Consider the following 72,089-nt stretch of genomic DNA (forward strand, 5'->3'; position numbering starts at 1 on the left):
ATGAAAACAGCTGGAGCAGGCACTCTGGAACACTTAGAGGTTGGTCTGGCATTGAAGATGCCAAGGTCATCCATTGCATCCTAAGCCATCGCCAGTCATCCTACCTTTTTTCTTGCCACTGGACTTCAATGACTGGAACAAAAGAAGGAAGCTGACAACTTTGTGCAACTTTGCTTTTCTTAAATCCAATTCACACACAAATCAAAACGTCACCCTCATGATGTCATGATGAACAACAACAAATCCTTAAATCGAATGACAGTGTCTCTTCAGAGCATTCATATTCCCAATGTTTAGCTTGGTGAAAAGCAACAATTGCCATAGGATTCGCTTTCTGGAAGTCCTTTGTTGCCTTCCCCAAATCCAAAGAGACAGCCGCCTTGTAACATTCTAGCAGTCCCTGATTCTGAGTGGTATTTTCTATGATTCAACTCAGGCAACGTTTTACCACATGGTTTCAGGTTTCACCTATACTTTATGCTTTAGAAATCAAAGAAAGTGGCCTGTAATCTGGACTCTGGGTCTTAATGAATTTCCCAAAGCAGCACTTCACTAGTTCTGCTCAAGAGAAAGCCCAATCTGAGTAGCTACAGCACTAGCAGCAAGAGGACTGGATATTTCAACTGTGAAATGTGTCATCAGCTTTGATTTGCCAAAGGATATCAAAGAGTATGCACATCTAATTAATCATACTAGTTGTGCTGGGAACCCTTGCCACTGCATTCTTTAATGAGAGGAAAGTCAAGATTGCCAGGATTTGGTGGATGTTCTTGTTGAAGCTAAACAAGAAGTGCGATCATAGCTAAAAAGTATGGCTGAAGAACATCACCATAAGGGTAGCAAATGTGGACTTCCAAGAGTACAATGGAGGTTTTGGTGCCAAAGTAGTGATGCCAGTAGTTCTAGCTTTAGTGGTAGTCAAGCAAGCAGCGGTCACACTGGTGGTGGAGGGGGTGGTCATGGCAGCAGCAGAGGATTTGGTAGAGGTGGCTATGGAGGCTTCTACATTAGTGATGGATATGGAGGAAATAATAACTCCTAAGGGGTTGACTGGTTGGGTAATTAAATCTGCAAAGTCACTCTACCACACAGACTACACCTTATGTAGTTTCAATAACTTGCAGTATGTTCCCAGCTGTGATTCTCCACTGAAATGTTTCTTTAAGGAGGCTCAAAGTTACAAGAAGAAATGAAAGGATCAGCAGCCCTGTTCAGAAGGTGGTTTGAACACTTCATTGCTATGGTTTGGATTAACTCCCCTTCTCCCCATCCCTTCCCCAAACTGCATTTATAATTTGTTGACTAAGGATCATGTTTATTAATGCACCATGCCTTTTTTGATGTCGTCTTGGCTCAGTAATGCTCAAGATACAGATTTGGATAAAATAAATTTCCTGAACTTGGGCTAAAATCAAACCTTGGCATACAGGTATGATACAACTTAAACAGGAATCATTGATTCATCTAAAAATATTACAAAGGAAAACTTATGGGGTAGCTAACATGAGGGCTTTTAGTACTTGCAGACTTGCAAAAACCAAAAATGGACATCTCGGAGCATATCAATGGAATTAGTTTCTACTGTGGCAAACTGTCCTAAGTTAAAGTTCTGACTTACTCACTCTATCCTGGATAGGTATTCATTGGAACTTCTTAGTCATTGATAAGCCATTCTAGTCATAACGAGGCAGCTAGGTGGTGCAGTGGATAGAGTGCTGGGCCTGGAGTCAGGAAGACTTATCTTTCTGAGTTCAAATCTGGCCCGACACTTAATAGCTGGGCAAGTCACAACCCTGTTTGCCGCAGTTCTCATCTGTAAAATGAGCTGGAGAAGGAAATGGCCAACCATGCAAGTATCTCTGCCAGGAAAACCCCAAATGGGGTCATAAAGTGTTGGATATCACTGAAAAATAACTGAACAACAAAAAAAAACATTTTGCCCATAACTTTTTACAAAATGTTTCTTTTATTGTACATTGTTTTAACAACCCAGCTAGCAGCTTCGGTGGGGGCGTAAGATCCCTCCCCCACAGCTGGCACCCAGGGGGCTGCCGGGAAAGCACAGGTTCTTTTTATCTGCTTAAACAAGGAAAGCACGGTGAAGGGGTTGACCAGCTTACTTTAATCCAGCATTCAGTTAGCATACAGACAACAATCATTTAGTTCAGGGGAAAACGCCAGCATTCAGTTAGCATTCAGTTAGTTCAGGGGAGCATACAGACAAGCATCAAGAGACAGACCAAATACAGATTCATTGACTTACTTCAGGGGAAAAAACCAGCACCCTGAAGTTCAAAACATTCATTTAGTTCGGGGGAAAAAACAAACCAGCACCCCAAACCTCAAAACCAAAATACAAACAAGTTACAAATATCAACAGACAGACCCAATACAATTCATAGTTACCAACATCTGGGCTTGGCCCGAGAGCAAGGACTGGCCCAGAGTCACGCTTGCTTGCTGCTGCTCCCACACCAACCGGAAAAGGAAAGAGAGAGCTTCAAGCTGTCCTCTCCCCTCTTATAGAGTTTTTGACATCATCAAGCGCCGCCTGAATGACCAGGGCCGATTGGTTCTTGACTTGGCCCCTCCCCCTAGCATAGACGTTAACACCTCCCCTCAGCCAGCCCCATGACTCATCACACAGGAAGTTGTCTGCTTCCTGGCATGCTCTCTGGGCTTCCTGCCCCGGAAGAGCAAGCCACAGCGTCCAGGGGCTCAATGAGGTAAGCTGAGTCATTCAAAGAAAACAAAGGCCATTCCGGTTACATACATTCAGAGAATTATCTATATTCATGTACATATATATGTATATACATACACATACATATGTCTTGTGTGTGTGTCCTTAAACTGCCAATATTATCTTGTGTATTGGCAATTGTTGACCACAACAAGGGAACAGATTCTAAAATGTATTTAGGGCTATGGGAATGATAGTTGGGAAGAAAACTATAGGCCCATGACAGATTTCTAGATACATTTTGCTGCTAGTTTTGCATATTATTTATTGAGATTTTTAACAAATATTTATTTTTGTAAGCTAAAGTGATTCTTTGAAAGTTTAGAGAAACTTGACCAAAAGACAGTACAAAACACTGGCACTTGTATATTGACTGTCATTATGTGTATATAATTACATATTTTGGGGTAGTGCAAGCTTTAATGTTAGGTCATATTAAACTGAAATCAATTAAGCAGACCCAGTGTTGGCAGTGTAGCCATAACTTTCTGATTATAGTCAAATAAAATTGGCAACTTGAAATGAAAATATGCCAAGGTTTTGATACATTTGTCCTAAGACATTAATGAAACACTTCTAAACACTAATATGAAGTGTCCAGATTCTTGGATGTCTGTTGCATGCATTTTGTTTTGTTGTGTTTTCTTTATCCCTCCCATGAATGTCTGATACATTGCAATCCTCAAACAGATGATTATCTTTGTTGTATTGACATAATCAGTGACTTGTACATATATCTTGTGTGTGTGTCCTTAAACTGCTAATCTTATTTTGTCTTTTAGAGATTGTGGAACACAAGGGACTAGATTCTAAAATATATTTAGGACTGTGAGAATTATGATTGGGAAGAAAACAGTTTGCCTATGACACATTTCTAGATACATTTTGCTGCTAGTTTTGTGTAATATTTATTGAGCCTTTCAATAAATATTTATTTTTGTAAGCCTAAAAGTGATTCTTTGAAAGTTTAGAGGAACCTGACCAAAAGACAGAACGAAAACACTGACACTTGAAGGTTGAATGTCACTGTGTGTGTGAAATTATATATTTTGGGATAATGTGAGCTTTCAATGTTAGGTCATATTAAACTCTGAAGTCAATTAAGCTGACCCAATGTTGGCAGTGTAGCCATAACTTTCTGATGTTAGTCAAATAAATGTATTGGCATAATCAGTGACTTGACCATTCAGCAGCAACATCTTAGCAAGTTTTATTAGCCAGCAATATTGTCAGTTCATAAATAATGATTCAAAGATTACATATAAGAATGATTTTTTAAAACTTGCTAGATGTAAAAATTGACCTTCACGTCACTATAGATTTTATTATTGCTTACTGGATTAGTTTAGATGCCAGCACTGAATTTCCTTTGAATACTCTGATGTTATCAAAATAAAAAGTTGAACTGCAAAAAGTTGAACATGCATATAATGTATATTTATACACACATAGGCACACACATATGTTATAGCTAGTATTTTCCATTAATAGAGTCTATAAGCTGCAACTTCCATTAAGGGGAGACTGTCAAGTGGTCTCAAGACCACCAGGCCTAATCTTATAACACTGGCCTTTAAGGACCTTTTTACTTAAGTCAAGTCAAGGCATTTTTTCATTGCTTACTATGCTCCAAACAGGGGCAGCTAGATGACCCAGTGGATAGAGCACTAGGCTTAGAGTCCAGAAGATCGTCTTCTTAGTCAAATCAAGGCGCAGACACATCCTAGCTGTGTGACTTTGGGCAAGTCACTTAACCCTGTTTGCCTCAGTTTCCTAAACTGTAAAATGAACTAGAGAAGGAAATAGAAAACCACTTCAGCATCTCTGCCAAGAAAACCCCAAATAAGGTCATTAAGAGGACTTGACAGAATAACAACGAATGTTTCAGGCACTGTGCTAAATGCTATGAATAACAAATGTAGGTAGGAAAAAACCAGTCCCTGGTCTCAAAGAGCTTACATTCTAATAGGAGAAATCAGCTTATAAAAGGGAGGTAAAAGGAACAGAAGAACCCCCCCCCCTAGACAGATGAGTCAGTATTACATCCTGGGGAGGAATGAAGAAATGGATGGCTTGGACCTCTTTCTTAATTTGGAGGTTCTAGGAGGAATCAGCCATTCAGAGAGAAAGAGACACACAGACAGACAGACAGACAGAGACCCCAGGGTTGGGAGTGGGATACTTCCATTGTGAGAAGTTCTGGGGTAGAGTGAGCTTCCAGGGGAAGAGGTTATAATCAAAACAAACTCAAATACTGAAGGGGAGGGGATTAAAAAGACAAGAAAGAAATAGTAAGCACTTTGATCAAGGGTGGAATAAGGAGAAGAATTGCAACAGAGAGAAAATAGGCTGTTTCACTTATAACATCACAAGAGGGAAGCTCCCTCTCTTTTACCATTTTCTTATTTGTAAAGAGGAAGGTGAAAGTATATATAGAGAAAGGTACAAGAGAAATGGAAAGAGAGTATCACAGGAGTAACAACAACTAAGAATGTGGATGGGCTCAACCAACCCACAAAATGGAAGAAGATAGCAGCATGGATTAGAAAGAAGTTGACAATATGTGGTTTAAAAGAAACACACTTGAAACACAAAAATTTACATAGAGTTAAAATGAAGGGCTTGGATAAAGTTTATCATGTTCTAAATGATATGTTATAACAAGCACAAATTATGTTCAGGCCTGTGGTTTTGTACTTCACAATTTTTCAATATGTATTGTATATTGTTTCAGATCTTTTAAAACACTGAAATGGATTTTTCAAGAACCCAAGGTCACCTCCACAAAAGTCTTCCTCTGCTACATCTGTGAGGTGTGAAGTTGATCTTGGGTCCCCAAAGGCCATGACAGAGGACCTCAAGTTCTGGCAGGTCCTACCAAATGAGAAAGTTTCTCAATATTGTCCTAGGGATGAACTGCATGCCAGTTGTCCAAGGATGAGCTTAGCTATACTCAAGAAAAGTTAATACCTAGATTGCCTCCATGGCAATGATTTTTTTCAGCTGTATCAAATCAATTCTCAAACATTGTCTGTTTAAGTTATAGTAGGAGTTGCAATTCATATTGGAGAGAGTGTGCATAGATGGATGAGATGACAGTTCCTTGATCCCCTGAAGGATGGATTGTTGTAAGAATAGTATTTTTTGAAATTCATTTAGCACCTCTGTACTTTTCTCCTTCAAATAACTGCAGAGTAAATAAGAGGCAAGGTGTCCCTTAAAAAAAAAAAGTTGTTTCTTTTTTTTTTTCAGAGGAGAGATAAACATTCTTCCTGGATCCTGACATAGCCTCACAAAATTTGTTGTTGTTGTTTTTTTTTCATTTTTTGTTTTGGCAGGGCAATTGGGATTAAGTGACTTGTCCAAGGTCACACAGCTAGTACATGTGTCAAGTGTCTGAGGCCAGATTTGAACTGAGGTCCTCCTGACTCTAGGGCTGGTACTCTACTCACTGAGCCACCTAGCTGCCCTGACTCACAAAATTTGACTATTTTGAAAGAGAAAAGTCAATTCTGTTAAAAAGAGTATGTATTTGTGTACGTCACTTTCCATGTCTGTATCTGTGTGCCCTAAACCATGGCAGTTCTTTGTATACCACTCTCAGTCAGTGATGTCAAATGTGAAACAGATCCCTGCCAGCAACATATTCACTGAGAAAACCACAAAGTCAGGAGAACACTACACACAGTAACAGCAATATTGTATAACGAGTAACTGTAAATGACTCAGCAATCCAATGATCCAAGACTATTCCAAAGGACCCATGATGGGAAATGTGATCCACATCCAGAGAGAGATCTGATACAGTCTGAATGCAGATCACAGAATACTATTTTTCATTTTTCTTATTTTTTTCATGTTTTTTTTCTTGTGTCTTTTTTCATAACATGACTGATATGGAAATATGTTTTGCATGATTCAACACATATAACCTATATCAAATTGCTTACCATCTCAGGAAAGGGGGAAGTAAAGGATGGAGGGAGAAAATGTGGAACAAATTTTTTTTGAAATGAATGTTAAAAATTATCTTTACATGTAATCATGAAAAACACTTAAAATTTTTAAAAAAGAAACCTTTCACAGACTTCCTTAATCTCAGTTCCTCACCACTGAAATCATCTCCAATTTGTCCAGAACATATCTTGTTTGTACATAATTGTTTGCATGTTACCTCCCCAATTAGAATGTGAGCTTTTTGAGAACAGGGACTATTTTTTTCCTTTCTTTGTGTCCCCTCCCAGCATGTAACATAGTCCATAGTATAAAGTAAATACTTAATAAACTTACTTAACTTAGCAGAATAAGAAAAAAGATGCCTCTAAGGAAAAATGAGTGGCTCTTCAATTTCAGAGACTTCAATTTATCTGATCTAAAGGCCAAAGAACAGATAATAGGAAAAATAAACTAACACAAATTGGATCCAGAAACAAAGTCACATGCTGCTCATTAACTTGTTCTTTCCCAAATGTACCATGCACTTTTATTGCAATAAATCCAGTCATGGGAAAATTGGTTCCTTCATCATCCCCCGAAAGGAAGTTCTTCTACCCACTCCCTAAAACTTTCCTTCTACAGTCTGAAGGATAGTACTTTTGTCATTACCTAGCTTTTGATTGTTGATCAAGCTGGCCCATATGTTGAACACTCAGTAAATTACTTTATAATTTCTTTTTAAAAATTATTTTCCCTAATTATATCTAAAAACAATTTTTAACACTTGGCTTTTTAAAAAAGTTTTGAGTTCCAAATTCTATCCCTTTCTTCCCTCCCTCTGTGAGACAGTAAGTAATTTGATATAGGTTATACATTTACAATCATGTAAAATATTTCCTTATTAGTTATTTTGTGCAAAAAAATCAAGAAAAGAAGAGGAAGGGGGTGGGGGGAAGAGAAAGATGGGGGGAGAGAGAGAAAGAAAGAAAAGGGAGGAAAAAAGGAAAAGAAAGAAAATGTGAAAATAGTATGCTTTGGTCAGTATTCAAACAATATCAGGTCTTTTTCTGGAGATGGATAGTATTTTTCATTATCAGTTCTTTGGGATTGTCTTGAATAATTGTATTGCTGAAAATATCTGAGTCATTCCCAGTTGTTCATCTTACAATATTGCTGTTACTGTGTACAATGTTCTCCTGGTTCTGCTCACTTCACTTTGTATCAGTTCATGTAAGTCTTTCTAGGCTTTTCTGAAATCATCCTGCTTGATGACTTTATAATTTCTTTCCTGGTGCTATCAATGGCATTAGTATTAAGCTTGCTCCCCACTGGGTTACTGAACCTTTCTGTTACTTTAGGACCTATTTCTGACCAGCGTGCATGCCTCTTTGCTCAGCCCTCCCTCTCCTGTAAATTTGTTAGGAAGACACCTCCTTTTTAAGATGACCTCATTTTATGTTGTACTACAGTTGGAGTTTTTCTTCATGCTCCAGATAGAGAATGAATGTGCCACTTCGGCAGCTCTGAAACAGCCATCTGCACCTTCAGCAATCTCTAATATACAGGAATCAAATTTTAAATAAGTTCTACCCTGTCTGTGGTCCCAAGCATGTTAATGAGATAGGATACATTCTGAAGCAGTACCAGTTGTGATCATTGCCCTAGTTCATTGGTATCCACTATGCCCAGAAGCAGAGGAAGCTATCAGGCTGATTACTTCTGCCCTTATGAAATAAGGTATTATTATTCCAACTACTAGGTCTTATAACATTTCTATGTTATCTGTTATGAAACCTGGAAGAGGCCCCTATTTATTTGTCTAAGACCCATGGATGTAAATTCTGCAGTTTGGCCTTGTCTTCCCAGTTGTCTCAAACCCAGCCACTAATTATGTTGCATCATCCAAATATACATTATTTTATGGTTGTTGATCTAGGTTCTGCTTTCTTTTCCATCTCTACCCAATACCAATTCCCTCTCCCATATCAGAGGCTGCAATATACTTTCATGAGGCAGTCACAAGATTCTATAGAATCCTCTTCTTTATTTTCACAGATACTTAAGAAAAGACCTTAATGACACTTTCAGGATGAGTCTGCTCTTATTCAGAATGTAGACAGCCTCCTTCTTGGCAAGATTGATTCTTGGCATTTGGTCTCCAATCTAGCCACTTTTGTGAAGGCAAACTAGGCCATTTTTTTGCCTCAAGTCCAACCTAACTTTTCATCATTGAATGGACATTTCCTCAGACAAACTGAGCCCTGGGAGAGACCTTAGCTTAAAAAGGCCGTGGTTTCCCACTGTAACCAGGGCCATCGCCAGTTGTCTTGACCTATGTCTTTCCAATAGACTCCAATGATGCTGGAGGAGAGAGAGAGGCTGATGATTTTGCAAGGCTCTGCCTCATTTATATCCAATTCATTTGAAAATCAAGACATCACCCTCCTTATGTCACTGGTCCTCTTCAAGAACAAAGGACAAACACCGACAGCTACTAAGGCCATAAAACTTCTAAAGAAAAACTCCTAGAGAAAAAACTGATGTCTGCTTGAGGTCCATTACTTAGGTGATAACATATCTCAGGGAGAGTACCATTTCTTCTCCTGAATAGAAGCCTTTTAAAGGTTCTACAAACAACTGCTATTTCTCAAATATTCATTTTGAGGAGAGTGATTAGGTCCTGCCTACAGCTGACTCTAGGCGTCAACCATTAAGCCCCTTCGTAAACTAACTAAATATATAAGCCCATAGCCTCTTGAGAATGAAGTGGTTTTATACCACAATTAAATAGACTTTGGCTTGAGGATTGCCTGATAGTGTTCAACCTTTTACCATGTCTTGCCTTAAGAAGAGTGAGATTTCTTGATTCATTCATTTCTTCCTTCTCAAATTATGTAACCTGAATTCTAGCTGTTGACTCCTCTAGACATCTTCTCTTAGTTGAGAAGCATGACCCATATGTAACTCATCAATCTAAGAGGCACGTAGGGGCCTGAGAAGAAGGGAGCTCAGGACTGGCTTCGTTGCATTTTGGTTGTTTATTATTTTTGTTGCTACTACATCCTTTCTCTTTATTAATGTTATCTTTTCTCATGCATGAGGTCTTTTCTGATCCCCCAACTATAAGTACTCCTCAATACATCACCAGATGAGCCATGTAGGTGATACATTTATCAGCTGCAGCAATTCACAGAGACCTTCAAAATAGAGAGATCTGAGTATGGATTTATGCAGTGAATATCCACACCAAAGAAAATTATAAATCCTTGCCAATTTTAAAAAATCTATTTACCAAGCACTTTATACACATCATCATCATCGTTAACATCATCATACCTAGACATTTATTAAGAGCCTACTATATGGTACACCATGCTAGGTTCCTTAGAAATAGTATCTTTGATCCTTACAACAACCATATGTTATTATCCCTATTTAACAGTTGGGGAAACTGAGGCAAACAGAAGTTTAGTACCTTGCCCAAGGTCACACCCAGATGTAAGGTCTTCCTGGCTCAGGGCTCGTTGCTCTATCCACTGCACCACCTGCCATCAGCTTTAGCAAATATCTTTATAGGTCAGGCTAAGGGTGGGAGGATGTGGGGGAAGGTTTATGATAAAAAATTTTTTAGTGAGAATAACTGGCAACAGTCATGCAGAATCAAAGAGGAATGGATGTACTTCTAGTTTTTGGGGGGGTGGCAGGGCAATTGAGGTTAAGTGACTTGCCCAAGGTCACACAGCTGGTAAATGTGTCAAGTGTCTGAGGCCACATTTGAACTCAGGTGCTCCTGACTCCAAGGCTGGTGCTCTACTCACTGCACAACCTAGCTGCCCCAAATGGATGTACTTCTAAAAGAAAGAGAGGAGTTAAACACAAAAGACTAAACTCATATACAGTTTTCCCTTCCAGGGATCTAGTGCCTCCAGTGATCTGGAATATTCTGCATAAAATATTTTGGCCCTCACTTAGAGAAGAAGTCTGAATTATTATGGTATTAAAAGATAAAATATATTGATATTATACAACACTATACACATATTTTATGCATTTCTGATTTTCTAAACTTTTTCTGTGTAGTTTGCCTTCATGTGTCCTCTGTGGCTTCTGCAAAACTCCTCCCAAAATTCCCATTTAATTTCTTATGCTGAGTCACGAATTATTGAAACCTCAATGGGAAAAGTCATTATATGGAAAGGATAACTGTACTCATAGAGTTTGAAGGGACCTTAGAGATGGTTTAGTTGGACCTGTCCATTTCAAAGGGTTATAAGTATTTATTTATTTGTTTTTACTTTTGTGGCAACAACCTAATTTATTATTTGATAATAAAGAAAACTTGTCTGACAACGTATATAGTATTCTTTCCTAGTAGTTCCCCACCTTTCTGTTGTGAGAGAGGATGTTATGTGACTTTGTGTCCTCTTGGACTTTCATTGACTTTTGCAGGGGTCAGCAAACTGTAGATCATTTACTTTAAATATAAAAACATCTTCCTTCTATGAGGCAGAGGTGAGGGATGAACTCATTCTTTTACCAAGTGGGACAAGCCTCTCTCCCAGAAGCCATCTTTGATCTGCCTCCTAACCTCTTCACTCAATCGAAACTACTCCTTCCAAAGTTACCATGGATTTCTTAATTGTCAGACCCACCGTCCTCTTCTTGATCCTCATCTTTCTTGACCTCTCAGCCACATCATGCACTGCTGACCACCTTCTCCTCTTAGATTCTCTCTCATTTTGGGGCTATCTCTTGGTTCTCCTTCTACCTGTCAGACTGCTCCTCCTCAGTCTCTTTTACTGGCTCTCCATTCAGGTGACTGCCAGTGACTGGGGGTGCCCTCCAAGGCTCTATCCTGGGCCCTTTTCTCTCTTTACTCTCAGTAATCTCATCAACTCCCATGGATATGAATATCATCTCCATCAAGATGATTCTTTGATACATATATTGATATCTACCTGTCTGTCTATATCTAGCCAGCCCTCCTACTTTTTCTCTTGAGCTCCAGTCCCATTTCAGTGGCATTTAAATTCAAATGTCCAAAAAAAACCCCACTCATCATTTTCCTCCCTAAACTCTCCCCACTTGTCACCCAGGTTTAAAGCTTCACTCTGCTCCTCTGTTCTTCCCACTCCCTCTACACACCTAATCAGTTTCCAAACTTTATAAATCCTATAACTCTTTTCTCTACAAAATCTCTTGCAGATATTCCCAGCCAGCACTCCAATTAGGCCCTTTTCTCCCTCTACCTGCACTAATGCAATAGCTTCCTAATTGGTCTCCTTGACTCAATTCTCTCCCCATTCTACTCTGTCCTCAACTCAGTTGCCAAAGTGATTTTTCCTAAAGCTTTGGTTTATCCATGTCACATCGCTACTCAATTAATTCCAAGAGCTTCCTATAATCCTTGAGATCTAATATAAAGTCCTCTGTTTGACACTTAAAAGCTTTTCACAGCCTGGATCCTTCTTACCTTTCCAATATTCTTGCATTCTGTTCCCCTCCATGTTTTGTATGATCCAGCCACAGCAGGCTACTTTCTGTTCTTACACATGACACTCCATCTCCCATCTCCAGGCCTTTGTACTGGCTGTTCACCAAGCTTTGAATGGTTTTCCTCCCAACCTCTGACTCTTGGAATCTCTGGCTTCATTTAAGTCTCAGCTCAAGCATTGGGTCTGTCAGGACACCTGTCTGGTCCTACCAGATGCTAGTGCCATCCCCTCAAAGATTGTGTGTCATTCATTTACATTATTTATTATATAAATTGTTTCTCCATTAGGATGTAAGTTTTTTGAGGGCAGAGACTGTTTTTACTTTGTCTTTGGCTCTCCAGCACTTGGCATGGGGCTTGGTTCATATTTAGTGCTGAGTTAATGCTTCTTGTTTGATTGATGGTCCTTGAGAATTGATAATGGCTAAAAAATCCATCACACTGAAGCCACCTTGCTAAAGAACACCTTCAACTTAGCTAGGCTAATAGAAATGGAAATGGAAAGTAGACCTAAGTTCCACCCTCATACCCGTACTCCACACTGTTCAAGTTCTGTAGAACCTTCCAGAATTTGTGCTTAAGTAGGATGGTATTCAAGAAACCTGTGTCACCTCCATGCCGTGATAAAGAATCTGATATAGGTAGTGATCTAAGATCTAATGCAGCACTATCACTATCTGGTACCATGGGTGAGCTGGTAAACATTTAACAACCTTGGGAAGCATACACTTTTAAGTTTAATCTGCAATATTAATACTTTCTTAATCCTGGACAATCAACCCAACAATAAATCAAGCCCAGATAATTAGCATCTGCTGATCCCTGAGGTTTAAAGCTCACGTAGAGTTAGAGCTGGCTCCAGCACACCCTTGTCCGGTGATATATTTTACTTGGTTGTGGTGACCTAGAATGAGATCAACATCCCAAGACAGAATAAAAAAAAGGTGGGTCTTGAAGCTAGGTTGATCTGGGTTCAGGTCTTGCCTTTTATATGAACTAATTTTGTAGAAAAAAAGATCAGGATGAGATGTGGAATCCAAAGCAAGGAGCTTCCACAGGTTCTCAAAAATGTGGTGTTTATATCTGGTTACTATAAACTGGAGCAAATTCTCTCTGAGAAGGTCTCATGTTAAAAGTGGGGGAGAAAACCATTTTAGGCTAGTCAATATAGCTGTTCCAGTTCTAAAATTATGTTACTCTATGCCAGGTCCTGGGAACTGACTGAGAGAGATGGAATGTCAGTGATGAAATGGAAATTCAGATTCAAATACTGTTTTGCAGGCCTTTATAGATGGAGTATCTTCAGCTCCAAACCAAAATTCACGGGTAGAGCATTTTATATTGCAATAGAGACCTGTTGCCAATCAATCAATTCATGGCCTGGGGTTAGGTCAGGAAGCCCTGCCTCAGATATTTAGTACCTGTGACCCTGGGCCTCAGTTTCCTCATCTGCAAAATGAAGGTGTTGGACTTAATGGTCTCCAAGGAACCTTACAGTTCTAAGATTACGTCACTATAGACTAAGTGCTGAGAACCGACTGTTAGAGCTGGAAGGAATCTTAGATTCCAGGCTCCCGTTGGACAGATGAGAAAACTGAGGATCAGAAAGAAACTGCGACGTAAATATTGAGTCACCCAGATAATTAGTACAAGAAATGAGAATGAAAGCCAAGTGTCTTGACTTTAATCTAGCAGTCTTTCCATTTCACCTCTTCTACAAAATAGGTGTCTTCTCCTTATATGGGAGATTTTTAAGGCGGTATATATAGCTTCACATTCTGATCATCTGGAAGTATAATTTGAGTTAAATAAGAAAATCTGGGATTAATAATCCTAGCTAACATTTAGGTAGCACCTACTGTTTCCCATGCACTTTCCTAGGCACTTTGCAATTATTATCTCACTTGATCCTCACAACAGCCCTGGGAAGTAAATGCTATTACAGATTTGGGAACGGAGGCAGATGGAGGTTAAATGACTTGCCCAGGCTCACACAGATAGGAGGTATCTGAGGCTGAGATGTGAACTCCAGTGTTTCCCACTCCAAGCCTATCACACTACGTATGCCCTGTGCCACCTAACTGCTAAATGAACCCCCTAACCTAAGTCAGGGATGTGCCGGAGTCACCTCTGAGCCTTCCCCAGAGCCAACTGTTAAATTTTCAGTGTGAATGTTTGCACCTTGGAAATTGGCAAATGCTACAAATCATGGCTTGATTTATTGTTTTGTTGATGATATGGAATTAAGAAAGTAATGGAGAAAATATTCATAACGTTAAATGTTAATAATGCAGAATAAATATAAAAAGTGTGTGACATGTACATCCCCCACCAGATGTTGTTAAATATTTACCAGCACACCCTTGAACCTAGTAATAATGTTATTAAAATTATCCTAATATTAAGAATTAAAAATAGCTTGTAGATATCCATACCTAGATTAAATTATTTTTTTTCTGAATTCAAAAATTAAGCATGATGGATTAATTTGCAAAACAGATAGTACTATAATGGATTATAATGAGCTAGTATAAATCAAGCAAGAGGCAATGTAGCATAATGGTTGGAGGGCTGGGTCTTGAAGATAGAAAGATTTGGATTCAGATCCTGCCTCTGATACATATTGGTTAGACTTATACTTTAGAAAACTCATTTTGATAGCTGGGTGTGCGTTGGAATGAGGAGAGACTGGAGGCCAGGAAACCAGTTAGAAGGCTATTCAGTCAGTCAGTCAATAAGCATTTATTAAGTGCCATGTGCCCGATATCCTGCTAGGCATTACAAAGAAAGGCGGGCAGCAAGGTGTCACAGTAGATAGAGTGCTGGGCCTGGAGTCAGGAAGCCCTGAGTTCAAATTGGGCCTCAGATATTTCCTAGCTGAGTGACCCTGGGCAAGTTACTTCACCCTATTTGCCTCAGTTTCCTCATCTGTAAAATGGACTGGAGAAGGAAATGGTAAACCACTCCAACATCTTTGCAAAGAAAACCCCAAATGGGGTCACAAAGAGTCTCAAACTGACTGAATAACACTATGAAGTATGCTTTAGGAAGGGCGCTAAGCACTGGAGGAGTCGGGAAGACTGGAGTCAAACTTGGATCTGAGCCCTTACTAGCTATATGACCCTGGGCAAGTCACTGAACATCCAGGTGCCTCAGTTTTTTCATCTATGAAGTGGGAATATTAATAGCACCCACTTCCCGGGGTTGTAAGGATCAGATAAGGTAATAGCTTTGAAGCAGTCTGCAAACCTTAGAGCACTGGATAAATTCTAGTTATGATTATCATTAGCTCCAACTTCAGCGCTTGGTGTTTCCTAAGCTTGTTCTTAAATTTGGGAAGTACATTTTATTTGGAGCTAATGCACTGACAAGATGTATCTCCCATATCCTCCAACCTCCTTTTTCATAGCTTCTCATCTCTTCCATGATGCCTTTCTCTTTTGAAGTTACATAGGGTTCCTTTATTAACTTTTTCTGTACAAGTTTTCAAAGTTTCGTATGAAAAACGGAAACCAATGACACTAGATTGAGATGATGTAAGGGAATTTCAGAGTTAAGGCTAATGTTCAGGATGCATATGAGGGAGTTTGGCAAAGACAATGCTCTGAGACTCCAGATATATAGACTAATAAATAATTACGCAAATATATCGACTAATAGATAATTAAGTTATGTAAAGGAGGGCAAGAGGCAAGTAGGTGGTGAAGTAGATAGAGTGCAGGGCCTGGAATCTGTAAGTCCTGAGTTCAAATGTGGCCTTAGACACTTACTAGCTTTGTGACCCTGGGCACTTCACTGAACCCTGTTTGCCTCAGTTTCCTCATTTGTAAAATGAGCTGGAGAAGGAAATGGCAAACTACTACTGTAGTATCTCTGCCTAGAAAACCCAAAATGGAGTCATGGAGAATCAGACACAGCTGAAAAGATTCAGTTAACAACCACCAAGGTCATGGTCTTGGCTGCAATGACAGGAATGCAGGAAGGAGGTTGCTAGCTCTGTCCTGGAATCACACAATGTTCCTTAAAGTTATTAAAGTGTTGATATAATTTAAAGTGCTCTTGACGCTATCTGCAAAATTCTTTTTTTTTTCCATTTAAACAAATGTTTATTGTTTCTCTTGTGTGCAAGGTACTATGCTCAATATTGGGAATATAAGGGGAAAATGAAAACAATCTGTCTTATAGTAACTTGACATTTATTTGCAAAATTCTTGATAATAACTAAAAAGAATTTACCCTCTCACCCAAAATATCAGGGAGGGTTGGAGAATTCCTTTGAAGAAAGATGATGAACATTGTTAAGGTAAAAGAGCTAACAGTAGCATTAAGTTCAGGCATGTTGGCTGGACAGTCTCACAAAAGAGTACTCTGAAGAACAACGAGCCCCAACCTCTGCCCCAGATGAAACAGGATAGAACAGGACAGAACATCACTGTGGCATACACAATCGTCTGGGAAGTGAAAACTTAAAGCTGTTCCAGCTGAGCCATAGCCCTGGGATCTCCGAGTCCTATAGGTTATATTCTCATTCTCATTGGCAGCATAGGAATCCATGTGGAATTGTATTTCTGTATGTCTTTGGTTATTTCCATTTTCAATTTGAAATGAGCCCTTGTGGCAAGGTAACAAAGTATGTTTTACTGGAATGGATTTCTACAGTGGAGAGGAAAAGAGGTGTGTATGTAGATAAATGTGCCACTTCAGCCTCAGGAAGGCCTGGGTTCTAATCCTGCCTCTGACTCCTACTGGCTGTGTGACCCTTGGCAAGTTGCTTAACCTCTCTGTGTCCCAGGCAACTCTCACACTGAAACCCCAGGACAATGGCAGATGTGCTATTGGTAGAGGGAATTTCCTCTCCAGGGAGCTTACTACAGATATGTCTATATGATTTATTTTGCTATTCGTCCTAAATGAAAACTTTTCTATTTAATTTATGGTTCCTGGGTTTTGATAGTGAATTCCACTATCAAATTTTGGGTTTTGATAATGAATTCCATAATGATAATGAAATCCATGATTAGGACCACCCCCAAACAACACCTGGAGTTTAAAAGGGCATTATATAAGATCCATGATATAATAATTAACTTTGATATAATGATAAAAATATTTTAGTAGACATTCTTTACACAATGAAACTCTGTCTTTCCATTTCAAATATCCCATGTGGACCAGATTAAGCTGATCTACTCACTAGAGTCCCAAATGCTTTTCAATCAGTTAAACAGATCTGTGCCTAGCTGCCTGTAGCCTATCTTTGGAGGAAAATTGGGAGGTCTGAATCCTGCCCTTCACATGATTCCCCTCCCTCTTTTCTCCTCCCCAATCTGCCTTCTGAACGAGTGGCCCTGAGAGTTTTGGCTTTCCTCATATATCACCAGTACAGTCACGATTACTAAAAGGACGGCTTGTACATCTAGGTCTGAGTCAGATTGTTTGTTCTCTATTCTTTTTCAGAAAACCAGGAATTGAAAATCATGGCTGGGAAGCCCAAACTTCATTACTTCAATGGAAGAGGCAAAATGGAAACTGTGCGCTGGCTCTTGGCTGCTGCTGGTGTGGAGGTAGAGGTTTAATTTCTTACATTTGCTCTTTTTTCTTCAGATGAAGTGAATATTTACTAGTGGAGAAGTCACAGGGAGCTTACTAAATGACCCCCTCCACAAAAGGGGTCTAACCACTGTGATCATCATCTTTTTTTTTTTCTTTAAAAGTGAACTGAGTCAGGAACAAGTTGAAAGTCCCATTTGATAGTGAATTATTAAATACGATTTGATAGTGAAATATCAAATTATCATTTGATAATTAAGCGTTTACTAAGTTCTCCTTCTGAAAGTGGAAACAGAGCATAGTAGAAAGGTCACTGGACTTGGATTCAGCAGATTTGGGTCCAAGTTCTGGTGATACCACCAGCTAGCTATACACCTTTAGGCAAACCTCTTTACATCTCTGAGACTCATTTTCATCATTTGTAAAACAGAGGAGTTGGATTAGATTATCTCTGAGATCCTTTCTAGGTTTAATATTCTGTGATTCTGTGATCTTTGCCTATACTGTAGTAACTCTTAAAAAGTTTTCTATGCTTTGACACAAAGCATAGAATTTCTGATTAATTTCACCATTAGACTATTGTTGCTTACTGTTTTTATTAATTTAAAAGCCCAATATTTTTGAGAATTGAAAAATATCAAGAAACAGAGGATGTGTCAGTTTCTAAAGATATTTTAACAGTCTTCATTTTTGTGGACTTTAAAAAAAAATCAATCAGGATTGGGAAGATTTAGACTCATTATATATAAGGTCTTCCTAAAGTCTTTGCAAAGTTTCTAAAGTTTTAAACATTAATAATTTAGACTTATATGCTAGAAAACATGTGTAGTAATCTTTCAGGTGGTAATGAGTGATTTTTCTGCCTCCTCTCTTATACCCGTAAATCACTTCCCCACTGTGGGCTTCAGTTTCCTCTCATGCCAAATTAAATTTGATGAGATAATCTCCTATGTTTCTTCCAGCTTAGCCTGCCTCCTAGGATCTGAGGGCCTTCACTTCTGCTAATCATAGCACCCTGCTCTGTCACAGGACTGAAAATACAGCTGCTTTGTGGACAGATGTATAACGTGGTTACTGTAAACTTGAACAAACTTCTTTTTAAATATTGAAAAGTTCCTTCTTTTGTACCCACAGCCTAGATTAGGCATAAAACTCTGCAGAGGTTTTAAGAAGACCCCTGGGTAGATACACATATTAGGTTAATATGTAATGGGTGTATTATTGTTATTCTAAATGAATTAAAATTTAAAAATAGATGTATCATTACAGTGTATTAAAATTTAGGTCTTTTAATGTCTATGTTGGAAATATCAATAGATAGAACCCACATTAACAGAAGCTCTTTGGGTGAGTCCTCAAAAATATTACATTGAGAATGTAAAGGGGGATTCTGGGAATAAAAAGTTTGAGGCTGTTGGATGAGAGCATCATAGAATCATAGGTGTAGAGCTGGAAGCAACCTTGGAAGTCTTTTAATCCAAGATCCTCATTTTTGCAGAGAAGGAAACTGAAGCCCAGAGAAGTTAAATGACTTGCCCAAGGTCACCCAGCTAGTAAATATGTCCCTAAGGCAGTATTTGAACTCAGGTCTTTGTGACTCCTGCTCTTGTGCTCTACCCATGACACCACCTGGCTGTCTTAGGTGATCTCTAAGGTCCCTCTCAGGGTTAACATTTTATGATTCCATTGCTCTGATACCCTGCTGTGTCCTCTTTTCTAGTATGAAGAAGTGCTTTTCAGAACAGCTGAAGAATTTGAGAATTTAATTAAGGGTGAGTTCAAAGCCTTGCTGTTGTGCTGTACTGCTCCATGAAGGTCTGACTAACTACCATTGCCTTGCCTGAAAAGATACACAGAGATCCCTCAAAGCTCTAACATCCTCTGATCCTAGAGATGTGAAAAAGTATGTTATAATAGTAGCACAGACGGGGAGTTACACAGAACAGGACACAAGGGCGCTTCTCTGTGCCTCAGAGGGAGGGTTTGAATTTCAAAACAACCACATCAGGGAAAAGAAAATAAAGCCTTTTTCCTCCTGAAACAAAGGGCCCTTGCCTTCTATAAAGGAATGTGGTGGAAGTAAAGACTGGAAAGGTTAGGTAGCAGTTGGGTCATGTGATTCCATGAATTCCAGGAAAGAGCAGACAAATGGGAGATATTGGAGGGTTTTTGTAGAAATAACTTGATAACTGCTCTGTTTCCTTGCTGTTTCCTTGACTGTCAAATGGGGATGCTGATAATATAGTATGTGCCTCGTAAAGTTGTGAAGATCAAATGAAATATTTTAAAAAACACTTAGCCCAGTACCTGGAACATAGCAGGCACTTAATAAATGCTTATTTCCTTCTTTTTTCCCCCAGAAGTTGGCCCTCAAAACCTCCACCCCCTTAGCAAGTAAACCTTTTTCTTTTTAAGCAGAGTCCTAGCTCTGTATAAACTGTCTCTACTTAAGTCAGCTACTTGGTGTAGCAGATAGCCTGCTGAACTGGGAGTGGGGAGGACCAGAGTTCAAATATTGCCTCAAACCCTTGCTGTGTGACCTTTGTGCTGTGTGATCCTGAACAAGTCACTGAACTTTCAGTCTCAATTTCCTCATTGCTAAATGGTTCAGGGTTGTTGTGAGGATCAAATGAGAAAATCCATGCAATGCAAAGTTCTTTGTAAGCTTTAAAATATAAAAATGCTGTTGATCATTAACTGTGGGAACCCAGGAGTCAGGAAATAGGAATGTTGTGACATTGAGTAAGGAGAATGAGGGGAAGCTGACTCGACCTAGGTAAAGTAGGTGAATGGGCAACATGGCAGCCCTAGGCCTTCTAATGAGCCAAGTAAAAATTTCAGGGTTATACAGAGCTCTTTCTTTATAATAACATGTGCACTGCAAGTAGTATTAACCCCATTTTACAGAAGAGAAAACTAAGACTCAGAGAGGGTAAATTAATTCTCCAGGGCAACACAGCTAGTGAGTGGCAGAACCTGCATCCAAACCCAGGTCACCTGATTTTAAATCTAGTGCCCACCATACCATACTATACTACTGTGACCTAAAGAGTACCAGGAAGTTCCCATTTAGCCTCTGTTGCAGAGGAGCTCTCATGCCTGAAGTTCTTTGGGGCTAAATTTTAATCTGTTCAGGCGTAGTCTTATAAAACATGAGCACTCCTGGAAGTGACAATGTATGTATTAATTTGATGATACCATGATATAAATTCACTTTCATTCATTAAATAAGCATTGACTAAATGACCAGTATTTGAGGATCTCTGAGCTAAGTAGCTCAGGAAAATACAAGGATAAATAAAACAGAATCCTGCTCTCAAGAATTTTGCAATCAAGTTGAGGGGAAAATCTCTAAGATCCTTTATAGCTATGATCCTAGAATCCTAATTTTTTACCCCCAAATTGTACCTACACAAACATTAGAACATGACTGGGCATGTAAAAGCAGTAGAAAAGTACTGTGATATCAGAGGATTGGAGAAGATTGCACGGAGGAAGCCGTGTTTGAGTTGGATCTCCAAGATGGGTAGGATGCCAATAGAAGGAGATAATAGGGAAAGGCATTCCAGGAGTAAGGCACAGAATTCTGTGTATGCAGTGAATGGGATGCATAATTGTGAAGACTTCACAGAGTATGTCTAATGGAGTAGGAGAGGTTTTGGGATTTGGCTTTGTGATTTTGGAAGGTCAGGGCCTGGAACTGTGGGCATGCCCTTCCCCCTCTCTCTCAGATGTTAGAAGATAATGAACTTCCTGTGAGCTATCTGTTCTCTGCTCCAGGAAGGTCTCTCCTCCTCCCCACCCCATTTCTTCTCCTAGACTTTCAGATGCCACCCTGGCAGTTGAGTTCTCATAGGGAAAAGCCTGAATAGACCGGATCAACCTTGGTCCTCTGTGTAGTTTTCCCGCCTAGACTGTAAGCCCACCTCCCAGCCAATGGTGAGAAGGGATAGAGGTAGGTGGGAATCTTTTCATTAAAGAGTATAAATTAAGGCAGGTTCCCTTTTACCTCGCCTCCTCCATTATGGAGGTGTGCCCAAATCTTGCAAGGTTTGTAAAATAAATTTACTTCGTTTTTCCTAAGGATGTCTCTCCTATTATTTGAAAATCCTGTCCCATACAGCAGTTTGGCCAGAAATCTATGGTTAGCATAATGAAGAGTGTCAAATTCCTGGTAAGCTGCCCTTAAGTGAAGCAAAAACCAAATTAGAATGTTATTGGGAAATGTTTAAGAACATAAATAATGGTAATAGTAATGTTAATGTTAATTTGTGGTTTTCTAAGTCAATATGTAGCCCAAGTGATCCCTTTCTAGGTGGCATAGTGGATAGAGTACCAGCCCTGTAATCAGGCAGATCCTTCTTCCTAGGTTCAAATCTGGCCTCAGACACTTATTAGCTGTGTGATCCTGGGTAAGGCACAGGGTCAACCTTATTTGCCTCAGTTTCCTCTTCAGGAAAATGGGTCTGAGAAGGAAAATGCAAACCTTTCCAGTGTCTTTACTAAGAAAACCCTAAAAGGGGGCACAAAGATTTGGACATGACTGAAAAATGACTAAATAACAACAAATATGAAATGAGGTTGTAAAAGTCCAGTGGGTTTGGAATGGGGGTGGGGAAGGACGTTCTTTGGACTTTATTCAAGATGCAATAGGAACCAGTCGAAAGTCTTTTTTTGAGCAAGGATGGATAGCATGATCAGACCTGTGTGTCAGAAGGATTAATCCAGCAGTATGTTGGATAGAATGGCCAGGAGGTACCTGTTGGGAGGTAACTGCAAAAGAGGCAGAGGCTCATAGGAGTAGAGAAAGAAGGTTCCTGAAGTCATTAGTCTAGTCCTCTCATTTTACAGACGAGGAAACTGAGATTCAGGAAGTTAGCTGAGCTGACCAAGGTCACACAGGCACAAGTAGCAAAGCCAGGATTCTGGGAGAACCTAAGTCCTCTGGCTTAAAATCCAGTAGTCTTTACCCCATGCCACAGTGTCTCTTCTTGTAGGTGAAAAGTAATGAGGAAGTGAATATGGGGCATTGAGGTAACGGGGCAATGAGGCAGTGGGGAAGGGAAGGCTGGGACAGAATTGAGAGCACTTGATGACTGATTGGACATGTGAGATAGGGTGAGGGAGAAGTTAACAATGGCCCTGGAGTTGTGAGTGGGGAGTCCCTGAAAATGGTAGTGTCATTGGTAAGAATAAAGAAGTCAGGAACAGGGTCAGGTAGGGGTGTTGGGGGTTTTTTGGTTGGTGGAGGAGGTTGAGGAGATGGAAGATAATGAGTTATGTCTTAGATACATGGAATTTGAGGTGGTAGTGTTACCTCCAAGTAGAGATGTCCGATAGACAGCTGGAAAAGGGGAATATGAAACTTGTTAAAGAGGTCAGGACTAGAGATGTTCCCATTGGCACTCTGAGTAAGTCTGGGGCCCTGGGTCTGATAGATGGCCAGCCACAGACAGCACACCCCTTTCCAGCCATTTTCAAGCTATGCTGCCTGTACATTGGCCACACTCCTCATCCCCATCACACCAGAACTCACACTCTGAATCCTGGGCTCTGATAGGTATGTTTGGCCAATGGGACGCTTAAAAATCCTATTGTCATAAGCATATCTTTCCTGATTTCTATCTACCCTTTATGCACCATCTTTCCCCTTTGGAACTGTAGGCTTCCACCGGGCTGGGAATGTCTTTTTTTTTTATCCCTAGGGCTTATCATAGTGACCAGCATATACTTAAACGCTTAAAAACGGTTTCATGTAGATTTAGGAGTTACACATACAGAAGGGATAGCTGCAACTGTGTGAAAGGATAAAAAGCAGTGAGAGATGGTGTAGAGATTTAAGAGAGCCAAGCACAGACTCAGGGAGTGGGTTTTTGCAGTAGGACGTCATTTGGTGACCTTTAAGAGAGCAGTTTTAATAGTTTTGCTGGGCAGCAGCTAGGTGGTGCAGTGAGTAGAGTACTGGCCCTGGAGTCATGAGGACCTGAGTTCAAATGCTGCCTCAGACACTTGACTCATACTAGCTGTGTGACCTTGGGCAAGTCACTTAACCCTAATTGCCCTGCCAAAAAAAAAAAGAAGTTTTATTGGTAGTTTCTGCACCTGTAAGGACAAATGCAAATCACCTCCTCTCCCATCCCCCATTCTCACTTGAAAACACTGGCATATAACTGGTATGAAATGGTCTGTACTGGTATGCTTATGGTGTCCTTGGAGAATAGTAAATAGCCCAGTTTTCCCATTGCATGGGATAAATGAAGGGAATAGACCAATTAAAAATCAATCACTAAGCATTTACTTATGCCAAGTACTATTCTAAGATCTGGGGATATAAAAAAACCCGACAACAAATGAAGACAATGCCTTATATACTAATGGGGGAGACAACACAGATAGCAGAGGCGTGGTCAGGAAGGGGTATTTTGATTTGGAAGTTACTGGGGTGGTGAGTGGAGCCTTAGAGGAGGAGACTGATACAACCTTTCCAGTAACAATGGACTCATTGAATTGATTGTAGTTCCAACCGTAGAAAGCAGGCAGAGGCTACAAAGAGTATGAACCAGGGGCAAAGTAGCTACTGCCAAGAAACAGCTGGGAAAAAGTGAAGCACGGATGGGACCAGTGCAATACAGGAGACTCTCGAGGTACTTACCAATCTCGCAAAGGGCCCCAGATCAAGAGTTCTAGAGCTGAAAGGGTTAAGTCTTCAAGGCACCTCCTCTGGGCCACTGAACAAAGGCAGTTGGTCTGGCCAGAAAAAGGATGGGAAGAAAAAAGTGGTGGGATACAAGACTGGAAGGGGTATGGAGGTCATGAAAGAGTTTGAATTTTTTTTAGTCTTATGGTAATTATTTAATAGATTTTTAAAAAGACAATAAAAATCACAAGTTAACAAACGTTAGTAAGTAATCTAATTACAACAAAAGTCTCTAGAGAAATAAATCTGATTTGTTCCTATACAAGCACAGCATTGTCCTCTTATGGTACCAAAAAGACCAAGTTTTAAGTTCAGCAAATAAATTTTAGCTTAATGAAAATCATCTATTTCTAAATGTTTTACTTGTAAAACTTAAACAGAAAATAATCAGATTAAATCTTTTATTTGCTTACAAAACAGGCATCCAGTGAATCAAAGGTATAGGGAAGTTTGGTTTCATATGAGCCCCCAAATTATTTTTCAGGTATTTCCTTCTAGTTATTAGTCATTAAGTCCACAGATTTAAACATTAAGTCAGTACAAATACAAAATAAACACAATGTGTGTCAGCAAAGTTTTAAATGTCCACTTAATTTTTTTTATAAAAGGGGGGGAATGCAATTAAAAACTGATTAAAGGTTTAATCATCACTACCCACAGCAGAAATACTCTATTCTGTGGTACTAGCTTATCTCTGTAAAATCACAAATATGGATCCTGCCTTCATTTATGCAAAAATAAAGAGTCTATAGTGAAAAGTTTTGGTCATCTTGTTAAATAAACATCCTGAGGTTTGTCTGCTAACTGCTAAAAAAAGCCTGAAGAATTTCCAACATGTAGTTTACTTGTCATTTTCACATTTAAACGGAAGAGTAATAATGGGTTAGATACAAAAGCTACAGTCCAAAGAGGGAGTTATGGGAGTTTTTTTTTTTTTTTGCAAAGAAGTAACTTGATAATTGTCATCATTCCAAAAGACTAGTTAGGAAGGATGGATTGGAAAAGACAGAGATTGCATGTGTGGAGATCAAAGAAAAAAATATTGAAACAATCTAGATGGGAGCTGATGAGAACAAGGGTATGGCAGTAAAGCTGGAGAGGGGATGGATCCGTTTATCAACGAGCACTTATTAAGCATCTCTATGTACCAGCTACTATCTGAGGCAGTCAAAGATGAAATAAATGAAAGTCTTTTATCTCAGTGATGCTTGTATTCTTTAAAAGGAAGCAATATATAAAATGTAATAATTTACATAGCACTTTAAGGCCAGCAAAGCTCTTTATAAATTCAATCTTTACAACAACCCTGTAAACCCCATGCTATTATGATCCCTATTTTACAGATGGGGATGATGATGCTAATAGATTAAATGATTGGCACAGGGCCACATAGCTAGCCAATGTCTGAAATAGGAACTGAAATCAAGTCTCTCTAATTCCAAGCCCAGAACACTGTCTACTGTGCCACTTGTGTAAGTAAACACAGGGGAAGGGAATAAATATGTATTAAATAGGTCTTGTAAGCATCTTGGGCCTCAGTTTCCTCCACTGTAGAATGACAGAGTTTAAAATAGATGATCTTTAAGTTTCCTTCTGGTTCCAGCACGATGATCGCAGCTCCAATGAAGGAGAGTAAGCTACTGACTTGACTTTTCTTTATGTTTTTAGGTGGAAAACTAATGTATCAACAAGTGCCAATGGTTGAAATGGATGGAATGTACATGGTACAAACCAGAGCCATCCTGAGATATATAGCTGCAAAATACGACCTGTATGGGAAGGACCTGAAGGAGAGAGCATTGTACAGTAATCATTGCATGCTTTATAATAGAACATAGAAGCCACCTTTTTCATTTTAGGAGATTTCTTCTTAATAATTGAGACGGGCAACTGATTTGTCCTGAATCATATGGGCAGTAGAGTTCAAAGGCAAGACTTGAACCCAGGAAATTCTGACTCCAAGGCTTGCTGTTTATTCATTACAGCCTCTGTCTCTGAATGAAATTGTGTTGAACAGTTACCTTCTTTATTGTATAAAAGTAGTAATGCTCTTATCAGCATATTGTGAATACACAAAACTTTGCAATTTCCTTTCCCCATCTGAGATGCTCTTGGACTGAAGTTGGCTTTGTAGTGGGTATCTCTACCAGGTGAGAACAGCAAAGTAGTGGGAGGTCAAAGGAGAAAAAAATCTAACTTGGTAGTAGATAGCTGATTATATAGTATTGATATATATATATATATATATATATATATATATATATATATATATGTATGTATGTATATGTATTATTTAGCATCTCCTAAGTGCTGTGCATGTGCTATGCTCAAGGGTACAAAAAGGCAAAAACACAGTCTCTGCCCTCAAAGAGCTTATATTCTAATGGATGCCTTATGGAATACATTCCCACTAATATTTTAAGTCATAGCCCACCCACTAATACCTACATGACTTGCTCAGGAGAGAAGAAATTATAGCTTTGAATCTTAAAAGAAAAACCCAATAGTAACAATTTAAAAATAATTTTTATTGATTTGAAAAAGCATGAGCTCAAAAACAATAAATATCTTCACTACTTATTAACTCAGTGAAAGTGAAGGTGTCTTAAAATTAGTGTCTATGTTTCGTAACTCATCATAGAGGGGCTATGTTGTAAAATAGAAAGCAACCCACATTATCTTCCAATCATCGGCAAGCATTTATTAAGCACCTATTATGTGTTAGATGCTGTTCTAGGCTACGGGGTTACAAAAACAAAGAATTAAAATATTTTGAAACAATTTTTCTTCTCAAGGAGTTATGTCCTGGAGTCAGAAAGAACTGGATTCAACCCCAGGCTTGGACACCACCTTTTTGACTCTTGAAAGGTTATTTAACCTCTCAGTGCCTCCCTAAAATGATAAATGACAGGTGACTTGCCAATTTGTGTGGTTGAGGGAGTAACCCATGCTGATGAAATCATAGGTGAAGACAAAAACACAAAAACAAAACAACTCATGGTGAATTATGCTTTACAATGGTGATCACGAGATTATGAGCTCCTTAAAAGCAAGGGGCTGTCTTTTGCCTCTTTTTGTATATGCAGCATTTAACATAATCCCTGGCACATAGTAGGAGCTTAATAAATGTTGACTGATTGATTAGTTGTGTATGTTTGTCTAAACGGAGTGAAAATACCCTTTAAAACAGAAGTTGATATTTTTAAAACCCCGAATTAAGCTTTTTTCCATTCCAAAGAAGATCCTTGCTGCCAGTCGGTAGATGGACTATTTTTCATATCTGGGCCTTAACATATTTATGATTGATCGGGCAGCATTCTTATCCTGGGTTTTGTGACCTTCCTTATTTAAATATTTTGATAACTGTATTCCAATTTAATTGGTTTCCTTTCTAATTTTATGTATTTTTGTTTTATGCACTTAAAAATATTTTTCTGAGAAAGGATACATAGGCTTAATTTGATTGCTGATGGCATTCTTGACAAAGAGAAAAGGTTAAAAATCTCTGGATTAGAAGAAAAGCAGAAAGTGTTCAACATAATAGGATCACAGATGTAGAACTGAAAGCGTCCTTAGAAATCATCTAGCATTTTGCAGATGAGAAAATTGAGGTTGAAAGGAGTCAATTATCCTATTCCATTTAAATTGCTAGTGTTGATTGCTTTTCAAATGAATAGATCTATTTCAAGAGAGAGGCAATAATTTTAAACTAATTCCTTTTCTGTAGGTAGGTCTGTTCTTCAAGTTAGGACACGTATTCAAAGCTTCTCCAACAGGTCTTTGGGCAAGTCCCTGGTAGGAAGAATGTTATAGTTTTGGCCTGACCTAGTATTTTATTGGCAGGAGGAATTTCAGTAAGGAAACCCTTTCTAACGATACAAGTCAGTAACAACTATGACTTAGAGTGTTAGAGAGTAATTTTTAGTGACTTGTCTAGAGCTATACAGCAGAATGTGTCAAAGATGGGACCTGAACATTTGCACCTGAAACTAATTCTAAGGCTGGCTCCATAATGAGGGGCTCTTAACCTGGAGTCCATGAACTTGTTTTTTTGTTTTTTCATTTGATAACAGTACTTCAACATAATTGGTTTCCTTTGTAATTCTATGTGTTGTATTTTATGCATTCAAAACATTATTCTGAGAAAAGGTCCATAGGTTTAACCTGAGTTCCAAAGTGGCTTATGACATATAAAGGGCTAAGGATCCCTATACTTCTCCATGATGAATTTTAAAGTCTACACTATAGCTCATTAATAGCTATATCAATATATCAATTAATAGCTCATGTATGACATCTTTCATTGGCATGTCATAACAACACTTTATAGTTGTAATAGTATGTTTATCGACAAGATTAAGTAAGGAGTACACCAAGTGGTTTTTGAGGTCCCTTTAGTTCTAAATCTATAATCCTATGTTTTTAGAGCACAGGTTTGACTATATGTTTAAAAGAATAAAAAACTTCTGTATGGTGATGTTTCAACAATCCAGCTAGCAGCTGTTGTGGGGGTGAAAAACCAACACCAGCCCAACAACAAGAATGCTACCAGCATGCTGCAAAAGCACAGGTTCTTTTGATCTGCTTTAGTAAGGAAAGCAATGTTAAGGGGTTGACAAGCTTACTTGAATTCAGCATACAAATATCATTCATTTAGTTCAGGGGAAAAAACCAGCATCCTGAGCTTCAGAGCAAAACACAAACAAATTACAGACATCAACTGACAGACCAAATACAATTCAAATCCCAATACATAGTTACCAAGTTTAACAAAGTCCCAACATCCGGGTTTACAAGCTGGAGGGCTCTTAGCTACAGCTGCCCGGAGTTTCTGTGAGCCACCAAAAGTGAGAGCCCTGTGCAAATGGCTCTGTCTTCTTTTCTTAAAGCACTTCAGACGTCATCAAAGTCATCTGAATGACCAGAACTTAGGCTCCTATGATTGGCTCTGGAGTTAGCACCTCCACTCAGTTAGCCCACCTTGGGCCCCACCTTAGTTACCAATACACACCCACATAGGTTTTACACCTAATAGGGGTTTGGGCCTGGGGCTTAGCACCTAGTAAGACTCAATGAAATACACTGAATTACTCAAAGGAAACAAAAGCCAAACTCTTCAAGGGCACTGGTTGAACTAAGTGCTAAGGAGCCCATTTTACTTACCACAAAGATGCCTAAGGAGACATTTTCTCTGGTCCCCACTAACTCTCAAACCCCGACTCAAAAGAGTAACTATGTGCCAGAGGTACAGTAATACCGATGAATCTACAGGAAAAGAAAGGGAGATGCCCAACAAGGTGACAGCCTTATGAATGAACACTGGGCAACTCTAACCCTTAAGACATTCGCTAATCATCCTCTGTGAGCAATAAGCCACCATGCTCATAGGGCATACAATGCAATCCATGGGCTTGTGCCTTGGACCTGCCCAAGGACTCTCCTCCTGCTGCAGACGCTGAGCACACATCCCACCTCCACTGCCACTGCAACAGGCAGAAGGCGTTGATTCTGCCTAGCTATGTGAGGAGAAAGTGGGTTGGGGAAGGGAATCAGGCTTCCTTGTGCCTGTGGCAGTCCCTAAGGAACCTCAAGACCACAGAGACTGTGTAGAATACCCACTCCACCTACCCCAACCCCCCAAATGTGGTAGAAGCTGATGCAGTCCAGTTAGAGGAAGAAAGAACCATGGAAGGAACTTGGTCAAGGGGTCAAGGTGTTTGCAGCAGGTCTAAAGGAAAGGGGATTGAAATACACCTGAAAGAGCTATGTCCAACCTAGAAGTTACTTAGGCTTGGAACCAGGCCCTAGCCATGGAAAAGTGTATCCTTCAAGAGACTGAAGCAGATTTGTAGTACGGCCCTGGGAATATACCTAGTAACAAAGGGAGAGTTTCAAGAAGTGAGTAATGGGCTTTAATTTATTTCAGAAAGATGAAAATTTGAAACCCTAAAGCACAAGCAGATAAATCAACAGAGAAGATAAATTAGAAGGAAGGATGAGTACTAAAGTCTTCAAAAGATGACCAAGTTCTACAAATATTACAAGACAAAGAAAATGGGACCTTGCTCCAAAGTCTCCAGGGGTTCCCTAACTCTAGATAAAATACAAACTTTTCTGTTTTATAGTCCTAGCCATTCAAAACTGGAGTTAAGCTCCAGGATATGTCTTTCCAGGTTTATTCACCTTGACACACTCTACTTTCCAGCCTAATTTGCCTTCTTGCTGCTTCCAACTCAGTATTAAGGCTGCAGTCTCTCGGCCTTTGCAAAAGCACTCTGGTCCCCATGTCTGGAAAGCACTCCCTCTTTACTCTGCCTCTTAGAATTCCTAAATCCCTTCAAAGCTCAGCTCAAGGGCCACTTCCTACAAGAGACCTTTTTTCTCTTCCTCATTTTCCCCCTCACCCCAAATATTTTCTGTTTATTGTATATAAACTTTGCATTTATCTATATGTTTACATCTTATTTCCCACAATAGGATATGAATTCTTTGAACCAAAGGGCTGTTTCTATTTGTCTTTACTTCCCTAGCATAGAACCTGGAACACAGTGATTAGTAAATGCTTATTACATATACATAAAAGAGAACTTAATGAGTGTTTGTTGGCTATAGTGAATTGGAACCATTGCTCTGAGTGATAAAGTTGGTAGCATGGCAGGGGCCACGTTGAACCTCTTTCCCTGTAGGAACTGTCCCTACTTTCAAGGCCACTTCATTATTGCCACTCAATTAATAGAGTCTATTTTAATCTTTCTTTGCCCAGTTGACCATTTCCTGACTCATTCTAATACTGTATTATTTCTTAGGCATTAATTATGTTCTCTACATTTATTAAGTGCTGAAATTTACATCTTTTGAACTTTGTATTTCTGAACATTCCTGGGGAATAAGCATTTTTTAAAAAATCAAAAACCTAACAACTTTGGTTTTAGGTGGTGGGATACTTTATATGCCTTTTAGGGAGGAATAAAGTGAAGTGTGAAATAAAAGATGACAGGATCAGAGATTTAGAGCAGGAAGAGACCTTAGGAGTCTTCTAGTCCAAACACTTCTTTTTCCAGATGAGGAAATTGAGGCACAGAAAGATTAAATAACTCACCCAAGGTCAAACTGATAGTAAGTGATATATCTAGGATATATATTAGACCTGGAGTCAGGGTGGCTAGGTAGTGCAGTGTATAGAGTGCTGGCCCTGGAGTCAGGAAGGCTCATCTTCCTGAGTTCAAATATGATCTCAGACACTTACTAGCTGTGACCCTGGACAAGTCACTTCACCATCCTTGCCTCAGTTTCTTCATCTGTAAAGCTAGAGAAGGGAATGGCAAACCCACTCCAGTGTCTCTGCCAAGAAAACCCTAAATGCAGTCACAAAGAGTAGGACATAACTGAAATGACTGAACAACCACAACAATAACAGGAAGACCAGGTTCAAACCTTGTCCCTGACACAAATACTAACTGTGTGACCCTGGGCAAGTCATTCTCTGAACCTCAGTTTTCTCAGCTCTAAAATGGGGATGATAATGCCTGTAGCACGTGTTGAGAGGCTCAAATGAAATAATGTGGGTAAAGTGCTTTACAAATTTTAAAGCCTTTTCTCTCTATGTCAGTTATTCTTCAATGCTTCTTCAGTCATTTCCCCTAGTAATCATATTTTCATTTATGCCATTTTTCTTTTCCAGTATTGACATGTATGTGGAAGGGATGAGGGATCTGAATGATATGATTATATACTTCCCATTTTCTTTGCCTGAAGAAAAACAAAAGAATCTCAACTATATCCTGGAGAGAGCCACCGAGAGATTCTTCCCAGTGTATGAGAAGGTATGGAACAATGAGGCAGAGTGTGATCTGCCTGTGCGGTCACCGTAATACAGGCGCCTTCTCTACTTCATTCTGAGCAAATATGGGACAATGCAGAAACACTGGAGGCCCCATGGTACAGGAGGAAGACCACTGGCTCTGTGGACAGAGGATCTGAGTTCAGATCCTGCCTCTGATACTTGTTACTTGTGGAAATGTGGGCACATCACTCAGTAACCCTGGACCTCAGTTTCCTAAGCTTTACAAAGCAAGGCAGCAACATGTAGTGGATAGAGTTCTGACAGGAGATGCAACGAAGGGCACTTAATATTCATTTTTTATATTGAAAAATTATGTGGCCAGTCACGGTACTGATCTCCTTGAGTTCTTACACACCTTTTTAGACTGGTGAATGAGGGAAGGGCTGGTGGCAAAGCTAATGAGTTCTTTCCCAAAAATGGAATGTTTCTGAACCGCTATACTAAGTTGGTGCAATGCAATCCTTTTGGGACTAAGACTTAAGATATCCTTTAATACAGACACATTAATTACATCAGAAGCCCCAATGGCATCAGCCTTTCCACAAGCATTTATTAAAGAGGCAACTGCATACCAGGGACTGTGTTCAGCCCTGAGGACACAAAGGCAAAATGAAGTAAACCCTGCCCTCAAGGAGCGTATATTCTTGTACTTAAAAGTGTGTGTGTGTGTGTGTGTGTGTGTGTGTGTCTGTGTCTGTGTGTGTGTGTGTGTGTATGCATGAATGTGTGGGCATATGTATAGGCACAGAAATATGTACAATGTAATTTGGGGGGAAGATATTCCTAAATGGGGGGGGCAGTAAGTAAGGTCATGATGTAGGAGGTGATTCCTTTTGAAGGAAACTCGGGACTCCATGAAGGCTGAGGTAAAGAATGAATGCATTCTGGGAATGGGAGCCAAACTATGCAAAAAATGTAGTCAGGACATAGGACACCTTGTGTGAGGAATACGAAGAAGACCAGTTTGTCTGGACTCTAGACTGTGTGAATGGGAGTGATGTAAAATGAAGGCCACAAAGGTAGGTTGGAGTCAGGTTGGGAAAAGCTTTAAATCCTATAATGGCAGCATTTTACATTTATCAAGTACTTTATGCTTATCAAATAGTTTACAAGCGTTATTTTACTCGATCCTCACAACAATCCTGTTTGGGGGGCAATGCAAGTATCATGCCCATTTTACGGGTGATGGAATGGAGTCTCAGAGAAGTGCAGTGACTTACCCAAGGTCACATGGTAAGGTGCAAAGCTAGAAGCAGAATCAAGGTCTTTCTGATTCCCAGTTGAGGATTTCATCCACAAGACATCTGTAGTAAGTTATTAGACTGTGAGTTTACAGATCATGGTTTTACTGGAACGTGGGAGGCAACAAAATATAACACTAGATCTGAGATCTGAAATCTTGGTTCCAATTCTAGCTCTGCCATTTTCTACCTGTGTGCTTTTGGCAAATCACTTTGACCTCAGTGGGCTCCTTTTCTTCACCTGGAAAATAAAGGGGTTGGACTAGGGGAGCTCCAGGTTGCCTGCACAAGTAAATTCTATATATAAATCTGGGCGGCAATGAAGTGAATGTTTTGCACAACTGTTCATTGTGCATTATGTTTGTCTATGCATGTTGTAGTAGCTTCCTCCTGGTATGTTTCAACCTCCTTGATGACAGAGGTCAGATTATTTTTTGCCTCTTTATTCCTGTCACCTTGCCCAAGGCTGCGCATCGTTGCTGTTGTTCAGTACTCTTCTGTTGCGTCTGACTCTTCTTGACCCCATTTGGGATTTTCTCAGCAGTTACTAGAGTAGTTTTGTCATTTCCTTCTTCAGCTCATATTACAGATGAGGAAACTGAGTCAAACAGAGTTAAGTGACTTGCTGAGGGTCATACAGCTAGTTGAGGTCTGAGGTTGGATTTGAATTCCAGAAGATGAGTCTTCCTCACTCCAGGCCTGGCAGTCTATTCACTGTGCCATGTAGGTGCCATGCATGTAAGAAGTATTTAATAAATGTGTGTTGATTTGTTGAATAATGTCTGAAACAGAAAAATCTGTTGTAGCAGACTTGTTATACAAATTGTTTTGTTGTTACACAATTTGCCTAGATCTCTGTCACAGTGGAGAAGAAATTTATCCACCAGTCTGTCAGATTCAATTTGTAGTGACAGATAATTCACAAACTCCATCATAGTTTGAGAAAATCTATTTAAAAATATTTGGGGTTTTGATCCTTGGTGAAAAAAAATAAGGCGTTATGTTAAGAAAATTTTAGAAACAGCACTTTCTCAATAACCCACAATTTTTGAAGGCAGATTGTCAGTACAACATGAGAATATATTTGAAAGATGATCCCATTGGGCCCCTAATTTGGGTAAGGGAAAATGACAAAAAAGGAATCGGATTTTGCTGTAACCTGGGTCTAGGATATGTCATCTGTTTCATTCACTGCCATAGCTAGAAGAGACCTTAGCTTGTCCTTGGGATTTATAAATTTTATTTTCAAATTCTGGTAACTTTCCTTAAGCTTAAGGATATTTCTTTTTGGTTGAAATATTTCCCTTCTCCCTCCTTCTTGCCTTCCACCGTACCACCCCTCCCCCCCACTCTAAGATTAGTTGTCTTTTTCCTCCACTGAGATTCCCTTTTGTGGCTAACTTGGTGTCTCGTGTAGGAGCCTGTGGATTATTGCCTGCAAGGGTAGTGACTGCTGTTAAATAGTCCTGCTTAGGGGCGTGTGTTACTGATTACACAGTTGTTGAATCAAACGTGGCCCTGAAATCATTGCTATTGCCTGCCTTATTGTATGTTATTGCTTGTGTGTGTCTATCTGCGCTTCTTGGTTATCCTTACCTCACAAGACTACATATGTTTTTTGTCTCCATTTTCACTACTGCTTTGTGGAATACATTCTAAAACAGAATTTGAGCCAAATGGAAGTCAAGACTTTAGGCATTTGGTGTGCAGTGATGCCATGAGAAACTCACTGAGGATTTTTAATTCTACCAATAATAATAGCTAACGTTTATATGACACTTACTATGTGCCAGGAGCTGTGCTAAGGACTTTACAAATATTCTCTCATTTGGTCCTCCCAACAACCCTTCTTAGATAGTCTGAAAATATAATGGGCAGAAATTGGTTGAGTGGACAAACTGAAATGTCTGATCAAGCTTGAAAAAGATATGAGAGTGAAGAAGTTTAGACCTTTTCGCACAGCAAGGGTGCCTCAGGCCTAAAGTTTCTCAGGAAGCGGCCGGCGGGGAAATCCATGTGGGAGACAGGCGGGGAGAAAGCTGGGCGCCCGAAACCGGCGGAGATCCCCAGGACTCCCAACACAGGACGGCAGTCTGTGGGAGCGACGAGAGGCAGCGCAATGCCACCGGCCATGAAAACACCCACTCCTGACGCTTGCAAAACCCAGGAACTCGGCTTCTTGAACTTCCGGAAGACTCAATGGCCAGGTAAAAGGCTCTAATCCCTCCCCCCCTCACCCAGAGAATTCCTCGGGAAAAAAAAAAAAGAGAACTGAAACAGAAGAGAAAGTAGTGGTGCCTCACAGGACAAATACTAGAAGCTCATTAGTCCCAGAGGGGCAGAGTCGGCAGGGGTCAACACCGGGAGCCCAGACGTAATCTTGCTCCCCCAGGGGAAGTGCCAGTCATCAGCTCAAACAACAAACAGCTGACACCATTGCTGAAAAGCAAGTGCTGGAGAGCACCCATAGGGAGTGAGACGCCAGGGAGCCAGACCCCTCCCCCACGCCTCAGGAAACTGAAGGTTATAATTCTAGACTCACAAGCCCCAGAATAAGAAAGCTGGGACAGAGAGCCCAAAGCTAGAAATTCGGGGTAAAGCCAGCAAAAGGCAAACCAACATGAAGAAGAACACAAAAAAACCGAGGACAATAGATTCTTTTTATGGAGACAGGCAGGATCAAAATATCAATACGGAAGAGGACGGCAATGACACTATAGACGTGTCTGATACCTCAAAAAGTAATATGAACTGGTCTCCAGCCCAAAAAGCATGGCTGGAAGAGCTAAAGGAGGATTTTAAAAACCAAATTAGGGAGCTAAAAGAAGACGAAATCAAGTCCCTAAAGAATAAGATTCGTGAAATGGCTACGGAGATACAGAATCTAAAGAGAGAAAAAGAGATTTTGATTATGTTAAATTGAAAGGGTTTTGTACAAAAAAAGCCAATGCAACAAGAATTAGGAGGGAAGCAGAAAATTGGGAGAAAATCTTTGCAACTAGTTTCTCTGATAAAGGCCTCATTTCTAAAATATACAGGGAACTGAGCCAAATATATAGGAATACAAGCCATTCCCCAATTGAGAAATGGTCAAAGGATATGAACAGGCAGTTTTCAGAGGAAGAAATTAAAGCTATCTATAGGCATATGAAAAAATGCTCTGGATCACTACTGATTAGAGAAATGCAAATCAAAACAACTCTTAGATACCACATCTCTCCTGTCAGATTGGCTAAAATAACAAAACAAGAGGATGACAAATGCTGGAGAGGATGTGGGAAAATTGGAACATTGCTACATTGCTGGTGGAGTTGTGAGCTGATCCAGCCATTTTGGAGAGCAATTTGGAACTATGCCCAAAGGGCTATAAAAATGTTCATACCCTTTGACCCAGCAATACCACTTCTAGGGTTGTATCCCAAAGAAATCACACAAGCAGGAAAAGGACCCATATGTACAAGGATATTTATAGCGGCTCTTTTTGTGGTAGCCAAGAAATGGAAATCAAAGATATGCCCATCAATTGGGGAATGGCTGAACAAGCTGTGGTATATGAAAGTAATGGAATACTATTGTGCCATAAGAAATGGGGATGATACGGACTTCGTAACAATCTGGAAAAACCTACACGATATAATGCTGAGTGAGCGGAGCAGAGCCAGGAGAACATTGTACACAACCACAGATATATGGATTCTGTGAGGACCAACCCTGACATACTTCGCTCTTCTCAGCAACGTAAGGTGCAAGGACAACTCCAGGGGACTCATGATGGAGAATGCTATCTTCATCCAGAGAAAGAACTATGAAGTTTGAATGCAGATTGAGGCACACTTCACGCTCGCCTTTTTTCTTCTCTTTTGTTTTTGTTTTTGGGTTTGTTTTTTTTTGGTTCTGTCTCTTCTTTCTCATGATTCACCCCATTGGTCATAATTCTTTTCCACAACTTGACTAGTGTATAAATTAATTCAATGCGAAGTTATACATGGTAGTTATATGAGATTCCATGCTGTCTTGGGGAGGGAGGGGGGAAGGAGGGGAGAAAATCTGGATCTCAAAATTATGTAGAACCGTGTGTTGTAAACTAAAAATAAAAAAAAATTAATAAAAAAAAATAGGAAAAAAAAAAGTTACTCAGGAAAGCTAGTAAATACCACAGCCAAGAAAGGAATCCAGGTTTTCTAACTTCTGGCGCACATCCTTTTTCTTTTTTAAATTTTCTTTTGTAATACAGTGTCTCTCTCCCTCTCTCATTTGGAGTAATCCAGAGTGAAGAATAAGGTTTCGATGGTTGGAAAGGAATTATTTTGCTTACAAGAGAGAGTGTGCCAGGCTATACTTTTTTTATTTTAAACTTAACTTTCAAGAAACATAAAAATCTGGATATACAAAGAAAGATTATACAAGAAGCAGTAACCTTTTATAAGGTACCTGTACCAGGACTGCAATAGCCACTTGGTTTGTTTACGTGCCTCCATTCTAGTTCATCTAACACTTAGCTGTAAAAATAATCTTCCTTAAGTGTTAGTCTAACCTTGTCCTTCTTCTATTCAAAAAACTCCAATAGCTCCTTTTTACTTCCAGGATCAAATATAAAAATCCTCTAATTCCCTTTCACAACCTTACTCCTTCCTACTTTACCTATCTTCTTACACTTTGCTTCTCCTCCACTTCCGCCCCAATTCCTCAACAACACCGGCCTCCTTGCTGTTCTGAACAGGAGACTCACCATCTCCTGACTGGAGAATTTTCACTGGCTGCCTCCCATGTCTGACACTGTCTCCACCCTCATCTCTACCTCCTCGCTTCCTCCAAGTCTCAGCTAAAGTCCCTTTTGCAAACATCTTTTTCCAGTTCTCCTTAACTTTAGTGTCTTCCTTCTGAGACAACTCTGAAGTTACCCTGTCTATAGCTTGTTTGCACCTAGTTGTTTATATGTTGTCTCTTCCACTAGACCAACATCCTTGACAGAGGGACCTTTTTTTTGCCTTGCTTTATACGCCCACCACTTAGCACAGACCCCAGTACACAGGTGTTTAATAAATGCTTCTTTCCTGTGTAACTAAGAAGGTAGAAACACAATTGCTCTCTATCTCCTTCAACTCTTTGGGTTTTTTCTGTTTGTTTTGGCTCTTTCCATGATCATACAAGTAATGTACCCAATATTGCCATACCTTCTTTCCCTTCTCTCCTTGTCACTGATCCTACAGGCATTAAAAGACCATGGGAAAAATTACCTTGTTGGCAACCGGCTGAGCTGGGCAGATGTACAGCTGATTGAAGTCGTCCTAATGGTTGAAGAACTCAAGCCTGGCGTTCTCTCTGCATTCCCTAAGCTTCAGGTAACTCCATTAAAAGTAGTCACCATTTATCTTGTACATACCTATTGCTTTATATGTTGTCTTCCCCTTTAGATGTAAGCTCCTTGAGGGCAGGGACGGTGTTTCTTTTTTCTTTTCATCACCAGAGTTTAGCGTAATGCTAGAACACAATGAATGATTAATACATGCTTGCTAATTCCTTAACTTAAAGATCTGAGTCCTTTCTCTACTGACCCTAACTCTGTTTATCTCCCAAAGCTTCCTTCATAGATGGTCTCCATGAGCTGCTCTCACCCAAAACAGTCACCAACTGTTGCTCACCCTTCTGGTGAGGAGTCTTAATGAATTTTGCTCAATGTGTTTTCAGATGGTGGTCAGACAGCCCAGAGCCAGGCCCAAACTCAAAGTCTTTCCAGCTTGGTGGGACCACTTCAAATTTTCATTTTACTAGTATAGCTTTTGAGAATTATTGGTCCCCTACACACTACTTTAAGTAAACAGAGGAGGATTTTAATGGAAGACATGCTAGAACAAGGCCCTAAATTGGATAAATTCCTCAATTTATTCACTAACAAACAATTGTTATCGCCTATTATGCACAAAACACTGTGCTAGTTTCTGGGAGTAGAGGGAGGGAAATATACAAATGAATGTCATCATCTTTGCCCTCCATGGGTTTACAATCTATCAAATTTTGCTAAAGCTTTCCTTTTTGATTTCCTATGTAGCTGTTTTTATTGTGGGCAGGGGTGGTCTGAGGCCACCATTCATTGGTGTAGGGAAATCCTGTTGGGTAAACTCAACCCATCAGTGAAAATCAACACTAATTCTGTACCTTAAAGTCAAAGAAGAGTGCCTGGGAGTGATAAGAGGTTAAGTGACTTCCTGAGTCACACAACCAGTATGTGTTACAGGCAAGAGGTGTACCTGTCTTCTTAGGGTATGGAGGCTAACTGATGCTCCAACCATTACCTCAAGTTGCCACTGCCAGTTTGGCTCTTAACAAGTCTATACAAATAATTAAGGAAAAAAACCTATGTGGGAAAAGAGAAGGATGTTCCTTCATATATTATATATTATTATATATATTTCACATATATATATTATTATATATATTATATAACTGGAAAGTGGGCCGTATACATTTGCAAAGCAGGGAGTTCCTGAGGACTTTCAAAAGTCACTGCCCACGGGGGAAAATGCTTGCCGTAGCATTATCCCAAGATGAAATAGTTTCTAAAGGGTTTTGCCAAGAGTACCCCTGGGGCCCTCCTCCAAAGTACAAGGCTAATTGTTTCATTTACATGGGAGGTAATTTTTTTTTTCATTTTAGGAGTTCAAAGCTAGAGTCAGCAAGCTCCCCAGGATTCAGAAATTCCTTCAGCCTGGTAGTCCAAGAAAGCCACCAGTGGATGATGCAAGTTTTGAAGTTTCAAGGAAGATATACAAGATTGATAAAAACTTGCTTTTTAAACACATGAGCTGAATATTCAGAAGTAAAAAGTTCTAAAGAACACAATTAACATTGTAGTTTCCATCTGTAGTCATGCCCACAGAAATACCATCTCCTGTACTCATGTGCTCCTGTGACATTCCTAGGTCCAATAACTGGCCAATACGATGCCTCCCTATAGAACTTATTGTAAATCAGAAAGCCTAATCTTCATATTGCTTATTATAAAACTTCATTTAATTAGAACCTTGCCTTACTCAGGGTTGTAGAATCATAGATTATGTTCTCATTTTTATTTCAAACTTAATAAACAGCTAAATTTAGAGCTGAGGAGACCTTAGAGGTTGTTGAGTGTCATTCCCTCCTTTTAGTCCCCTTCCCACCTCCTCTCAGTGCTTTTTACTGGAACAGTAATTAAAGCCCAGAATAGTTAAGTGAAGTATTCCAAGATCACACAAATAGCAAGTGATAGAAAAGGTATTCAAGCTGAGGTCAACTATAAAATGTGGATACTAATAACATTCACCTCCCAGGATTGTTGTGATGATCAAATGAGACAATATTTGGAAAGTGCTTAGCATGCTACCTTGCACATAGTAGGTGCTCGTGAAATGCCTGTTCCCTTTCCTGACACCCCCTCTTCCAAATTCAACACTAGTTCTGCTGTTATGCTACCTCCCCTCCAATCAATCCAAAAATTTTTCTGCATTTTACTTTTGGGAGAAAGTTATAAATCATGAGTAAATTAGATGATAATAAAGTTTATTTTAAGAAATTACTACATGACACATTAAGTTCAGTATAGATTCAAACCTTTTACACCTATCCTGATGCTCTTAAGGATCCTCAAGAAAAGAAGACATATTCAGTTATATGCACTCCACAGGATTTAGGCAGGAAAGTAGTTGGATAATATCTTTGAGAGATTTTCAGTTTCAAAAAATGGTTAACTTTCACTTAACTAGAAATTTCAATTAAAGAAAATGCTTTTTCTCTTTCTGTGGTCACATTGCTTTAATTGTAGTTTTACTCTTATAAAAATTACTTTTAATACTATCAAAGAAAACAACTGAAGATTAAGTTTGAAAATTTCCCCTTTTGAAATAGCCATTGACTTGTAAACTCAAGAGACAGTTTCAGGAGTGAACCAGTGGTTTCATTTCTCCAAGCAGATAATTTATCTGTGCACCATTTTGTTAGAATTTATTGTAAAGCAAACTAAGAAGAAACTTACCAAGACTTAGAGGTAGAGTCAAAGGAAGTCTTAAGTTTTCATTTGGGTTACCTAGTTTTTGTGTGTCTCTTTTGTCCTTTCAATGCTACTTATTAAAGTTCAATCTAGTAAACCCAAAGTAAGCATAACAGTGGTGGGTGGGGTGGTAAACAGTTGAATTAATCTTATTTAATCTGCCAACCTCACTTTAATACATAATGACTGGAGGGATGATTCCCAATATAAATATTCTTTTTCAGCTCTGGAAGTTGTTTTAAAAAAAGAATCTATAATTGTCTACCTTTTTTCCTCTAAGTTCTGAGCCCCCAGCCAGAAATAGCATTCTGGTAAACACCTCAGTTTTTCACTTCTCCCTCTTCCTCCTTTCCTGGGACACTTTCTCTCAATTACCTCTCTGCAACTGCCACCTCAATAAGATATACACAAAAAAGCAAAGGTCTGTTTTTTATAAACAAAATGAATGTTTAAAATGAAGCAAGACAAACAGACGTTTCCCATATCCAAAGAAAAAAGGATTTAGACTTCCATGGTGGAGCTCAAAAGGAGAAAGGAAGCACCAAATTACTGGCATGTCAAGTCACTTGCTTTCTCTGAGCCTTAGTTTCAGCATCTGTAAAATGTTGTTCTAAATGACTTTAAGGTTCATTCCAGTTCTAGATTTATGATCTTACGAGACTACTCCAAATGGGGGGAGGGGGAGAAAGCTTTTTAAAGGGGAAAAAAAGTCACATTCAACCTGGATTTTTCATATTATATAGACAGTGCCTTGTAAGGAATTAATTTTTTTTTCTCTTTCTTTTTTTCCTTTTCCTTCCTTTCCTTCCTTCCTCTCTTTCTCTTTCTTTTTTGCCTTATTGCATCGTTCTTTGTGGTTGGTTTTTTCGCCATATGCATAAGCAAGAATGGAACATAAAAAACCTTTTATGTCCACTAAGAAGATAAGCCTGAAGGCCAGAATTTGGCAAACTAGAAATTAATGAAAGTCATCCCACTGACTTGAGGAAGGACATGGAATCATGGATTCTTAAGTATTTAGTCTACTCACGCAAACCTCATGTGAGGATTTGAGGGAGTCAATAAAGTAGAACCAGTTCCAAAAAAATGTATTTTCATTTTTCTTCTTAAGTTTCAAATCCATGAACACACAAAGGATCTGTGATTTCTTTGGCATGGTGATTCCCTCCATCATTGAAGTTCTCAATTAATCTATTACTTAGTTTTAAAAAAACAAACACCCTATAGAATTGCTAAAGGCAATTTAAAGAGCTTAGGTGACTTGCCCAGGGTCACACAGCTAGCAAGTGCCAGAAGTGGGATTTAAACCCAAGTATTCCTGGCTCTGGGCCCAGTGTTCCACCCCACCTCTAAAGTTAAACATATAACATAACCAATGGGTGGATTTGTTTCACTTGACTAAACTTATTTCTTATAAGAGAGAGGATTCTATTGGTAACGGGCAGAGAAAGTGGGAAGTAAAGGGGATTTACAAAAAAGAAAAAAAACAAAAATATTAACAATAAATATTTTTAAGAAGGGAAAAATAAGAATTACGTGGTTATCGTGTAGGGGTGGAAAGTGTAAAGGAGCGGTGGGTGCAGCAGCACTGCAGGTCAAGGCCCATAGGCTGATGAGCAGGAGGATGTGCTTCATGAGTCGCTGCTACACTTCTAGCCAAAGTGAGATGAGAGCTGGAGACAGGGAAAGGCAACAAGCATTTATTAAGCATCGACTGTGTTGCAAGCACCATGTTAAGCACTTTACAGATAGCATCTCATTTGACTGAGATAGGAAGACCCAGTCTCAAAAAGAAACAATAATCTCTGTCTCCCGGGAAGATAACGCACAAGCAAGCGTGAACAAACCAGATACACACAGGTTAGAAATAACATCGGGTTATCTTTTGTGTAGGCTTTACTTGATTACAACATGAAATTCTGTTCTTTTAAGTCCAGACTATTTAGTTAACAGCTCATTAAGTATGTGTGCTGTTAAATTAAACAGAGAAAACGTTGCTGACTGTAGGCTTGGTGAGATTATCAAGAACACGAAACATGCCACATTAACCAAAAAGTTATCTTTGCATTATAAGACATAGATGCTTTTGAGCTCCAAGGCTAAACTCAAATATTAAAATGTAGTGAGGCTATTCACCACCATGATGATGTTCAGACATCTTGGAATTTCAGAGCTCTTAGGGTGCTAAGTCAACATTTAGACTGTGAAGTTTTGCAGGGTTAATGAAATAATGGGGTCAAAAGATTTAAAGCCAGAAGATCCTTAAGGATCACCTACCCGATCTCCTCATTTTACAGACAAGGAAACAACAGGTCCTGAAACAACAGGTCCTGGGTACAGCTAGAAGGAAGCAGATGAGTCTGGAGAGGGGTCTGGAAGGATAGGGCCAATTACATAGACTTCAGGCAGAGTCATGTCCAGGGTCTAGATTTGATGCCAGAAAAAGCTGAGAAAATGGTGTTTATCTTCTTCTGCCTCTTCCAGTTCCTGGAAATCAGTCGGCCTTCAGAAGCTACACTTGGGCAGATTTACAGACTTCCCCAGGGGAGATTTGCAGCATCTAGCTGGGGAGAGATCAATTCCAATTTCATCTGTCCCTACCCTTTTCATATACCCTAAGATGAATAAAACAGATTTAGTCATAAGTAGCCTTATAAATAATGTATTTTAGGGGCAGTGGGAAAATTCCCCTGACCATCATATCACACCTCCCTATCTGCTTAATGTTACCTGAAATTCCTTTAATAACAGAAAAGGCCTTTCAACAATTAGGGACAAAAGCCTAAAAGGTAAATGCTTATACCATTTCATCCAGCAATACCACTACTAGGTCTGTATCTCAAAGAAATCATCAAAAAGGGAAAAGAACCTACACATATAAAAACATTTATAGCAGCTCTTTTTGTGGTGGCAAAGAATTGGAAACTGAGGGGATGCCCATTAGTTGAGGAATGACTGAACAACTTGTGGTGTATGAATGTAATGGAATACTATTGTGCTATAAGAAATGAAGAGTAGACAGACTTCAGAAAAACCTGAAAAAACTTATCTGAACTGATTCTGAGTGAAGTGAGCAAAACCAAGAGAACACTGTACATAGATTAATAGCAACATTGTACAATGATTAACTGGGAACGACTTAGCTCTTCTCAGCAATACAATGATCCAAGACAATGACAAAATAATCATGACAGAAAATGATATCCTCATGTAGAGAAAGAACTGATGGAGTCTGAATGAAGATTGAAGCATACTATTTTCATCTTTTTCATGGTTTTTTGCTTTTGTTCTGTTTCTTCTTTCACAACATGCCTAATGTAGAAATATGTTTTATATGATTGTACACAACATCAGATGGCATGCCATATTAGGGGAGGGGAGGGAGGAAGAGAGAAAAATTTAAAACTAAACATCTTTCAAAAAATGAATGTTGAAAATTGTCTTTACAGGTAATTAGAAAAACTAAAATACTATTTAAAAAGAAAAAAGATAAATGCCTGGTAGAGGTAACCCACAAATATAAGATATAAACATCTGAGTCCGTTTTTCAGAATGGATGGATCAACTTTTATATTTTTTACCCATAATCAGAAGCAGAGCTAAGGTGGTGTGACTGTTCTAAGGCTTGGAAATGTCAAAATTGAAACATTTATGATCCTTCAGTATTATAGAAACAACTGATTTTAGCACCTAGTTAGCAAGAATAATTAGTTATAATACGGAAATATGAGAAATATTACTTAGTTTAAAAAACAAACAAACACCCTATAGAACTGCAAAAGGCAATTCAAAGAGCTTAGGTGACTTGCTCAGGGTCACAGAGCTAGCAAGTATGAGAAGTGGGATTTAAACCCAAGTATTCTGGTTCCGGGCCCAGTGCTCTGTCCACTGTTCTACCCCACCTCTAAAGCTGAATATATGATGTAACCAACGTGTGGATTTGTTTCACTTGACTAAACTTATTCGTTATAAGAGAGAGGATTCTATTGGTAATGGGCATTCATTCCCTACACTTCATTTCCCCTCCCCTCCAGCTCCACCACAGATGAACTCTCCCTGACCTAACATAATCCCCTTTTCTGAATCCCTTTCCCCAGCAGTTTTCCTATCACCTGCTTTCCTCCATTCCAAGATCTCTACCATGGTCTCAAGTGAATTGAGGGTATATTTCAAGCACTTGTTCTATTTAACACCTCTTACTTTAGTTTAAAAAACTACTATTTATGGCTCTTGCCAAGTAGTAAGATTGCTATAGCTTTGTGATATGGTTTGAGATTTGCTAATGTTGTGTCTCTTTCATTGGCTTGAATGGTTTATCTTTTGTTCCTCCAAATGAATTCCATTTTATCTATTTCTATGAAGTCTCTCCTTTGGTAGATTGATCGGTATATGCTCAAATCTATTAATTAATATAGGCAGTATTTTCATTTTCACTTTATTGGTTGAATTCAACCACAAGCAATGACTATCTTTCCAATTACTTAGTTCTCCCTTTATTTATGTAAAGAATGGTTTATAGAAGAGGCCATCTTGATGACATCCTATGAATTCAAGGTGAAATGGGCTAGTGCTTTGAACACAGTGGATGGATTTTTCTTTTTTAAAGATTCAGCTCCAGGCAGGTCATCAGAATGTTCACTTTGGATTCCTGCGACTTAGGTTCAATTAGTCATTGTCTTTAATAGCTGTTGAGAAAGAAAAGCTGCAGGAACTTTGCTTCTTGGAACAAGTACCTTCAGAGGAGGTTGGGTTGCATTCAGTTATGAACTCCCTGGCCATCCCTGTCCATCTGTACAGAGAGATGGGAAATACCTCTGAGCTTTTAGCTCAGTGATTCCTATCTGCAAGGCACCTTACAAAGTGCTAGGGAAACAAAGGTGGTAGTTGTAATAATTAAAAAAGGAAGGATGCCGAAATCTTAGAAAATATTTCAGTTCTGTTATTCTCTCCTCTTTCCCCTTCCCCCAAAACAAGTTACCAAGAAAATATCTGTGACTCTTAAGTCATAAATCAAACTTTTTTTGGTCTGGACCTGTGATTTCATTGGTTTATGGGGGACTCCTGACAGAGGAACCCCTCTACTAATGCAGATTTGCACCTATTTTGCAATGCATAGCTTTAGAGAATTGCCTGGGGGCAATTTAACTGAGAGGTTAATGATTTGTCCAGCTCAGGCAGCTAGTATGTGTCAAAGGTTGGACTGGAACCCATGTTTTACTCAAGCTGAGGCCAGCTCTTGTCCACTATACCACATTGCCTACTTTTATAGTATTATGCATTTTTTGTGGGAATAATCTATATTCTTTTATAAAGGTAAGAGAAGGTAACAGGTAGGCAGACCACACTGTAACTCACAGAACTGACTGAAAAATAGATCAGAGAAGAGATCCTGCTGGACTTTCTGTTTTCAACTACCAGAGTGTTGCAGTGGAAAGAGTGCTAGAGGGGGAAGCAGGGGATCTGTGTTCAAATCCCAGCTCTGCCACTTACTACTTGGGTGACTTTGGGAAAGCCATTTAATCTCTCTTGGCCTCAGTTTCTTTATATCATGAGGAGGTTGAACTAAATGGTTTTTGAGATCTTTTCCGACTCTGTGATCCCATTAAACTCTATACACAAAAAGTAATCGTAAACCCAAGGTTGACTAGACCTAAGCTATCTCCAATCTGTTTATCATAAAATCTTGATCTCGGTTTGTTTTTCACAGACATCAAAAAATAAGCTAAAATTCTACTTTGTCTTATAATTATGCTGCTAAAGTTGCAAGACCTGCTCCAGATGGGCATACCCCATTTGTAAGGAGTGCATTCACTAGAATAGTTAGACTCTGATGTGCACAGACCATAACCATACCAACCCTACACTCAGATTTCCTTCCATGAATGTGATTGGGCCAGCTGTGCCAGGGTCATATCAACATGCCAAGGATTAAAGTTATGGCTTCCCAGTTTAGGGGATTATTTGAACAAAAGATCCATATATGTAATGAGGATGTCAGTGCTGAGTCACTGTGAAAGTCCAGCCATTGGGCAGCAGTAGCTATACCTTGCTATTGCCAGGGCACTCAGATTACCAGCTTTTAGCTAAAGGACACCCAAAACCAGCACGTCCAATCCAACCAAAATGGAGTCAGGATGCCTTACGATTCATTGTTCTTATTAACTTTTTTCCCTGACTTGGAAGGATGTGTAACTTCAGATCTGTGGGACTACATGGAACTGGACTTTTAGAAAAACAAACATATCCCTTTTTCCCTATGTCCCACTAAGAAGTCCATGGGCTTGATTACATGTATGAGCCACTACTGTGTTCAATGTTATACTTTTTGAAAAAGATTGTGTTATAGAAGTCCATATTTTCTTATACGATTCTCTTTTTTGTTCTTTGAATACTGAAATATTCATGTTTGCTGTTGGTTGTTAAGTTAATAATAGAAAATGCTTTTTTTAAAAAACACAAAATAGTAGGGTAGTGGTAGGCTGGATTTAGTTTAAGTTTGAATTCCAGCTCTGACACTGTCCAAGTAAGTATCCCAGGTGCCCTAGGGATCTACCTCTTCTATTCTTCCTCTATACTATTTTACTTGGTGATCTCATCACTTCCCATGGGTTAAATTAAGATATTGCTATTGATCCTCTCATACACTTACCCTGCCCTCACCTCTCTCCTAATTCCCAGACAGATATTTCCAACTGCCTACTGGAGATCTCAAAATGGATGTCCCATAGACATATTACTCAACATGTCCAAAATGGAACTCCTCTTTCCCTTAACCTCCCACCCCGCCCCCCAGCTTTGCAAACTTCCCTATTACTGTTGAGGGCATCCCCATTCTCCTGATCACCCAAGCTCTAACCTAGGTGTCATTTTGAATTCTCACTTTCACTCACTATATCCAATCTGTCGCCCAATCCTCTCAATTTTACCTTTCTAGCATTTCTCAAATATGCCCCCTTCTCTCCTCTGACACTTTTACTACCTGATGTAGACCAGCACAACCTCATTCCTGGACTATGGCAAAAGCCTGCTTGTTTGCCCTGCCTCAAGTCTGCCCCTGCCCACCTTCCACTTGGCTGTCAAATTAGTCTTCCTGGTACACAATAGGCACTTAAATGCTGGTTGACTTGACTATTAGATTAACTCCAGTAGTTCCCTATTGCCTCCAGGATCAACTGTAAGATCCTCTGTACGTTGTTCATGGCCCTTCATAACCTGTCTTGCTACCTTTCCAGTTTTCTTAAGTCCTATGCACCCCTACTATACTTGGGCATGCAGTGACACTGGCCTCCTTACTGTTCTTGGAAGAAGATGCTCATTTTCTGACTTCATGCTTTTCCACTGACTGTCCCCATACCTAGAATTCTCTCCCTGTCATCTCTGCTGCCTGGCTTTCCTGGCTTCCTTCAATTTCTAGCTAAAATCCCTCTACAAGAAGCCTTTACAGATACCCCTTAATGCTGCCTTCCTTCTGTTGATTATCTCTGATTTATCCTCTCTCTGTGTGTTTGTGTAGTATATACATATATGTATGTATATGTGTTTGTATGTGTGTGTTTCACAAATAACACACAGGAGGCCCTGGAGTTTTTAGACTCCAGCCTCTAATAGGTTCACTCTTGATCTGGCCAGACAGGAAGGACAGTAAGACTGCTTCAGAGGGGTTAACAATCCTAATTTATTCTAGTCTGCTCTTCTCAAAGGGAGCTGCTGATAATGGGGGTAACAACTCCTACAGCATTTCCTAATCACCCTTCTTTCAGGGGCCAGTGAGAATATAGCAGGAGCTACAGCTGCCATGGAATCCCCTAAGCCTCAATGGCGGCTGGTTGAGGCAAACACAGATTCCCCCCCCACCCCAGCTTGATGGGGGCCAATCAAGGCACACACAGCATTACACTGTCATATTTCCCTATGGGTTCCCCACTCACTGAGCAATGCCCACTTGCTTTATAAGGCAACAGACAAAGAAGGCACGTTGCCAGCAATAGCTTCGCAGGTTAACTTTAGCCATAATGTCATTCAGTGCAAGCATAGTAAAAATCACATTATGTCCCCCCTATATCTCATTGCACAGTCTCAGTAGGACTGCCTGTCACTATTAGGAATTACCATCTAGGGTCCTTGGGGCTATTCTGGGAGTTATTATCTAACACCTGGAAAACAGAGATTACCATGGCCCTGGATCCTTGAAACTAAACGCTAAGGACAACAAAATCCTCCTTACTTACAGTGCGTGTGTGTGTGTGTGTGTATACATATATAGATATATATGTATACACACACATATACATATATGCCTATACATAGGCATATATAGTACACACACATACATACACACACGTATATATACGTGTGTGTCTATATCTATCTTGTGTGTACATAGTTATTATTTGCATGTTGTCTCCCCTATTAGATTGTGACTACCTTGAGAATCTTTTTGTATCCCCAGTGCTTAGCATAGTGCCATATTGTTGTTCAGTTGTTTCAGTCTTGTCTGACTCTTCATGACCCCATTTGGAGTTTTTTTGGCAAAGATACTGGAGGGGTTTGCCATTTCCTTCTCCAGCTCATTTTACAGATGAGGAAACTGAGACAAACAGGGTGAAGTGATTTGTCCAGGGTCAACCAGCAATTATGTGTCTGAGGCTGGATTTGAACTCACAAAGATGAGTCTTCGTGATTTCAGGCCCAGCTCTCTATTCTCTGCACCTATCCCCCTGGCAGCCCCGCCTCCTAGGATATTAGTAGGTGCCTAATTAACACTTGTATACTTGGCTAAAAGTGACCTTGGGAAATGAAGGGGCTGAGCTAGATCTGTTAGTTCTTTTTAAGTTCTAGTGTTCTAGGGCAGCCAGACTTGAAACTTTGGGCTATTCTCTCTCCTGACTCTAATCTACCCCACCTCCCACCTCATTTACCTAATCAAGACCTTTTAATTCTATCTCTGCCGTCTTTTTCTACTTAACTGTTGCAATCCCTGTTCAGGGTTGAATTATCTCTTGCTTGTACTCAAAGCCTCTCCTGGGGATAGAGGCCTTGGCCTTGGGGTGCTGAAAGCACTCATAGTCCTTCAGCTGTAGGAACACCATGGTTTAGTAGCATTTTCTCCCTACATGAAGGACACCTGCAGGTGGGCTTCCTATTCCCTGAATGACCTGGGGTTGATGAGGGAGGACTGAGAGCCTTAACCACCTACCTACCTACCTTCTTTTTAACACTCTCTTCACCTGATCCTGTACTAATGGGCCTGACCCCAGGCTTCCTTTCCTTTCCTTCCTTTCCCTATGCTAGTGTAACAGAATACTAAGTACATTTATACTTCTCAAAGCATGCAAATTTTATGGATGAAAGCTTACAATGTTTTCTAAAAACAGACCACCACCCTTACATTTTATAGGGTTTTTTTTTGAGGAAATCAGGGTTAAGTGATTTGTCCAGGGTCACACACCCAGTAAGTGTTGTGTCTGAGGCTTAATTTGAACTCAGAGCCTCCTGATTCTAGGGCTGTTGCTCTATCCAATATGTCACATAGCTGCCCTAGGTTCTCTTTCTGCCCAGCCAAAGGCCAGGGGTATCCCTCCTTGGTGATGTTCTGCCAAGTCTCCAAATCAAGGTCAATCAGAACCGCCCTGGAGCTACCAGATTTACTTCAGTTTCAAGAGTGGAGGAGGCAGGAGCCAGCCCTAGCTAGGAATAGGCTCATGACTGGGATCTCAGGAGGATTTTTCTACATTTAGTTAGCTAAAGTTGTTTACCACATAATTTGATTGGTAGTTTACTTCAAAATTACTAAAAATTGTGTATATTTTCTCATTGGTAGACATATTTATTGCATTGTCTCTGGTTTGTCATCAGTTTGTCATCAGTTTTTAAGAATATACTTGTTGTTCTATCATTCAGTTGTGTCTGATTAAATATGTAATAATTTTGTGACATCAGTTGGGGTTTCTTGGCAAAGACATAAAGTGGTTTACCATTTACTTCTCTAGCTCATTTTATAGATGAAGAAACTGAGGCAAACAGGGTTAAATGACTTGCCCAAGGCATCAGAGCTAGTAAATGTCTGAGGTCACATTTGAACTCAGCAAGATGAATCTTCCTGACTTCAGGTCAAGCCCTTTATCCACCGTGCCACATAGCTGCCCTTTAAGAGTACATATGCGTTACAAGAAACAAGTTAAGGAGGCGAACAGAATTTTAGAAAAGTTAGATATGGTAAACCTTTGGAGAAAATTGAATTGGAAATATTGGAAGAAAATATAAAAAGGAATATACCTTTTTCTCAGTGGTACATGGCACCTACACAAAAATTGACCATGTATTAGGGCACAAAAATTTCCCAATCCAGCGCAGAAATGCAGAAATATTGAATGCATCCTTTTCAGATCATAATGCAATAAAAATGACATGTAATAAAGGTCCATGGAAAGATGGACTAAAAATTATTTGGTAACTAAATAATCTAATCCTAAAGAATGAGTGGATCAAAAAAGAAATCATAGAAACAATCAATAACTTTATCCAAGATAATGACAATAATGAAACAACACGCCAAAACTTATGGGATGCAGCCAAAGCAGTTCTTAGGGGAAATTTTATATCTCTAAATGCTTACATAAATAAAATAGAGAAAGAGGAGGTCAATGAATTGGGCATGCAACTAAAAAAAGCTAGAAAAAAGACCAAATTAAAAATCCCCAATTAAATGCCAAATTAAAATTTCTAAAAATCAAAGGAGAGATTAATAAAATTAAAAATAAGAAAACTACTAAATTAATAAATAAAACTAAGAGCTGGTTTCATGGAAAAACCAATAAAATGATAAACCTTTGGTTAATTTGATTAAAAAAAAAGAAAGAGGAAAACCAAATTACCAGTTTCAAAAATGAAAAGGGTGAATTCACTACCAATGAAGAGGAAATTTAAAAAAAAAATTAGAAGCTATTTTGTTCAACTGTACGCCAATAAATCTGGCAATCTTAGTGAAATGGATGAATATTTACAAAAGTATTAATTGCCTAGATTAAAAGAAGAGGAAATAAAAACACTTAAATGTTTCAGAAGAAGAAAGTGAACAAGCCATCAATGAACTCCCTAAGAAAAAATCTCCAGAGCCAGATAGATTTACAAGTGAATTCTACCAAATATTTAAAGAACTATTAATTCCAATACTACATAAACTATTTGGAAAAATAGGCAAAGAAGGAGTCCTACAAAACTCTTTTTATGATAAAAATATTGTGCTGATACCTAAAATGAGAAGAGCCAAAACAGAAAGAAAATTCTAGACCAATTTTCCTAAAGAATATAGATGCAAAAATTTAAAATAAAATATTAGCAAGGAGATTACAGCAACTTATCATGAAGATAATACACTATGACGAGGTAGAATTTATACCAGGAATGCAGGGCTGGTTCAATATTAGAAAAACTATCAGCATAATTGACCATATCAATAACAAAGTTAATAGAAATCATATGATTATCACAATAGGTGCAGAAAAAGCTTTTGACAAAATACAACACCCATTCCTATTAAAAACACTAAAGAACATAGAAATCAATGGAATTTTCCTTAAAATGACAAGGAGAATCTGTCTAAAATTATCAGCAAGCTTTATATGTAATGGGGATAAACTAGGAGCATTCCCAATAAGACCAGGGGAAGGATGTCCATTATCACCCCTGTTATTCAGTATTGTATTAGAAATGTTAGCTTTAGCAATAAGAGAAGAAAAAGAAATTGAAGGAATTAGAATAGGCTGGGAAGAAACAAAGCTATCACTCTTTGCAGATGATATGATGGCATACTTACAGAATCTTAGAGAATCAACTAAAAAACTACTTGAAATAATTAACAACTTTAGCAAAGCTGCAGGATGTCAAATAAACCCACATAAATCATCAGCATTTCTATATATTGTTAACAAAGCCCAGCAGCAAGAGATAGAAAGAGAAATTCCATTTAAAGTAACTGTAAACAGTATAAAATATTTGGGAGTCTACCTGCCAAGACTAACCCAGGAATTACATGAACACAATTACAAAATGCTTTTCACACAAATAAAGTCATATCTGAACAACTGGAAAAATAACAGTTGTTCATGGATAGGTCAAGCTAATATAATAAAAATGAGAATTCTACCTAAATTAATTTAATTATTTAGTGCCATACCAGTCAAACTACCAAAAAATTATTTTACAGAACTACAAAAAATAGCAACAAAATTCATCTGGAAGAATAATGAGTCCAGAATATCAAGGGAATTAATGAAAAGAAATGCAAGGAAAAGTGGCCTAGCTGTACCAGATCTAAAATTGTGTTATAAAGCAGCAATCATCAGAACTACTTGGTACTGGCTAAGAAATAGAGTGGCGGATCAGTGAAATAGGTTAGGTACACAGGACACAGTAGTCAATGACTATAGTAATCTACTGTTTGATAAACCTAAAAACTCCAGCTTCTGGGATAAAAACTCACCATTTGACAAAAACTGCTGGGAAAACTGGAAAATCATAAGGCAGAAACTAGGCATAAACCAACATCTTACACCATATACCAAGATAAGGTCAAAATGAGTACATGATTTAGACATAAAGGATTAAACTATAAGCAAATTAGGGGAGCAAGGAATAGTTTACCTGTCAGATCTATGGAGAAGGGAAGAATTTATGACCAAACAAGAGACAAAGAACATTATAAAATCCAAAATGGATAATTTTGATTACATTAAATTAAAAAGTTTTTGCAAAACAAAGCTAATGTAGCCAATATTAGAAGGAAATCAGAAAGCTGGGAAAAAATTTTTAAAGCCAGTGTCTCTGATAAAGACCTGTAGTGCCATTGTGATACCCACAGTTGCTGTGGCTGCTATGAATATGCCAGCATAGTTCTGAATCACAAAATATAACAGACTCTCTCCATGGAAGATGAAACTGAAACATTTATTCAAACACCAGAAAGCCAAATCCATCATAGCAACAAAGAAATCTATACACGTTATCAATGCAGGGGGCACTGCCATCCCCAAGCCTTCTCTCCCTCAGGAATTCCCACAAACAGACTCCCTTATGCAAAATCGCTCCCTCTCTTACTCATGCTAGCTGTTCTGTTCTCTCTGCCTGCCTCCTCTCTCTCCAAGCTGCAGCTCCCAGCATCTCTCTCCTAGCTCTGACTCACTCCAACTTCCTGCTCCACCTCTTCCTGCTCCACCCATTCAGCAAGCTCCTCCCACCACAGACTCATGTGACTCAGACTTCCATGTGACTCAAGCAGGTTACATGGGCCTATTAACAGATGGGAAAGATCTTCCCATTTTCATTAACATAACAAGGCCTCATGTCCAAATATAGAACTGATTCAAATTTATAAGAATACAGGTCATTCCCCAATTGATAACTGGTCAAGGGATATAAATAGGCAGTTTTCAGAGGAAGAAATTAAAGCTATCTATAGGCATATGAAAAAATCCTCTAAATCGCAATATTAGAGAAATACAAATTAAAACAACTCTGAGGTACTACATCACACCTATCAGGTTGCCTAACATGACAAAATAAGAAAATGATAAATGTTGGAGAATATGTGGGAAAATTGGAACACTAATGCATTGTTGGTGGAATTCTGAACTGATCTGACTATTCTGGAGAGCAATTTGGAACTATGCCCAAAGGGCTATCAAATTGCTCATACCTTTTGATCCTACTATTAGATCTGTATCCCAAAGAGATCATAAAAAAGGGAAATGATCCCACATGTACAAAAATATTTATAGCAGCTCTTTTTGTAGTGGCCAAGAATCGGAAATTGAGGGGATGCTCGTCAATTGGGGAATGGCTGACCAAGCTGTGGTATATGGATGTGATGGGATACTATTGTTCCATAAGAAATAATGAGCAGGCCAACTTCAGAAAAACCTGGACTTACATGAACTCATACTGAGTGACATGAGCAGAACTAGGAGAACACTGTACACAGTAACAGAAACATTACATGATGACCAACTTAGATAGACTTGGCTCTTCTCAGCAATGCAGTGATCTAAGACAATTCCAAAAGACTCATGATGGAAAATGCCATCCACATCCAGAGAAAGAACTATGGAGTCTGAATGCAGATCAAAACATTCTATTTTCCTTTTTTTTTTCTTTCTCGTGGTTTTTCCCTTTTGTTCTGATTCTTCCTTCACAATATGATTAGAGTAGAAATATGTTTAATATGATTGTGCATGTATAGCCTATATCAGATTGCAGGCCACCTTGGCAAGGGGTGAGGGGAGGGGGGAAAATTAGAACTCAAAATCTTATAAAAGTAAATGTTAAAAATTAAAAATGAATAAATTTTAAAATAAATAAAATAAAATATGCCAAAGGCAAGGAAAAAAGGATACACATACGGTGTTTATTACATCATACCACACTGATGCTTATCTTAGTGTTATAATATAACTTATAGAAAACCTATCTACTCAAAACAATCACAAAATGGAGGTTTAAAACCACATGGAATCAGTTATATTAAGTTGACAAACTATCTTATTAAGATACTAAAATTTATTCAAATGAACCTTTTCTTCTTCTTCCCTCCTGCCCTTCAACCTTTCTTCCTCCCCCCTCTAGTTCAAGCACGTGGAGACTTCCACAGCAGGAAGGGCAGATAAGAACAGTTTTTTCAAACGGCCATGAAAACAGCTGAAGCAGGCACTGTGGTGCACTTACAGATAGGTGAGGCATTGAAGATGCCAAGGTTATCTACTGCATCCCAGGCCATTGCCATCTGCCACTGAACTTCAATGACTCTGGAAGAAAGAGTGAAGCTGACAACTTTGTGCAACTCTGTCTCACTTCAATCCAATTCACATACAAATCAGAACATCACCCTCATGACGTCATTGGTCCTCTTAGAAAACAAAAGATGAAAAACAAATCCTTAAAACGAATTGTCAGTATCTCTTCATGGTATTCATATTCCCCAATGGTTAGCTTGGTGAAAGGCAACAGTTGCCGTAAGATTCACTTGCTGGAAGTCCTCTGTAAACTGTTGCCCTCCCCAAATCCAAAGAGACACCTGCCGTGTAGTATTTCAGCAGTCCCTGACTCTGAGTGGTATTTTCTGTGATTCAATTCAGGCAACGTTTTACCACATGGTTCCCATATAAGAATGCCTTTCCTGTTCCTGGTTTCACTTATACCTTATGCACTGGAAATCAAAGAAAGTGACCTGTAATCTGAATTTCTGGGTCTTAACGAATTTCTCAAAGCAGCACTTCACCAGTTCTGCTCAGGGAAAAGTCCCAATTTGTGTAGCTAAAGCAATAGCAGCAAGAGGATTGGATATTTCAACTGTGAAACATGTCATCAGCTTTGATTTGCCAAATGATATCGAAGAGTATGCACATCTAATTAATCATATAGGTTGTGTTGTGAACCTTAGTCTTGCCACTTCATTCTTTGATGAGAGGAATATCAAGATTATCAAGGATTTGGTGGATCTTCTTGTTGAAGTTAAACAAGAAATGACAGAAAGTATGGCCAATGAACATCATTGTAAGAGTAGTAGAGGTGGACTTCTAAGAGTAGTAGATTCAGTGGAGGTTTTGGTGCCAGAGACCATTGACAAAGTAGTGATGCCAGCAGTTCTAGCTTTATTAGTAGTCAAGCAAGCAGTGGTCACAGTGGTGGTGGTGGAGGTTGTGGTCATGGCAGTAGCAGAGGATTTGGTGGAGGTCACTATGGAGGCTTCTACAATAGGGATGAATATGGGGTAATTAAATCTGCTCACAGCAAGTCACTCTAGTAAACAGACTTACTTAGTTTCAAGAACTTGCAGTACATTACCAGCTGTGGTTCTCCACTGAAATGTTTCTTTAAGGAGGCTCAAAGTTACAAGAAATGAAAAGAACAATGAATCAGCAGCCCTATTCAGAAGGTGTTTTGAAGACTTCATTGCTGGAGTTAGGATGAATTCCCTTTCCTCCCCCCAACCCTCCCCCAAACTGTATTTATAATTTGTTGACTAAGGATCATGTTTATTAATGCACCATGCCTTTAACTTTAGACAACTTTTATTTCGGTATTCTCTTGGCTCAGTAATACTCAAGATACAGATTGTTTGGACAAAATAAATTTCCTGAACTTGGGCAAAATCAAACCTTGGCATACAGGTGTGATACAACTTAAACAAGAATCATTGATTCATCTAAAAATATTACAAAGGAAAACTTATGTGGTAGCCAACCCTAGGACTTTTAATACTTGCAGATTTGGAAAACCAAAACCAAAAACCAAAAGCAGACATCTTGGAGCATATCAGTGGAATTAGTTTCTAATATGGCAAATTGTACTAAGTTAAAGTTCTGACTCTATTCTGGATAGGTACTTAGAACTTGGTGGTCATTGATAAGCCTTTCTAATCATTATGGGGCAGCTAGGTGGTGCAGTGGATAGAGTGCTGGGCCTAGAGTCAGGAAGACTCATCTTTCTGAGTTCAATTCTGGCATCAGATACTTTTATCGTTAAAGAGATACGTGCAGTCGCTTTAACAATTCCTAGGCTCAGATAGCACAGTAGAATGAACACACTCACAACAGATTAGGATCAATATAACATTTATTTTGCATTATTTATAAAGACAAAACCTAACAGAACAATAGAAATATTTACATACATCGCCAAAGTGGGGGAACACCTACATCTGGGTCACGCAGCTGGGGAGTTCAGCCTCCAAAGTCCCAATTGGGAAAATGTCCTGAGCAGAGTGTCCTCCCCACGGGTGAACTCTGAAGAGTAGGTGACTTTTTCCAGGCTAAATCCAGTTTTAGACAAAGAAGGTATTGAGCCTATCAATCAGCTTGTCCCCAGAGCCTTACTTGACTTAGATAACTAACTGCACTCGATATGATGCAGCTCTGGACTGGGCCACGGTACAAAGGAGCAAAACATCCATGACTGATGTGGCAAAACGTCTGTGTTCTAAAGGACACAGGAAGGATTCCATCTGTTCCTAGAAAGGGGGCTAACACATCCAGGAAGAGGTCTCAGCCAAGGGCAGGTTGAACTTTTCGTCCTGGGAATCAGGGTAGATTGATTAGGGCAAGGAGATCAGGGTAAGCTGACCAGGGCTAGTCACTCTTTTAGTGCTGGGAGTAGGTCTAGTATTCCACGGAGAAAGAACAACATATGTATTCACGTAGGCCTATATATGTACAGGGAAGATCTCTAATATTTCATTAACCCTTCAATACTTAATAGCTGTGTGACCCTGGGCAAGTCTCTTAACCCTGTTTGCCTCAGTTCTCATCTGTAAAATGAGCTAGAGATGTAAATGACTAGCCATTCCAGTATCTTTGCCAGGAAAATCCCAAATGGAGTCACAAAGAATTGGATATGACTGAAAATGACTGAAGAACAAAAACCATTTTGCCCATAACTCTTTACAAAATGCTTCTTTTATTGTACATTCAGAGAATTATCTATATGTATGCACATATATATGTATAATCATACATATACATACATACGTCTTGTGTGAGTGTCCTTAAACTGTCAATCTTATCTTGTCCATTGACAACTGTTGACTTCAACAAGGGACTAGATTCTAAAATGTATTTGGGACCATGGGAATGATAGTTAAGAAGAAAACTATTGGCCCATGGCAGATTTCTAGGGTAGTTTTTGCTGCTAGTTTTACGTAATATTTATTGAGCCTTTTAGCATACTTTTTAAGCTTAGAAGTGATTCTTCAAGTTTAGAGAAACTTGATCAAAAAGACAGTACAAAAACACTGGCACTTGAATGTTGAATGTTACTGTGTGCGTGAAATTAAATATTTTGGGATAGTGTGAGCTTTTAATGTTAGGTCATATTAAACTCTGAAGATAATTAAGCTCTCCCAATATTGACAGTGTAGCCGTAACGTTCTGATGTTAGTAAAATAAAATCAGCACCTTGAAATTAAAACATGCCAAGGTTTTGATATACTTATCTTAAGGACATTAATGACACACTTTTAAACACTGACATAAAGTGTCCAGATTCTCATATGCTTGCTGCATGAATTTTATTTAGTTGTATTTTCTTTTTCCGCTCATGAATGTCTGATACATTGCAATTCTCAAATAGGTGGTTATCTTTGTTGTATTGGCATAAGTAGTGACTTGTGCATTCAGCAGTAACATCTTAGCAAGTTTTATCAGCCAGCAATAGTCAGTTCATAAATAAGGATTCAAAGTTCATATATAAGAATGGATTTTTTAAACTTGCTAGATGTAAAGATTGACCTTCATGTCACTGTAAGTTTTTTATTGTTTACTAGATTTCTTTAGAGGTTAGCATTGTACTTGCTATAAATATTCTGACGTTATTAAAATAAAAAGTTGATTATATATATATGAAATATATTTATACACAGATACATATTATTGCTAGTATTTTTCCATGAATAGAGTCTATAAGCTGCAACTTCCATTAAGGGGAGACTATCGTGGTGATCTCAAGACCAGCAGGCCTAATCTTATGACACTAGCCTTTAAAGACTTTCTTAGTCAAGTCAAGTCAAGAAGCATTTATTCATTGCTCACTATGCTCCAGTCAGGGGAAGCTAGATGACACAATGGATAGAGCACTAGGCTTAGAGACATTTTATTGGGTCAAATCTAGTCTCAGACACATCCTAGCTGTGTGACCCTGGACAAGTCACTTAACCCTATTTGCCTCAGTTTCCTAAACTGCAAAATGAGCTGGAGAAGGAAATGGCAAACCACTCTAGCATCTCTGCCAAGAAAATCCCAAATAAGGTCATGAAGACGAAGTGATAGAATAATAACAAATGTTTCAGGCATTGTGCTAAATGATGTCAGGAAAAAAAGTCCCAGCTCTCAAAGAGCTTACATTCCAATAAGGGAAATCAACATATGAAGGAGAGCTGAAATGGGGAAAAAAGGTAGAAAAAAGCCCTGTGGAGATGAGTCAGTATTGCATCCTGGAGAGGAAGGAAGAAACGGATGGCCTGGACCTCTTCCTTAATTTGGAGGTTCTGGGAGGAATCAGCCATTCAGGGAGAAAGAGGGAGAGATAGAGACACAGAGACAGAGACAGACAGACAGAGACGCAAGGGTTGGGAATGGGGTACTTCCATTGTGAGAAGTTCTGGGGTGGAGTGAGCTTCCAGGGGAAGAGGTTATAATCAAAACAAACTTAAATACTGAAGGGGAGGGAAATAAAGGGAAAGGAAGAAATAGTTAAAACCTTGGATCAAGGGTGGAGTAAGGAGAAGAGAAAAATTGCAACAGAGAGACAATGGACTGTGTCACTTATAAGGTCACAAGAAGGAAGCTCCCTCCCTTCTAATACTTTCTTATTTTTAAAGAGGAAGATGAAAGTAAAGAGAAAGAAAAGTACAAGAGAACTAGAAGAAGGGAAACACACAAGTAACAATGACTAAGAATATGAATGGGCTGAACTAACCCACAAAATGGAAGAAGATAGCAGCATGGATTAGAAAGAAGAATTTGACAATACGTGGTTTACAAGAAACACACTTGAAACACAAAAATTTACATAGAGTTAAAATGAAAGGCTTGAATAAAGTTTATCATGTTCTAAGCAACATGTTGCAATGAATACAAATTATGTTCAGGCCTGTAGTTTTGTACTTCACAGTTTTTCAAATGTGAAACTGATCCCTGACAGCAATATATTCACTTAGAAAACCAGAAGTTAACATTATCTAGGTTGTATTGCATTTTTATTCATTTTGTTAAACATTTCCCAATCAGATTTTAATCTGGCTGAGGCTGTACTCTGCCCTCTGTCATCTACCCAGTCTGTAACTAGATCAGCTTCAGCTGTATCAACATGTTTGTGATCCCATTAGGAAATGGATTGTGATCAACCCCATGATCTGGTGATATGAATCTTTTCCTTACTCTTCTCCTTAACATTTGGAGTCCAAGACTGGAAGCAAGGATAAGTTTGTCTAGACAGAAAAGCTTGGGAAGCTTCTGCAAAAGGTAGAGCTGAGGCACTATCAAGCTTGTAGGACAGTGGTAAACTACAAAAATATTCAGGTTGAGGCTAAGGTCAGTTTCTTCCTTGTTAGAGAGGTCTAAAGTCAGATTTCTATGGGAGTGAATGGCTCCACTCAAGTTCCTGCAGATGAATCACTTTTGTTTTTGAAGCTAGGGTCCCCATTACTAAAAAAGGAGTCTCCAGAATAGGAAACAAGTCATCTAAAGACAGACATGCTTCTGTGTCAGAAAAAAGAACTCTCACATTTTTCATGCACACTCACTATTGGTCTAAGACTTACAGATTCTTATATAGATGGGAGTTTTCATACCAGGAATGATCTTGCTAAGCAGTTTCCAAAAGAAAGATTCTTTAATTTTGATAAAATAGAACATTTTAGAAATACCCTTGAATCCTGCAGCTCAAAGATGAAAAAGGATGAGTCAGAAGTCTATTTTGATCAACATGTAGAAGCTGCCATGAGATTTCTACAGTTGAACTTTAGAGGTCTTAATGTTTCTACCCAACAAGAGCTAAAACAAAGAGCTTCTAGACAGTCTGGCTCTCCTTCTGTTTCTCTTCTACCAGCTGGAGAGAAGGAAACAGGAAAGGATCTTTTGGAACTTTACAAAGAACCTCAGGAGATGAGGAAAATTCCTATTGCTCCTTTAGTGTCTGTCACTATTCTTCACTCCACTCTCTTCTTGGATGTTTTCCCTCATTGCAGGTTACATCAGCAATCATAAGAATGTTCTCCTTGAAAATGAATTAATAAAAGGGAATGACTCGATGACTATGGTCCTCTTCCCCAACTCCCTGGAGTAGGTAGGAACCTCATCACAGCCCCTATCCCTTGGACCCAGGTGAAGTGGGTTACAGATTTTCCTAATATTAGGGAAGCACCTAAGAAATGAACAAGTAACATCTGCCATTAATTGCTACAATTTCATATCGGCAACTATGAAACAAGTTTTACACGTCATGTTGCCCAATGGAGACAGGCGAGAGACTAACAGAAGAGGCATGACATCCTCACATTGATGCTGGATGAGGCCAGAACCTCGATCAGATTCAACAGGAATTGCTCAATGCAATAGGCAGTCTGTCCTAAGTAAACAGGTTGGGGAAAGATTAATAACTGCCAGCAGAATGAGAATGAACGGCCAACAAACTGCTCGACATGTCTGAGGGCAATGTCGGAAAGGCACTTCATCAGACCAGCTGACAATTCCAAGGGAGCGGTGGCAGCCCCATTTGTCCGAGGTCTCCTCTCGGATTCAGAAGCAGCTCCATGACGTCTGTATGAGGTAGCGGATAAATAGTCTCCGTTGATTTGTAGCTGTGGCGGACCAATCTTCCTTGTCACTCATTGCTTCCTTCTCACTGTGCTCCCCCCGCCCCCGCCCCCGCCCCCAGCCATATCCAAGAAGTTGCCAAATTCGGTCGATTCTACCTTCATTACTACTGTTCAGTCAATTAGTCATGCCCTTCTCTTCATGATCCTATTTGGGGTTTTCTTTCTTTCTTTGTTTGTTTTTTTTTTTTTTTGGAGAGGGGAAGGCAGGGCAATTGGGGTTAAGTGACTTGCTCAAGGTCACATAGCTAGTAAATGTGTCAAGTGTCTGAGCCCAGATTTGAACTCAGGTCCCCCTGACTCTAGGGCCGGTGCTCTACTCACTGCACCACCTAGCTGCCCTTTTGGGGTTTTCTTGGGAAAGATACTGGAGTGGTTTGCCATTTCCTACTCATGCTCATTTTATAGGTGAGGAGACTGAGGCAAACAGGGTTAAGTGACTTGCCCGGGGTCACACAGTTAGTAAGTGTCTGATTTGAACTCAGGTCCTCTTGACTTCAGGGCCAGCAATCTATCCTGCCTTCATTACATCTCTCATATGCCAGTGCCCTGAGGCAGGCCCTCATGACCTTACCCTGGACTACTGTTGGTTGCCGTTCTTGTCTCAAGTCTCTCTACACTTGAGTCTACTCAGCTGTCTGTCAAATTGGCAATCTTTCTAAATCAAGGGTCTGACTATGTCATCCCCTTATCCAATAAACTCCAGTGACTCCTTATCACCTTCAGGATCAAGTATAAAGTCCTCTGTTTGGCTTTTAAATCCCTCAAAATCTGTCCCTTTCCTGACTTTCAAATATTCTCACACCCAGATATTCCCTTCCATGTACTCTTGTAACAGGGACACTGCCCTCCTTGCTGCTCCTCACACATGAATTTTCACTAACCCTGCCTCTTGCCTCCCACTATCCATTTCCTGGCTTCTTTCAAGTCCCAACTAATGCCCTACCTTCTGCAAAAATTCTTTCACAGAACAGAACCAGGAAAACATGGTACACAGCAACAACAATACTGAATAATGAATAACTGTAAATGATTCGGCAATCCTCAGCAACAAAATGGTCCAAGACAATTCCAAAAAGGACTCATGATGGAAAATATGACCCACGTCCAGAGAAAGAAATGATGCAGTTTGAATACAGATCGAAAAATGCTATTTTTCGTTCCCTTTATTTTTTTCGTGTTTTTTTTTCTTGTGCCATTTTTCACATGACTGATATGGAAATATGTTTTGCATGATTGAACATGTGTTACCCAGATCAAATTGCTTACCATCTCAGGTAAGGGGGAAGTAAGGGAGGGAAGCAGAAAATTTGGAATGCAAATTAAGAGGAATGTTAAAAATTGTCTTTACATGTAATTGGGAAAAAAATCTAAATTTAAATTAATTTAAAAATTTACAATGTAAGTACTTATTTACTTAGCAGAATAAGAAAAAGGATGCCTCTGAGGAAAAATGAGTAGCTCTTCAACTCCAGAAACTTCATCTGATCCAAGAGCCAAAGAATAAATAAATAGGAAAAATAAACTACCACAAATTGGAGCCAGAAACAAGGTCACATGGTGCTCATTAACTTGTTCCCCCCAAATTTACTGTGTACTTTTATTGCAATAAGTTTTATTGCAATAAATCCAGTCACCCTCACCATTCCCCCCCAAAAGGAGGCACTTCTACCCACTCCTCAAATCTTTCCCTACTAGGACTGCCTGAAGGACAGTAGTTTTGTCATTTTGATGTTTGATGGCTTCCCATAGTTGATCAAGCTGGCCCACATGTTGAACACTCAGTAAATGACTTCATACTTTTTTTTCATTATTTTTCCTAATTACATGTAAAAACAATTTTTAAACATTCATTGATTTTTCAAAGTTTTCAGTTCTAAATTCTATCCTTCCCTCCCTACCCTCTCTCCATCTGCAAGATGATAAGCAATCTGATACAGGTTATACATGTGCAATCATGTAAAATATTTCCATGTTAGTCATTTTGTGTAGGAAAACGAAAGAAAGAAAGAAAGTTAGGAAGGAAGGGAGGGAGGAAGGAAAGAAGGAAAGGAAGAGGGAAGGCAGAAAGGAAGAAAGAAAAAAAGAAAAAGAAAAAAGAAAGAAGGAAGGAAAGGAAGGAGGGAGGGAGAGAGAGAGAGAGAGAGAGGAAGGAAAGAAAGAAAAGAAAAAAAGAAGGGAAGAAAGGAGAAAATAGTATGCTTTGGTCTCTAGTCAAATGACATCAGTTCTTTCTCTGGAGACAGATAGCATTTTTCATCATCAGTTCTTTGGAATTGTCTTGGCTGTATTGCTGAGAAGCGCTAAGTCCTTCGCACTTGTTCATCTTACGATATTGCTGTTACTGTGTACAATGTTCTCCTGGTTCTGCTCACTTCACTTTGTATCAGTTCATGTAAGTCTTTCGAGGTATTTCTGAAATCATCCTGCTTGATGACTTTATAATTTCCTTCCTGGTGTCCAAGATTTCCTTGATATGCTATCAATGGCATTAGTATTAAGCTCGCTCCCCACTGGGTTACTGAACCTCCTTCTGTTGCTTTAGGACCTATTTCTGACTAGCAGGCATGCCTCTTTGCTCAGCCCTCCCCCTCCCATAAATTTGTTAGGGGGAAGCCTCCTTTTTAAGATGACCTCATTTTATGTTGTACTCCAGACGGAATTTTTCTTCATGCTCCAGACAGAGAATGAATGTGCCATTTTGGCAGCTCTGAAACAGCCATCCACACCTTAAGCAACCTCTAATATATAGGAGTCAACTTTTAAATAAGTCCCACCCTGTCCCTGGTCCCAAGCATGTTAACGAGGTAGGGTACATTTTAAAGCAGTACCAATTATGATACCTTTGTCCTAGTTCATTGGTATCCACTGTGCTTAGAAGCACAGGAAGCCATCAGGCTGATAACTTCTGCCCTTATGAAGTAAGGTATTATTATTCCAACCACTAGGCCTTGTAATATTCCTACGTTACTTGTCATGAAACCTGCAAGAGGACCCTACTTATTTGTCTAAGGCCCATGGATATAAATCCGTAATTTTGCCTTGTTTTCCCAGTTGTTACAAACCCAGCCACCATATTATGCTGCATCATTCAAACGTATATTATTTTATGGTTGTTGATCTAGGTTCTGCTTTCTTTTCCATCTCTACCCAATACCTCTTCCCTCTCACATATCAGAGGCTGCAATATACTTTCATGAGGCAGTCACAAGATTCTATAGAATCCTCTTCTCTATTTTCACAGATACTTAAGAAAGACCTTAATGATACTATTTCAGGATGATTCTATTCTTATTCAGAATGTAGATAGCCTCCTTCTTGGCAAGATTGATTCTTGGCATTTGGTCTCCAATCTAGCCACTTTTGTGAAGGCAAACTAGGCTATTTTTTTTTGCCTTAAGTCCAACCTAACTTTTCATCATTGAATGGACATTGACTCAGACAAACTGAGCCCTGGGAGAGACCTTAGCTTAAAAAGGCCATGGTTTCCCACTGTAACCAGGGCCATCGCCAGTTGTCTTGACCCATGTCTTGTCACTGGATTCCAATGGCTCTGGAGGAGGGAGAGAGGCTGATGATTTTGCAAGTCTCTGCCTCACTTATATCCAATTCATCTGAAAGTCAAGACATCACCCCCCCCTTATGTCACTGGTCCTCTTCAAGAACAAAGGACAAACAACAACAGCTACTAAGGCCATAAAACTTCTAAAGAAAAACTCCTAGAGAAAAAACTGATGTCTGCTTGAGGTCCATTACTTAGGTGATAACATATCTCAGGGAGAGTACCATTTCTTCTCCTGAATAGAAGCCTTTCTAAGGTTCTACACACAACTGCTGTCTCTCAAATATTCATTCAGAGGAGAATGATTAGGTCCTGCCTACAGCTGACTCTAGGCTTCAACCATTAAGCACCTTCATGAACCAACTAAATAGAGCAGCCCATAGCCTCTTGAGAATGAAGTGGTTTTATACCACAATTAAATAGACTTTGGCTTGAGGATTGCCTGACAATGTTCACCCTTTTACCATGTCCCGCTTTAAGAAGAGTGAGATTTCTTTTTTTCCTTTTTTATAGTTATTTTATTTTATAGTTATACATTATATAAAACAGAATAGGAAAATGAACAAGTCTATAAAATCCACAAAGGAGTTCGGACAACAAACCACAAAAGTGCTCTCTCTGCTTCTGTCATCTATAGACCCCTGGGGTGTTCTTGGTCTCCAAAGCTCTGCAGGTACAGAGTCATCACACCAGGAAGGGAAGCCATGGATAGTTAGGATGATGGTCAGAGAGGCCCTTGCAGATCCTCAGTCTCCCCCTCAACGCCTGCTCCAGTGAAGGTAGACTGGTCAAGATGCAAGGCTTTTCCCCAAGGCCTTGAGGGAATTTCTGGTGAAGGAATGCTCCTGAGCCTTCAGAAGGAGGAGCCCGCCTAAACACTGCTGTACTCTATACACACACATTGGTGGGTGCCATGAGCTACAACAATGGAGAAATCCAATCCAGAAGTAGGTTTCAAGGCCAATAGCAGGGAGGCAGGGCAAAAACACCCTTTCCAAGCCAGCATCATCATCCTATAGACATCCCAGTGGATACAGAAGAAGACTTCCCAATTTGCTTCCAATTCAACAGAAGGCTGCTAGTTCCAAACTTGCTGGAAAGGGAGCTGTCTCTGTCTTTCAGAACAGTGAGGACTGTTGGGATGTCAAGTCTCTCTGCAAAGGCATACCAGCCCCTGCCAGCTCCCCAGGATGAGAGAAACAACGCTTTACAAGGAGAGGGGTCTAACTGTTCACACAACCCTTATTGGAGAACATCCTTTTGAGTGTAAATAAGAGGTGATAAGGAGCACTAACAAAGGCTGATCAAACCATCTGAAGACAAAAGGGGACAAGGAAACATCTAGGAAGAAAGGAAAGGAAAGAGAAACCCGGTCTGACCATGGAGTGAAAGGCATTTCCTAGCCCATGCCCTATCGGGAAGCCTGGCCCCCAGTTCTCAGAAAGACATTTTACACACAGAAAAGTACTTGCAAATACAATAGTTAACAAAGCAAATTGAAACCCAGTCTTGGGTAATTGAAGTGTAGACAAGACATTCACTTTTCACTATTTCTGTGCACTACTGGGCAAAGATAAAAAGGAAGGGACTTAAAGATTTGTTTTATTTTCTACTGGGGGCAGGGGGAGGATCAATAGAACTGTTATCCAATTTGCTCTCCACTGTACACACACCCACACACCCATACACCCACACACAACCCACTGGCGAACACACAAAAACCCTCAAAGCTGCACCAATACTTCGTATTTTGACCAAAAAGAGGAGATCCTGGGAGAAGTGCAAAATGCAAAATCAACTGACAGAAAAAATGCTGAACAAACAGCATCATTAACATACAAAATATTTATATTACTGAACTATTAACAGGCGACATTCTCTGCCACTGTAGTGCTCTGGAGCCACCTGCTCCTTTCTCTAACCTAGCCCATGCCAGCTGCCAAGAATCACCACACCCTAGTTTGCTTCATTCTTTGATGCTTGGTCAAAATTTTCTACAAGACCTGGCACACCGTCATCCTCTTCGTCAGTGTCTTCAGGCTTGGGTGCTTTGCTATCCAACACAACACCCAATGCCTTGGCAACTATTTCACTAACTTCCTAAGACTCATTAAGCTGTCAGCTCCGAGCTGATTTAATATTCCAGGAAGCATTTCTGTGATTGGCGTGGCTTCTGCACGGCCAGTGATTGCAAAGGTGTTGGCAGAGAGGGAAGCCTGGACTTTGGGATTATTGAAATGAATAACCATCCCATCATCTTTAATCATGTTCACCTCTTCAATCCCAGCAATATTATTCATGGTCAATTTTTTTGAGAGAACTCTGAAGTTTCTTGTCGTCTGCTGTGGCCATTCTATGCACCACCACCTTCTTTCTGCTCACTGTGCCCTTGCCTCCTATCCAGACCTGAGACTGAAGCTTGGCTAATTTCTCTTGATTCATGCTGCTGGTGGATCTGGAGCTGAGGTGGGGGCTTCATCTGATGGCAACACTCGGTGGCAGCAAGATGGTGGTGGCAGCTAAGAGTGAGATTTCTTGGTTCATTCATTTCTTCCTTCTCAAATTATGTAACTTGAATCCTAGCTGCCTCCTCCTCTAGGCATCTTCTCTTATTTGAGAAGCATGACCTATATGTAACTCATCGATCTAAGAGGCAAGTTGTGGCCTGGGTAATTGTAGAGGCCCGGAGCTGAGTCTGACCTCGACATGAACTCTTCATGTTTTGAGAAAAGGCTCTAAGGAATGCTCCAAACAGGGCCTCCATGTACCCGGACCGAGATGGAACACAGAGATACAGTATGGGAAAAAGAAAATGTGGTGTGTAAAAACAAAGTGATAATATTGAAGAGACACAGGCAACATTCTTGGCATACAACTCACCAAAAGCTTCAAAGCAGTAGAAACACTATTTAAGAACTTGCCTCACTTTCAATAAATGTGCTGTGTTCTAGTACTTCATTTCCTGGTGACTCTGGTTGGGGTCCGCCGGCCGGACCCCAACAGGTAATCAACATGGTCATTGCAGGGCTTTTGCCTCACCTCCAGAAAACTTGAGAAGGGAGCTCAGGATTGTCTTCGTTGCAATTTGGTTATTTATTTCTTTGTTTCCACTACAATCTTTCTCTTTATTAATGTTATCTTTTCTCATGCAGGAAGCCTTTTCTGATCCCCTAACTACAAGTACTCCTCATATTACCACGTATTACATACATATATATGTACTTATATGTAGCAAATACAGTCTGAATGTATATTTAGTATATAGTTTATTTAGTACATATTATATTAGTATATACTAGTATGTATAATTATGCTATTATAATTTAGTATACATAATATATAAATATTATAATTTAGCATACATTATAATTTTATATATCTTATGGAGAAGGACGCGGCAATAGTATCTTTGCCAAGAAAACCCAAAATGGTGTCACAAAGAGTCAGAAACGACTGAAAGGACTGAACAACAACATATATATTGTAATTTTGCATAAATTTAGTATGCAGTAAATATACTAGTCTGACTCCCTTATTTTCCAAAATAAGAAATGGAAAAGCTGCATAAATGGAAAAGCTGCATAAGACTGTAAAGAGCAAAGCCTAGATTCAAACCAGGGCTTCTAACTCCAAACTTGGTCAGCAGTGTGGAAGGCAGAAAAGGTAAATTTAGGTCAAATTACAGAGGGCCGCATTCACTGCCTTAGCTTCATTTTATTTTCAAGAGACAAATGCTATTGATAATAGGTATCAGAAGGATGTGTTTAAATATTTCACTACATCTTCAGGCCTTGGTCCAGATGTTTCCTCCACCAGGTTACATGAGTCTAAGACTTAGGATGATTCTGCATTTTTGAATGCTAGAATGGTTTCTCAAACCAGAATCAGTTGCAATGTTTGCATTTTACTGTTGACTAATGATTTTACTTGATAAGATTTGGGTACTTTCCACCAAAGGGCTGCTAAGTTCCCTCTGCTTCATCCCTGGTAGGACACTAGAAGAACTGTAAATAACCCTCCAGGAGAAGTCATCCTTGGCCTTAGATTCCAGTATCTGTACTTTTTTTTTGAAATTGGACTTGAAATTTCCCTGGGGTAGGAAACTTCCCTGAGTAGTCCTCTTCTGCAGTTCAGCAAACCAGCCTCCTCTCTGTGCTCATACATGACATTATATTTCCTCTACTGATACCTTTGCACAGACTGTCCCTAGTGACTGGAGTGTACTCCCTCCTGTCTCCCCTTCTTAGGGTCCCTCATTTCCTTCAAAGTCCTATGTAATACAAGGAAAATTAGGAACCCCTGAGTAACCCCTAGGTACTGACAAGCCCCCCCAGAAAGAATGGACTCAGATATCTTTGGCATTTAGCAAACCCCCTGGTGACTCCACCAAGGAATCTCAATAGATAGGACCATCCCACTGAGAGATAACTTGACAGACCCTTCCTGGGAGATATCCCTGGGACTCTGTGACTCCACCAAGGAATGTAAATGAGATTATCCCACTAGTACGATAACCTGACCGAATCTTTTGATCAGCCAGGACCTTTGTTCCTCTTCCCCCCTACTCTGTACCCCCATATCCTATATAAGCCAAGCCATCACCCCAACACATTTGCCATTGATTTGTGGTGCCGTACCCCGATGGCCGCCGGCTAATAAATTCTCCACTTAAAACTTATACTCTGTGGTGTGTCTCGCTCGCTTCTGGTACAACATTTTGGAGGCCCCAGCGAGATGAGGCGGTATTTCGTGTTACTGCCCTGGAGACACACACAGAATTCCGGACCTCAACAGGGAGTCTCTGCCCCCGATCCACCTTCTCTCACTTCAGAGGGCTGGCTCCTGAGGATTTCTTTTCCTAGGACTCTGATGTAGAGTGATGGTCTCGGAGAATGGACTCTTTGCTGACCTGTCCCTTTTCGGCCTACGGAGAATTCTGGTTTTGTAGACCTCTAGAGGTAAGGTTTTCTGGTTTGGTTTCTGGTTTGGGGCTAGCCATTTGGATCTCTGATACCATGCTAAACCCTGACGAGGCTGTGGTACAGAGCTAGGAAGCTGGGACGCCACCCTTCCTATTGGGGTGTGGGAAGATTGGGGGTCGTATCCTTGAGGAGGAAATCTTTCCCCTGAGAGGACTTGTTTAGCCTTCAATCAGCTCATGCCATTTAGTTTTCTGTTTTGTGTTTTGGGTGTGGGGAGATTGGAGGTCATTATCCCTCCTCCGAGGGAATTTGTTTAGCCTTCTATCAACCCATGCTGTTTGTCTCTGTTTTGTGTTGGAGTGTGAGAGAGATTGGGGGTCGTATCCTTGAGGAGGAAATCTTTCCTCTGAGAGGACTTGTTTAGCCTTCGATTTCACCCACACTGTGTGGTTCTCTGTTTTGTGTTGGAGTGTGAGAGAGATTGGGGGTCGTATCCTTGAGGAGGAAATTTTTCCTCTGAGAGGACTTGTTTAGCCTTCGATTTCACCCACACTGTGTGGTTCTCTGTTTTGTGTTGAGGTGTGAGAAAGATTGGGGGTCGTATCTTTGAGGAGGAAATCTTTCCTCTGAGGGGACCTGTTTAGCCTTCAATTCGATCTACACCGTGAATTTTGTTGCGTTTTGAGTTCGTCTCTGTTCGCATGTCTGTGTCAATTG

At 39.6% G+C, this 72,089-nt stretch overlaps 1 protein-coding gene and 1 pseudogene across 1 annotated transcript; one reads left to right on the forward strand and one right to left on the reverse strand.

The window, feature by feature from the left end:
• The first annotated feature begins 17,491 nt into the window (after window positions 1-17,491).
• LOC118856666 (glutathione S-transferase-like) lies at window positions 17,492-41,277 on the forward strand. Its single transcript, XM_036767082.1, has 6 exons — window positions 17,492-17,737; window positions 19,444-19,495; window positions 26,089-26,221; window positions 32,102-32,243; window positions 38,715-38,846; window positions 40,159-41,277. The coding sequence occupies exons 1-6, from the start codon at window positions 17,651-17,653 to the stop codon at window positions 40,309-40,311; spliced, it is 699 nt and encodes a 232-aa protein (XP_036622977.1). The 5' UTR covers window positions 17,492-17,650; the 3' UTR covers window positions 40,312-41,277.
• A 27,129-nt stretch (window positions 41,278-68,406) lies between these two features.
• LOC118856667 lies at window positions 68,407-68,892 on the reverse strand (annotated as a pseudogene).
• Window positions 68,893-72,089: the final 3,197 nt, after the last annotated feature.

Source organism: Trichosurus vulpecula, chromosome 7 (assembly GCF_011100635.1).
Source record: "Trichosurus vulpecula isolate mTriVul1 chromosome 7, mTriVul1.pri, whole genome shotgun sequence".
Lineage (NCBI taxonomy): Eukaryota > Metazoa > Chordata > Mammalia > Diprotodontia > Phalangeridae > Trichosurus > Trichosurus vulpecula.

Coding starts and splice junctions, on each gene's coding strand:
- LOC118856666 (XM_036767082.1), top strand. CDS start 17,651: ATGGCTGGGAAGCCCAAACTTCATTACTTCAATGGAAGAGGCAAAATG. Junction 19,496..26,088: donor ATTTGAGAATTTAATTAAGG/GTGAGTTCAAAG, acceptor TTATGTTTTTAG/GTGGAAAACTAATGTATCAA. Junction 38,847..40,158: donor CTGCATTCCCTAAGCTTCAG/GTAACTCCATTA, acceptor TTTTCATTTTAG/GAGTTCAAAGCTAGAGTCAG.